The 72,089-nt window shown below is 40.1% G+C and overlaps 1 protein-coding gene across 7 annotated transcripts; it reads right to left on the bottom strand.

Annotated features, from left to right (window-relative positions):
* Positions 1-7,458: 7,458 nt before the first annotated feature.
* LOC143675970 (uncharacterized) lies at positions 7,459-57,437 on the bottom strand. Of its 7 annotated transcripts, none has more exons than XR_013171724.1 (5): positions 57,265-57,437; positions 55,783-55,970; positions 39,096-39,248; positions 8,386-8,505; positions 7,459-8,128 (listed from the first exon to the last, which is right to left on the bottom strand). XR_013171724.1 is itself a non-coding variant. In XM_077151831.1 (5 exons), the coding sequence occupies exons 2-5, from the start codon at positions 40,392-40,394 to the stop codon at positions 8,108-8,110; spliced, it is 327 nt and encodes a 108-aa protein (XP_077007946.1). In that variant the 5' UTR covers positions 40,395-40,493; positions 57,265-57,437; the 3' UTR covers positions 7,459-8,107. The 7 variants fall into 7 exon arrangements, 2 of the variants coding, with proteins under 2 accessions (XP_077007946.1, XP_077007947.1); XM_077151831.1 differs by lacking the exon at positions 55,783-55,970 and adding an exon at positions 40,362-40,493; XM_077151832.1 differs by lacking the exon at positions 55,783-55,970 and adding an exon at positions 40,362-40,493 and having other exon boundaries at positions 7,479-7,554.
* Positions 57,438-72,089: the final 14,652 nt, after the last annotated feature.

The following is a 72,089-nucleotide window of genomic DNA, read 5'->3' on the forward strand; positions in this document are numbered from 1 at the left end:
CCCATTAATTCCTTATCTTGTCATCACAGGCTAAATGAAAGCATCCTCCACTGTACTTCCTCCCTGTGGAACAAAAATCTTTTACCTCTTGCTCACCCCCGCGTAGTTGGCTTCTTTGTATGTTTCCAAGAACTTCTTTTCCAGTTTCCTGTGAAGTACTTTGGTCTAAGGAGCCCCCAGGGAGTCTGGGGTATGGAAAGGCTTAAGAAAATGGAGACTAGAGAGCTCTTTCAAAGATATGTTTAAGGCTCATTGTGTGAACCTCAAACCCCCAAAATAAGTCTCCTGGGTTCACCTGGATGCCTAAGATTTTTCCATGCCTTTCTCAATGTTTGGGACCTGGTAGATTTTTCAACCTTCAGGAGCCCCCTTTTTAAACTGCAAAGAGGTTGTGAGGAGCAACCCGTAAAGTAGGAGGCAGTGGGGGACTATGGAACTGGGACATCTACAGAGACTAGAAGGGAAGCTGCAGTTCTGCTAGGAAGGTTGCTGTGCAGTGATGCCCCAAACCTAGGAGACAAAATAGTCAAGAATGAGCCATCCACTTCTCTTGTCTTCTTCCTTAGAGTGGGAGAATTTCCTGTAATAAAAGGAAAGAGTATTCCTCTTCAGAGCCACATGCAGTTTTTACAGGTGTCATGTCCAAAAACCATGTGAAAGAAGAGCATAACCTCTTCCAACTTTTCCTTTCTAGGCATGAAGGCACATTTTCTCCTAATCCCCTCAGTCAGCATCCCCTTTGGTCTCATTGCCCAAAATTAGGTCACAGGACCCCTAAAACTTCTACTGGCAAGTGAAATTGCTGTGATTGGTTGGAACACACAGGCTCTACTCTGTGGGAGTGGAGGAGGGATGCTTCCACCACAGCTTTTTCCCCTGACCTAGGGATGGTCATTCAGTCTTGCCTTTATCCTCATCACTCCACCAAAACTTCTCTTGCCAAGGTCACCAGTGATATCCACAGCCCTAAGGCCTGATCTTTTTTGACCTGTCAGCCAATTTTGGCACAGATGATCACTCGCTCTGTTTTGAAATCTTCCTTCACTTGGCTTCCAGGACACCACTTTCTCTTGTTCTCTTTCTATCTCGCTGGTCAGTTCATCTGGTTTCTTTGCTGGATCCTCCTCATCTTTCCAACTTCTAAACGACACAAAATCCCAGGGCACAATCCTTAGTTTTCCTTTATCTTCATCCTCTCCTGAGGTGATCTCATCAGGTAACGTGGCTTTAAATACATCTCCTTGCTGTGATCCCCCAATATATGCCTCCAACATGGGCCTTGAGGTTCCTTAATTCCAGATGTATAACTCAAACTGTTTCATCAACATCCTATTTGGATGTCTAAAAGGCACCTCAATTTTAAACGACCAGAACCCAGTTCTACCTCAAAAGATCTCCGGAAGCTGATCACGTCCTACATTTCTACCACTTCCAACTGCAAGCATCTTTCCCCTGACCTACCTCAAAAGCCACATAGCTGTCTCTCCTTTTACTCTTACCACCTATAGCCAATTTTCTCTACTGCAACTAGAGGGAATCTTATTAAATATAAGTCAGATCATGTCACCTTTTTTGCTCAAAATCCTCCAAGCACTTCCCATCTCACTTAGAATAAAAGCCAAAATTGTTAAAACTAGCCTTTCCCTTTTAGGAAAGCCTGAAAGAAGTGAGGCAACATGCCACACAGAGATCTGGGGGAACATTCTGGGCAGAGGGAGCAGCTAGTGCAGAAGCATGGGGTAGGAAATGAGCTGAGCATGCTTCGGGAACAGCTAAGGACCCTGCTTTTCTGGGTGACTTCATCTCCTACAACTCACTCTGTAGAGGATTGAATAATGTACCCAAAATTCATGTTCAGTGGAAACTCAGAATCTGACTTTATTTGGAAATAGGGTCTCGGCAAATGGCAGGAGTTAAAAACAAAACAAAACAAGGTAGGATCATACTGGCTTTGGGTGAGCCCTAACTCCAATGGCTGATATCCTTATAAGAAGAGGAAAGGAGACAGAGAAGAAGGCCACGTGAAGAGAGGCGGAGATCAGAGTTGTGCTGCCATAAACTCAGAAATGCCAGTCCACTAGAAGCTGGAAGGGTAAGGAAGGATCCTTTGTGTTTCTTTAAGCTACTGAGTTTGTGTTAATTTTTTACAGCAGCCCTAGGAAATTAATACACCCTCCGTCCCTCATCTGGCTCCAGCCATATTGGTCTGCTCAAACTACCCACGTGGATATAGATGATGCCAGAAGAATTATATCAAAATGGCAGGAAGACCGAATGAGAGCCTGTATGACTTTGCCCAAGTCTCTTGCTCTCTGTGAACCTCACACATATCCCTTTTGGGTAAAACAAGATGATCTCTACATATCCTCCAGTTCTGGAATTGAGAATTCTCCAAATCAATGACATAGACTCAAATTGGTACGGTTGGCATTAGACAAATTTGGATTTCCCCAGAAGTAGAGGAGCTGCCCCAGATGTGTGCAATGGAAAATTCCCATTCCCATAAGGCACCTGAATGCCACAGGGGAGCTGCTTAGCTGGACCAGTCCTTGGAAAGAAATCTAGTCCACATTTGCTTTAACACAACTACTCTTTACAATCATGTGAATGCTCTCACTACAGTATCAAGAACTACTCCTCATCAACATCTCATAATGGGAACAGGCTGTAATTGTTATGAACTACTTACACATGGAAACAAAATACAGCAAGCAAATCTACTGAAACACAGGCTTGTTATGCAACTGTATTTTCCAAGAACCAAGCCTGCTGACTGGGGACTCAGTTCCGGACGTTCTTTAAATTAATGGGCACCACCCACCCTCAAGACATGCTGCCATGCTTGTCCAATGTATTCCAATAGCTTGTGATGATTTCAGGTGCGGGGGTGGAGGGGGTAATCATAGCATTTTAGAGCTAGAAGAGAGATCCTTAAACCCAACCCTTTCTTTTTATAAGCAAGGGGTCAAGGCTCAGATTGCTGAAATCATTTGCCCAGGTATACTAAAAACGAGACCAGAAAGTGCCCATTTTCCATTCCTGGAAGCATTCCCGTACACTTCATGCCTCAAGTATAAGTTTCTTTCACATTCTGCCTATGCTGAAAAGGGTCTTCTAATCTATGGCTTCCACGATGACGCTCATTCTCCTGCCTCACAAATGGGGAAGCTGCCTGATTTTGCGTGTAGCCACCTTATGCTTTTTAAACCACAGAAGTTACATTTGCAAGATTCTTCTCTCTCTCTCTTTTTTTATGCCTCTTCAAAGACAGAAAACAACAACCATTTCGAATCTGATCCAAGACCACAGGATTGTTTTTAATTCCATTCATCAGTATCTCATTCACCCCAAGAGACTATGGGATGTTTCCCTATTTACATAATGTGCTCATGATTTTAAGCTCTATAGGGCCCTCTCTGACATGGTGGCAATTATGTTTCTCTGCAAGCTTCCAAGTTTACTGTAAAGGCCAACAGGGTCTCAGACACCCAGAAAACATACTTTTTATGTTTTTATAAACTCTATAAAATTGTAATTGGATCAAACTTTGCATTCAAAAGCACATTCTTCAGGAATATTTTATATGCACATAAAACATCGAGAAAATGTTAACATTATGATCTTAACTGTTTGCACATTGGAACCAGCTAAAAGTTAGGAAAATGCGATCCATCTGTTCTCTTCTTTGAAACTAGATTATTCTGAAAGTACAATGCCTCAGGGGAGTTTGACACTGCCCTCTTCTAACTCCTGTTATCAGGTGATGTGGGAGTAGGAGGGGAAATTTGTCCCACTGCTGGCAGCAGGAGGCAGCTGCTTTTCTTAGCCCCTCTCTCTAGCTAAGGTCTGGCCAATCCAGGAGCCTTGGTTGTCAAACACAGGGACGATCCTGTGGTCCCCATCTACCAAACCCAGGCCTCAGGCTCTCGGAGAGCTGCTGAGAGACACTGCACCTGTCCTGGCTTCCAGCACAAGCCTCATTCCCAAGGGGCATAGGGATGGGGAAAACCCAGGTTTTGCCATAGCCCTTAAGGCGTGTTTGTTCAAGACTATCCATTAGGCGTTTATTAGCCTTCATTATGGAGTGCTAGCAGCCTAATTAGTTCAAGCTGAGTGAGGGGTACCAGAAGAAATGAGGGAAGGACGTGAGCAACAGCTGACATTTGCTTTCTCAGGAACCCTGCTGCTCCCCACCCACTCAGCTCCCTTGTTATATCTGTTAGCACAGCAAATAGACCCCTCATTATCACATTTACAAAGTGCTTGGCACACACACGGAAAAACAACCTGGAGAGGGAAAGAGCCAATGCTTTTGGGAAAGAGACTCATTTCCACCAAGGAAGTTCTTTTCCCTAGAAGAGCAAAGTCCACATCCCCACCATACCTAATGGGACCAGGCTAAAGGCAAAGAGACGCACCTCCCAGAAGGGTGGGGTCTCCAGGGGAGTATTACACAGCACTGAAAAAATGTGATCCCATTAACCCTTCCCTGATGGAGAGTCTATAGTCTGAGAAATTCTTAGGATATTTTATTGCACTTCGAGGCAAGCAAAGACGAAGAAGGAATTTCTCCATCATTGATAAAACCTAGAGTCTTGGTTCTCAATTTTCAATACACGTAAGAGTCACTTGTGAAATTTGTTAAGAGCGCAAATTCTTGGGCCCCACCCCAGATCTGGCAAAATCGCAAAGGTGTATTTTATCAAAACCCATAGGTATTTCATGAATAACACACTAAGAAACAGTGCTGTAGAACAAATTGTTTAATAAATAGTTCACTCACCAAATAGTTTCAGCTGAGTTCCTTGTATGCAGAAGGTACAGAACTAGGAGCCATAAGGGATATACAGCTGGAAGTAAGTGACTCAAATAGGACGCAGCACTAGAGAGAGGAGACCAAGGAACTTAGAGACCAATTGGCTGGAGGCTTGTGGAGGGTCAGTCAAGGAAACACATGATTACTAACCCAAGGATCACACCTGGCCCATAAGCCCATCTTAGAGGACATGGAAGGTTTCCCAGAAAACATAACATCTAAACTAGGAACTGAAGAAAGAGAAGTTAGCCAAGCAGAGAGTTCAGAGGAAAGATAACCTAGGCAAAAATATAACTTATCCGTAGCTCCAGAAGTGAAGATAAGCCAGTGAATTTGAGGGCCTGAAAGTGGTTCAGAATCATTGAGCCATAACATGTGAAGGTGAGGGTTATGAGAAATGAGGTTGGAAATGTTTGCAAACAGCTATTCTGGTTTAAATTTCGTCTTGAGTGTAGGTGGAAGTCAATGCGATAAGGAAAGATCATTCTGGCTATGATGGGGAGAATGAATTTGAGAAGAGACAAGACTGGAGACCAAGAGATGATTAGGAGGCTGTCACATTTCTCTCCCCAAATCCCAGTGAAATCTGTGCCCAAAGGTCCTGTCACCTTGGTGGTCTCTATGGCGCTATTTGAGGCTGGTGTTCATGAAGTAATTCCTCAGTGGTTCACTGGGCACATATATCAACCATTGGACCATTTGCCAACTAGCATGAGCTCCCTCTGCTGGTTGGAGCTTCACACACCACACAACTTGCAATAAGTTCTTACCTGATGGAGGCATTCTTGGTGAAGAGTAAGTAAAGGTAACCCATATGCAAACTGAGAATAAATACATCATTTCCCAACTGCCTCTGAGAAATTTCCAGAGATGTCAGATCCACAGAAAGATCCTCAGACCTAGTGCTTGTCTGGGGCAAGCCCCAACCCCACTCCAATCCATGAATGCTCAGACTCGTTTAGTATCATCTCATGGTTGATTTAATGTGCAAAGTTCTCCCTTGGGTCTCTCACTGTAAAGCTATGGACACTACCACCATTATTACATTAAAAAGAACAGACTTTATACCATCTCAAAATTATGTGGAATGTCATAAGACATTAACTCTTTGTAAACCTCAGTTTTCCCATTCAGGAAATGCAGAAATGTACCCATCCAGTCTATTTCACTGGCTTGACAGGTACAAGCAGAAAATGTAGTAGGAGCACACCGTAAGTGTTACATATGTAATTTTTATTAGTCACTCCCAACTCTACATAAAGCAGATTTAAAAAGAACATGTGAGCCTCTAAATTATAGGAGCATTTAATCAAAATAAAATACATTGACAAAGCGTTCTGGCATTAAAATGTTCATCCATATCTCCCCGTTAGTGAGTCACTTTCTAGATCATAACTGAATTTTCTTATACAGCCCATCAATTAAAAGATAACATGATAAGAACCTGGACTTTAAACACACACAGACTTGGATCTAAATTATTGTTCTATTACTTTTTAGATCTGTGACCTTGGGCAGGTTAGTCATTACCTCTATACTGAACTTTATTTTTCTGTAAAATGATTAGAATGATACGTACCTCTCAGGGCTGTAAGCAGAGCTGGGGCTAGGATGAGGCGAGTGAGACACTAGCCTGAAGCACAAAATTTAAGGTTCATCAAAAAGCTCAGTAATAGAGTGCATGGTGCCTTGAAGCGGTTATGTGCCCCTAGAAAAGGCCATGTTCTTTTAATCCATGCCTGTCAGTATAGACCTATTGTGGGTGGGAGGTTTTGATTAGGTTATTTCAATTGAGATGTGACCCACCTCATTCAAGGTAGGTCTTAACCCTCTTACTGGAGTCCTTTTTAAGAGCATAAAAGACAGAAAAAGCCCAGAGGAACTAAGAGAGACAGAAGCTAAGAAAAAGAAACACACAGAAAAACTGAGAAGCTGAAGGCAATAAAAACAGGCGCGAAGGACCAGCAGACACCGCCACGTGCCTGCCCATGTGACAGAGTGTCCCGGATGGCCAGTAGACACTATCATGTGTCTTCCCATGTGACAGAGTATCCCGGATGGCCAGCAGATACCGTCATGTGCCTTCCCACGTGACAGAGGTGTCCAGAGAAGGACCAGCAGCCCCTCTTCAGGGAAAAGGTATCATCCCGTTGATGTCTTGATTTGGACATTTTTATGGCCTAAGAACCGTAAAGTGTAAATTAATAAATCTGCACTGTAAAAAAAACTCATTTCTGGTATATTGCATTCCAGCTGATTTACTGAACCTAAACATCCAGATTGATAATATTTTAGTGCAATATTTTTAAAATTCAAAATTAATGCAAAAAGATTTCTGATGAACAAAACATCAAAATATTAAACAAAGACAGGATCAGTACTATTGACTGTTTTCCTTTTGCCTTAAGTTCCAGTATCAGCCCAGCACTGGATATAGTGAATTAATAATAAATTATAGGAGGTAATACAGGAAAATACCTGGAATAAAATATGACATGTAGTAATGACTTCATGAATTTTTGAGGGATGACCGAATGATCATTTAATCTCTCTGGGCTTCAGAGTTGTTACAAGAAAAAGAGATGAATATAAAGATCATGATACATAAAGGAAGACTAGTAAATTATTTTTTCATTTTATGTAGTGTTTTATTGACAAAACACTTCCACATGCATCCTCTTTCCATTTTGATGAAGAAGTCTCTGGACTGGTAACACTGTTTACATCAGATGAGGAATCTGAGTCAGTCAAGAGGAACATCACCAATAAGCTAGAAGCCAGATCTTCTCACTCCTAATTGCATGCTCTTTCCAACACACCCCACATTGTCCATATATAATCTCAGGCTCCATAAAATTGTGTCTCTGATTGATGAGACTGAGGAATCTGGGCTTGACCTTCATCTCTGCCCTCTTGGTCATCCATCCAGAGTTTGGAAGGATTTGGGAACTGCTTGACAGACCATTCCACAGCAATGTGTGGAGATGGCTGATTCTCATGAAGGAGGGCACTTCTTTCCCTCTGTCCCCACTCGGTTCCCATTAGAACCTGATGACAGGTTTGGAGAACGTGTACTGGGATGGAGTAAAAGTCAACAGTTTTCGGGATTGAATCATTAGTAGTTTTCGGAATTGACATATTCAGTGCTGTGGCTGTGAACCCTTTTGCAAATAGGATCTTTGAATATCTTTTAAGTTAAGGTGAGTCACTCTGAGGATGTGAAGTCAGTTGTATATAGGACCTTTGAAGATGTTAGTATTTAAGGTATGCCCAAACTGAATCAGGTTGGCCTTAATCAACACCACGGGGGTCCTTAAAAGCAGAGAAATCAGACACAGTTAATTAAGAGGAACCAGAGGAAGAGGCAGGAAGAGACATATCGTCTTGTGAAGGAGGCTTGCTGGAAAGCCATCGCCAGAATGCTATGGACTTTGGAGAAAGCATGGCCAAGCAATACCTTGATGTGGGGCATCTAGCCTCCAAAACAACGAGAAACTAAATTCTTGTTGTATTTGTCATAGCAGTCTGAAAAACTAAGAAGTGAACTCCCGGGGAAAGGGGACTGTCACCTTGTGAGAAGATGCTATGACTCCTCGGACTTGGCTGGGGACCTGACACTCTGATGGGGCTGTTGGTAACACTGCCTGGTTCACCGTGGGATTGTAGCACTTGAGGTTACAGTGATTTGCCTAAAACAAAACAGAGTGGAGATTTTCTCATATATAAATATGTACATATAGGTAACATCATAAAACGAGAGATATGCTTACTGTGTCAACTGTAAACAATATCTACGAACTGCCTGATATCAACCATATGGACAAAGAGGCTTTAGCTCATTTAACTTCATCTTCTCCTTGTCACCTCGGCCCATGTTTGATATTTACAATCACATTTTTGTTCTTTACTGGATTCTTTTGTTCCTTTAAGTAACATAAACATTTAATTCTCATTCCATCAACTTTAACCAGTATCTATTTTTTTAAATATTTTTATTGGTTAATCTTCACACACATACATTCCATACTTAATGGACAATCAGTGGCTCACAATCTCATCACATAGTTGTGTATTCATCACCATGATCATTTTTTAGAATATTTACATCACTCCAGAAAAAAAAGAAGAAAAAAGAAAAAACTCATGCATGCTATATACCATATCCCTCCCTCTCATCGACCACTAGTATTTCCATCTACCCAATTTATTTTACCCTCTGTCCCCCTATTATTTCTTTATTCTCCATCCATATTTTTTTACTCATCTGTCCTGGATGAAAGGAGCAATAGACACAAGGTTTTCACAATCACACAGTCACACTGTAAAAGTTATATCTTTATACAATCGTCTTCAAGAATCAAGACTACTGGAACACACCATAAACTAAAAAGGGATAGCTATATAATGCTTAAGAATAACCTCCAGGATAACCTCTCAACTCTGTTTGAACAATTTCAGCCACTGACACTTTATTTTGTCCCATTTTGCTCTTCGCCCTATTCGTCAAGAAGGTTTTCTCAATCCCTTGTTGCTGGGTCCCAGCTCATCCCAGGATTTCTGTCCCACGTTGCCAGGGAGATTCACACCACTGTGAGTCATGTCCCACGTAAAGGGGAGGGCAGTGAGGTCACCTGCCGAGTTGACCTAGAGAGAGAGGCCACATCTGAGCAACAAAAGAGGCTCTCTGGGGGTGACTTATAGGCTTAATTTTAAGTAGGCTTACCCTATCCTTTGCAGGAATAATTTCCATAGGGACAAACCCTAAGATCAAGGGCTCAGCCCACTGATTTGGTTGTCCCCACTGCTTGCAAGAATATAAAAAATTCTCCAAAAGGATCCTCCTTTCTCCCCAGTCCCCCAAAGGGAACCTGCAAATATTTCTTTGTTCACTGCCCAAATTACTCTGAGATGTATTGGGGCATCACATTAACCTGGAAAAACCAACAAAATCTCATTCCTATTTAAAAGTCCATGTACTTAAGGTGTTTGAATAAACTGACCATAGAAGGTAAATTAGATAATGAGCTACCCAAAATATAAATAAATATCTCTTCCTTTGGTCTCACACATAAGTTGAAGTTTTAAAATATGGACCATATCATCTTTTACTCTGTATTTTTATTTACCTTTATTCTATCCAGATCAGCTCCATTCATATCTCCACTCCAAGTCTGATCACTCTTTCAACTTTTTACACAGTTCCTGTATGGGGTACTGCTGATTTCATAACTTCAGGGTACTAACTCTGAGTCTCGGGTGTCACATAAATACCTGAAGTTTCTTAACCAGTATCTCTTAACTTAACACTTTGTAAGATGAGTCTGTTAGCATACTACCACCTCCCTGATCACCCACATCTCATCTTCAGCCAGTTAACTCTGACTTAGCTTTGATAAACTAGGCTGCTTCCTCCTCCCAGTAGCACAATTATATATTCCATGCTTTGATAACTCTAAGATCTGAAAACCAGCAAACAGCACTTACATGAGCATTTTATGAATATTGTTCAATTCTGGGCTGAGTAATATGCTACTTAGGGAGAAATATAAAGATGAGGAAGACAAAGTCCCATTCTCAAGGTGTTGTGGGCAGAGCCTGTCTTCAATGTCATTAGGTCCTTAACTAAAAGAAAAATATACATTGCAATGTCTATTTAAGGCACCTAGGAAGCTGCCTTAATATTTAGCTAAATTTGTCCTTCCCTAGAATACATATCAGAATTGAGAGTCATATTTACTTGGGTAACAAATACTTATTGAGGACCTGTTATGAGCCAGGCACTGTACTAGGTGCTGGGACTGCTACAGAGTCTACAGAAGGAAGAAGAAATGACCTCTGCTCTTATTTAGTATGAGACACTATAAACAAATAATCACACAAAAATATAAATATACAATACATAATATAATTCATATCACATTTTAAATAAAGTTACCAGTTGTGATAAAGGCCATGAAGGAAAAGAATGGGATCATATAATAAGGAAAGGGTTTCTCTATGGGAATTCCGTAAAATGAGTGGAGAAATTTCCTATAATTTTCTATGGTCTAAGGATTACATAGCTTGGGAATTTTCTGTTTCTTTGAAAGTTTGAATGAACTCACCCTTCAGAAGCATTGAACCAATTTCCATCAGCCCCTTTCCTAACACACAACACTGAATTTTATAATTTTTTAAATCATTGCCAAATGGAAAGGCAAAAAATAATGGGGTCACAATTTTATTTTTCATTTTATACAACAATATTCATTCAATTAATACTAAGTGCCAGCACAACATCATACATTGGGGATAATCAAAACCAGCATGGTTCCTGCCATCAGGGACCAGACAGTCAAGTGACTACTGTTTTTAAGAGGTATAATATTTTATTCATAAGTTTACTAGCTATCTGTTGTATTTTGTTTCTCGGGGGAACATTTCCATTTTACACACAACACATTAGATTAACTGAAACTCATGCCTATCAGAATCATATCCTCACTGTGATCTGTTACCATGAAATTGTGCAAAGACTGTCTATAGTTCTCTCATTTTCTCAGACATCTTTCCCTGCCTCCCTCTCTACCTTCTCAGCATCTCAAATCCCATTCCTCACCCCCTAGGCAAGCCAGGTTAATAAATTTGCAGATTTCCTTCCATGTTTTTCTCCATAATCAGATAATTCCATGAGCACACATGAACACACACATATACATGTTTGCATGGGTATGCTCCCAACACATACACACACATACACACACACACACACACACAGGACTTATTTTCTGTTATTGTTTGCTCTTAACACACCTTTCTGCATCTTGCATTTCTCATTTCAAACCTCTCCTCAGGGAAATCCTTTCAAGTTTTCTGGTGTGGCCTTAAATCATTGTTTACAGTTGCACAATATTTCATGGTGTAGATGTATTATAATTTATTCTGTCATTTCCCTATAGATAGGAAAGTCATTTTTCAATTTCTTTACCATTAAAAACAATGTTGCAATAAACATATATACCCCACCCCAAGAAATCAGACTTCTTTTTTCTATGCAGTAAATTCCTGAGAGTAAAATTGCTATTCTCAAAAGAGGTATAAGATATTTTACACTTTAATAGACATTTCCGTTGCTTTCCAAAAAGGATATAATACTTCACATTTCAATAAGCAGTTATTAAAGTGTCTTTCCCTTACTCGCTGCTAAACAATGAGTTTGAGTTATTTTTAATTTTGCTAGTCTAATAAGTGAAAATGGATATTTTATTGTTGCTTTACTTTGCATTCCCATGACTGCTAGTGAATTGATCATCTTAATATGCTCTTTAGTTAGTCATCCCGTAATTTGTCTATTCAAATACACCACTTTTTTGTTGCTCTGTATATCATTTATCAATGTGTTAGAGCTCATTGTAAATTATAGAAATTAACTCTTTGACATCTGCATTACAAATATTTTTTCAGGTCTATTATTTATGTCAGGACTTTGTTTATGGAAATGCTTTCTATACAAATACTTGAAATTTTTATTTAGCTAACTGAAACTTATTTTTCTTTTATTTCTTCTGGGTTTCTAATCTTGGATGGGAGGAACTCCCTAACTCCTGAAGTCTAGATTTCCTTGCACTATTTTTTTTCTTTCACATTTGTCTTTAACTCATCCAGGATTTCTTTCTGCTCTTGAGCCTGAGTCATTTCAATGGTCTTATCTTCTAATTCATTGAGTGTATCTTCTGCCAGCTCCAATCTGCTGTTGAAACCCTTTAGGAAATGTTTCATTTCAGTTATTGTGTTCTCCAACTCCAGCACATCTGTTCTATTGAGAATCTCAAAGTGATTCCCATATTGTTATTCACTGTTTTCTTCATATCCTTTAGTTCTTTCTCCGTGTTATCCTTTCTCACCTTGAGCATTTTGAGGATCATTTTTTAAACTTTTTTATTTATGGTATAACATATATACAAAGCAAAGAAATTAAAAAACAAAAGCAATGGTTTTCAAAACACTCTTCAACAAGCAGTTACAGGACAGATCCCAGAGTTTGTCATGGGCTACCATATGGTCCTTTCAGATTTTCCCTTCTAGATGCTCCAGAATATAGGAGACTAGAGGGCATAAACACATTTTTATCATCACAATCAACTTTTTTCCTTCTTTTTTTTTTGTGAACAATAGCATATATACAAAATAGCTATAAATTTCAAGGCACAGCACCACAATTAGTTGCAAGCATATTTCAGAGTTTGACATGGGTTACAATTTCACAATTTTAGGTTTTTACTTCTAGCTGCTCCAAGATACTGGAGACTAAAAGAGATATCAATTTAATGATTCAGCAGTCATATTCATTTGTTAAATCCTATTTTCTCTGTATAACTCCACCATCACCTTTGATCTTTCCATCCCTCTCTTTGGGGGCGTTTGGGCTATGTCCATTCTAACTTTCTCGTGTTGGAAGGTTCTGTTACTAATATGGGTAGGAAGATGGACCTGTCTGATGTTCTGGAGAGGCTGGGCCCTCTAGGTTTCAGGACTTATCTGGTTCAGGCACCCTTCTGGAGGTTGTAGGTTTCAGGAAAGTTACTCTAGTGCCTGGAACCCTTGTGGAATCTTGTATATTGCCCTACGTGCTCTTTAGGATTGGCTGGATGGTCCTGGCTAGGGTTTGGCAGGTTGTGATAGGTAGCTAGGTCTAACTGAAGCTGGTGTAAGAGCAACCTCCAGAGTAGCTTCTCGACTCTATTTGAACTCTCTCTGCCACTGCTACTTTATTAGTTACACTTCTTTTACCTCTTTTGGTCAGGATGGAATTGTTGATCACATGGTGCTAGGGCCAGATTTAGAGGAACTTTTCTTTTTCAGATGATCATTTTAAAAAATCTTTGTCCAGGATGTCCAAATTCTGATCTTCTTTGTTGATGGTCTCTGTATTTTGTCTTGTTCCTTTTGATGAGCTATCATTTCCTATTTCTGTGTTTGTCTTGTAATCTTTTGTTGCACACTGTACATTTTAGTATTTTAAAGCATTATTTGTGGTATTTAGTCCCTGAGCTGTCTATTCCTTAAGTTTGTATCCAGATAGTGATATAACAATGATTTCCTTGATTGCCAAGAATTTTTTTTTAAAGCACTTTTCACAGTCTTTCTAAATTAGTTCTACTTTAGCTGGTGGTCTCCTTCAGAGCTTAGCCTTCCTGGCAAGAAAATATGCCTACCTGTATGACACCTAAGACTTAGAGTTCCAAAGCTTTGAAAGTCAGCATTACTCCATACAGCAACTGTTAAATAAGATGAAAAGGAGATCAGACTTCAACTAGAGTTATGAATGGAGCTGATCTGGTTGTTACCAAGGTAAACCAGAATACAGGGTAAAGAATGATACTGTCTGTATTTTAAAACTTCAGATTCTGTGTGAGACTGAAGGAAGGGTTATTTATTCTGTCCCTGTTCTAGTTTGCTAGCTACTGGAATGCAATATACCAGAAATGGAACAGCTTTTAACAAGGGGAATTTAATAAGTTGCTAGTTTACAGTTCTAAAGCCGAGAAAATGTCCCAATTAAAACAAGTCTATAGAAATGTCCAATCTAAGGCATCCAGGTAAAGATACCTTGGTTCAAGAAGGCCGATGAAGTTCAGGGTTTCTCCCTCAAGTGAGAAGGCACATGGTCAACATGGTCATGGTTTCTCTCTCGGCTGGAAGGGCACATGGTGAACACGGCGTCATCTGCTAGCTTTCTCTCCTGGCTTCCGGTTTCATGAAGCTCCTTGGGAGGCATTTTTCTTCTTCATCTCCAAAGGTCGCTGGCTCGTGGACTCTCTGCTTCGTGGTGCTGCAGCATTCTCTGCTCTCTCTGAATCTCTCATTCTCCATAATATTTCCTCTTTTATAAGACTCCAATAAACCAATCTAAACCCACCCAAATGGGTGGAGACATGTCGTCCCCTAATCCAGTTTAACAACCATTCTCGACTAAATCACATCATTCAAGCGGATGATCTCATTACAGTTTCAAACATACAGTACTGAATAGAGATTATTCTACCTTTATGAAATGGGATTTATATTAAAACATGGCTTTTCTTAGGGGGCATATATCCTTTCAAACCAGTACAGTCCCAAATTTAAATTTTCTGTAGCACACTATCTAACTTAACCAGTCTGGCAAGTTTATTTAAACAACCTACATATATGAAGCCTAGAACAGAGAATGCAATCTGATGATTCTGTATAGATTAATTTGATACCATAATACAGTCTGGAGTATTTTGGACAGATAATTTAAAAAGTATTTGCAAAGTCCCTTAAGGCACTGGAGAAAAATATGGAACTATTAAACTTCACAAATTCTGCTACTGTGAGCCTGAGATAAGTTTCCTAATTCAATTTTTAAGGCTTCTATCTGAATCTGAATATTTGCACTGACATACAGGCATCCCGGTATGTGCATAGGTTAAATAATAATAAATAAATAATAATAAATTGATACGCATCATAAAACCATAAAGAAGTGTAATATTGTAGTAGAGATAAATAAATAGACAATTTAAGCAGAATAGAGAGCCCATAAATAGAAACATTTACATATGAAAATTTTATATTCACTTAAAATGTCATTACGGAATACTGGGAAAAAGATTAAATATTTAATAAATCACGCTGGGGCCTTGTGTTGGACAACGTTATATGGCCTGGCTTCAAGACTTATTATAAAGTTAGGGTAGTACTAGCATAAGGATTGAAAAAGAAATAAATGGAATAGAAAAATGTCCATGAAATAGAACCATACTTATTCAGTCATTTCATTTTCAACAAAGATGCCAAAGTTATTCAATGAGAAAGGAAAGTCTTTTCAGTAAATTGTCCTGGGATGACTGGATAGCCAAATAGGAAAAAAAAAAAAAATAAGCCTCAGTTCTTCCCTTGTACTATGCATAGAAAGTAATTCAAGATGAGCCAAAAACTTAAATATAAAAGCCAACATCTGCTTAGATGTGGCTTCTCTCTTGAAGCCATCTCAGCAGGTAGATTCACTGCACTCCTGCCTATGTGGGCCATAACTCTCAGGGGTGTAAATCTCCTTGGCAATGTGGGACAGGATTCCCAGGGATGAGTCTGGACCTGGCATCATGGGATTGAGGAAGCCTTCTTGGCTAAAAGGTGGAAGAGAAAAATGAGACAAAATAAAGTTTCAGTGGCAGAGAGATTTCAAATAGAGTTGAGAGGTCATTTTGGAGGTTACGCTTATGCATTATATAGATATCCCTTTTTAGCTTTTAGTGTATTAGAAGAGCTAGAAGGAAGTACTTAAAATTGTTGAACTGTAATTCAATAGCCTTGATTCTTGAAGATAATTGTATAAGTATATAGCTTTTACAGTGTGATCATGTGATCCTGAAAACCTGTAGCTGACACTCACTTTATCCAGTGTATGGACAGATGAGTAAATGAATAATAGGGGAAGATAAGTGGCATGGGATGTTTTGTGTGTATGGGAGTGTGTCATTTTTATTTTTATTCTTACATGTCTTTTTTTGGAGTAACGATAATGTTCAAAAATTGATTGTGATGATGAATGCACTACATGATGGTACTGTGAACCACTAATTGTATGCTTTAGATGATTATATGGTATGTGAATATATAAATTTTTTTAAATTTCATTAAAAAAAAAACACCACCATAAACTTTTAGGGAAGAAAAAAACATAGAATATCTTCACAACTAGGGAAGAGGCAAAGGCTTCTTAGGACACCCAAAAGCAAAACCATAAAAGGCAATATTGGTAAATTGACTTTACCAGAATTTAAAACTTCTACTCATCAAAAAGGACAGTTCAGAAAATAGATAGGCACCACAGACTGGAGAAGATAGTCACGAAACAATTATGTGACACAGAACTGCTATCCCCAAGATATAAAAAGAGCTCCTATAAATCAACAATATACAAACAGATCAACTTAAATAATGGGCAAAAGATTTTAACCGATACTTGTTAAAATAACATACACGAGTGGCTAATAAACATATGAAAAAGTGCGATATCATTAGTCACAGGGAAAAGTAAGTAAAAACCACCATAAGATTCTACTTCATGCTAAAGCTAAACTAGCTAGAATTTAAAAGACTGACAACACCAAATGTTGAAAAGGTTATGAAGCAACTGAAACTCCCACATTGTTAGTGGGACTGTAAAATGGTAAAATCACTTTGAAAACTTTCCTGGAAGTTTCCTATAAAGCTAAACATATACCCAACCACTAACCCAGCAATTAGAAATGATAATATATATTCATGCAAACACTTGTATAAGAATGTCTACAGAGTTTTGTTCTTATTACCCAAACACTAGAAACAGACTACATACTTTCAACAGTAGATCAGATAAACAAATTGTGATTTTTTCATATGATATGAAACTACTGGACATTTAAAAGGAATGAACTACTGATATCTTCAATCTCATGGGTGAATCTCAATACCATTATGCTAACCGAAAGTAACCTTGCACAAAAGAATATATACTGTGTGATTCTATTTATATAAAATTCTAGAATAAGCACATCTAATCTACAAGGGGAAAAAATCAGAATGGTTGCTACTTCTGAGTCAAGGGTTTACTGGGAAGGAACATGAGGGAATTTTCTGAAGTGATGATAATGTTCTATATCTTTATAAGGGGTTGCAGTACACCAGAGTGTGCATTTTTTAAAATGTGTGCTGAAGGTTTTTGCAGTTCATTGCATCTAAATTTTACATTAAAAGTAAAAAACTATAAATAAATAACAAGCTAAACAGTATGTATGCCAAAGAATTTAGGAAGAAATGTATTGATATCTTCATTTTATTTTGAAATGGATGGGAAAAAGAATGGGTAGATGGAAAGATGTATATCAAAGCAAACATAGCAAAATATTTAAGGCAAAATCTTGGCAGTAAGTGTATGAGTTTTCACGTAAAATTTTCTTAACTTTTCTGTATGCTTAAAAATTTTCAGAATAAAATATTGAGGAAAAATACTAAAAGACAAAAACTGGCGGTAGTGGAGATTTTCTTAAGATAAAAATGTACAAAAGATAGATGCATCTTACTACATTAAAATAAAAAATGCTGGTCAACAAAAGACATTGTGAAGGAAGTAAAGAAGGAAAACACATGCAAAAACTGAGGGAAGACACTTGCCCCACATGAAATCAAGAAATGTTTGTCCACAACATACAAGAAACTAGTACAAATCAGTTATTTATAAGGACAGGCATCAATGCATAAATGGGCAAAGACATAAACAGGCATTTCAAATAGGAGGAAATATAACAACCAGTAAATATTAGTAATTAGGAAGATGCAAATTAAAACCAAAATTAGATACAATTCCATACCCACTAGCTTGGCAAAAGTGTATTCCAAATGTTGAGGATTTTGGTAGGCTGATAATGCTCCCCAACCCAAGATGCCCACATCCTCGCTCCCAGACCCTGAGAATATGTTACCTTATAGGGCAGAAGGACTTTGCGGGCGTGATTAAATTAAGGCCCTTGAGATGGAGCGATTATCCTGGACCATCAAGGTGGACGTTCTGATGTAATCACAGGTGTTCTTATAAGAGGGAAGCAAACTGAGATGCTATGGTAGAAGGGAAAATAATGTGATGGTAGAAATAAAGATAGGAGTGATGCAAGGATGGAGAAAGGTGCCACAAGCCAAGGAATGCAGGCAGCTACTGAAAAAACTGAAGGAAATGGATTTTCCTCTGAGAGCCTCCAGAAGGAACCAGCTCTGCCAAAATCTAGCCTAGTGAAATTGATTTTGGAACCCTGACTCCAGGACTGTACAAAAATTAATTTTTGTTGTTTCAAGCCACTAAATTTGTGCCAATTTGTTACAACAGAATTAGGAAACTAATACATGGAGAATGCGGGTTTAAGAGGTTTTATACTGCTGGTAGGAGTATAAATCGGAATAGTCATTTTATAAAACAGTTTGGAATTGTCTAGACAGTTAAAGATATGGATATACCATGACAGCTATTCTATGTTGAGACAAATACCCTAGAGAAATTATTGCACATACACATCAGGAAACATAACAACATTCATACAGCATTATTCATAATAGCAAAAAAACAAGAAACATATATAAATTGTAGTGAAGTAATACAAAGGAATATTTTTCCACAGTGAAAATTCATGAAATACAGCATTAATACTGACTAATCGCAAAAAACATAATTATGAGGGGAAAATGGTTTCCAAATATATGTACATTATTAAGCAATACATATAGTTCAGAAACAGGCAAAATTAAAGTTGCTTTTTACATAATGGGTAGCAAAACTATAGCAAAAGGAGGGCAGGCCATGGTGGCTCAGCAGGCAGAGTGCTCACCTGCCATGCTGGAGACCCAGATTCGATTCCCAGTGCCTGCCCATGTAAAAAATTAATTAAAAATAAAAAACTATAGTAAAAGGAACAATAATTATAAGAGTAAAAGAGTGGTAATCTCTGAGGAGAGAGGGAGAGAAATGTGACAATAATGTTCTATTTTCTACATTAAGGTGTTCTTTTCTCTTTTTATACCTCAACTTGGCAATCTCTTCTAATAATTATAAAGAAGAAGAAGACTTTAAAAGTCTTCCCCATTCTCCCCCCAACTTTTCTTGAGACATTTGGAATGCTTTCTTTTATTCTCTCTCTCCCTGATATCAACCTCTAAGCTATGGTGAGATAATTTAGTGATTTCTTTTTTAGCCTTTCTCTTGTGCTTATATTATGCAATCCCAGACATTTTATCTTTATACATTTACATATCATTTTGTGCTTTTTTCATAACTAAACCTTGTTTTCTCACCTCCTATCTCTAGATTTCCCTTCTGTTTCTTTATTGTTTTATTTGAGTCTTTTCTCGATAACTTTCTCAGATGATACATTTGCTAAAGCTGCCAGAATGCAATATACCAGAAATAGGTTGGCTGTTTTCAATGGGGTTTTATTAGGTAACAAATTTACACTTCTAAGACCATAAAAATGTCCAAATAAACGCACCAAGGGGGTATACCTTTTCTTGGGGAAGGCTGCTGGCATCCGGGTTCCTCTGCCATCTAGGAAGGCACATGGCAATGTCTGCTGGTCCTTCTCTCCAAAATGTCTCTGGACTTCTGTGGGTCCTTGCCTATTTCCCCCAGGGCATTTCTGTCTCTGAGCTCAGTATCCCCTCTCTCCAAAATGACTCTAGGCATTTCTTTTCTCTTTCTAAACTTCCCTGAGCTCTCTCAGCTTTTGCTGTCTTTTTGTCCTCTCACAAAGGACTCCAGTAAAGAGGATTAAAAGGCACCTTGAATTGGGTGGGTCACATCTCCATGGAAACAACCTAACCAAAAGGTCCCACCCATAACAGGTCTGCATCCACGAGAATGGATTAGAGGAACATGGCTTTTCTGGGGTACATGACAGTTTCAAACGAGATACATAGGGAATGTGGGTGATATACTTTATGAATTCTTATCTGTATACGAACATCTTTTTCTCTGCAGCTAGCTTAGTTAAGTATAGGATTCTTTCTTGGAAACCCTTTTTTTCAATGGTCTACGCAAATTCTTCTGCTGTCTTCTTACCAAAATTTACGGAGAAGGTAAGGTTTAACAAATGAGTATGATTGCTGAATCATTATTGATATTTCTTTTAGTCTCCAGTATCTTAGAGCAGTTAGAAATAAAACCTAAAATTGTGGAATTGTAACCCATACCAAACTCTGGAATCTGTTCTAGTTATTTTTCACAGAAAAGAAAAAAAAGGTTGATTGTGATTATAAATGCACAGCTATATGATGATATCATGAAATACATATATTTAATTCCTTTTACCATGTAAATAATAAAATACAAAATACTAAAAAAAAGATTAAAAAAGAAAAAGAAGAATCACAGAATAGTGCAGGCAGTACTATAGCCACAAAAGTAAAAACCTAAAGGAAATCAAAACTCCCAAAATTGATCCAAGAAGTGGCAAAAATTTGAATAAACTAATTTCTTAAAAAGACATTGTGGGAGGGGGGTGGGGGTGTGTGCAAGGGTATCTCAGTGGTGGAATTCTAGCCTCGATTCCCAGCTGTGCACTTTAAAAAGAATAATAAATTAACAAATGATGCTGCAATAATGGGACGGTCAAGTAAAAAGAATGAAATGTGACCCCCACCATATAACTTATATGCTGATATGGCAGATGCTACTGGTACCTGCCCATGCCCTCTTATCACTCACCTCTGTACACCAAAGGTTGCTTGTTATGGATAGTTGTCCCTCTGCTGAGACCTGTTTTAAATTTCTGGCCATGAGAGCATCAGGGCAAAAATAAAGACATTGGGACAGTGTTTAAAGATTTACTATGAAAAAGATATTATAACCTTCAAAAACTAGATAATTCCAAATATTTTACATTATTTACATTAAAAAAAAGGAAAGTTCTCTAATTTTTATGAAGCTAGAATACATTTAATATTAAAACCTGAAAATTTGAGTAAAAAATAAAAAGCTATTACACTAGAGGTCAATGAAAGGGAGGGGTGAGGGGCATGGTATATATGAGTTTTTTCTTTTTTCTTTTTATTTCTTTTTCTGGACTGATGCAAATGTTCTTTAAAAATGATCATGATAACGAATATACAACTATGTGATGATATTGTGAGCCATTGGTTGAACACCATGTATAGAATGTATGTGTGTGAAGATTTCTCAATTAAAAAAATACTATTGAGCAATCTCACCTATGAATATGGATGCAACAAAGAAAATTAAATACAAATACTAGATTTGTAGAAGATTAACAAAAGAAGAGCACATTTTGACCAAATAGAGTTTATTTCAGGAATATATGGAACTTCAATAAGTAACAAAATGTTATGTAAATGATACATTTCAGTAGGATTAGCAATCTTTTTTTTTTTTTACATGGGCAGGCACCGGAAATCGAACCCGGGTCCTCTGTCACGGCAGGTGAGCATTCTTGCCTGCTGAGCCACCGTGGCGCGCCTGGCAATTTTTTTCTTAAGAGGCGAGAGTTAATATTTTAGATTTGGGTCCATTTGTCCTCTGTTACAACTATGCAACTGCTACTGTAATGCAATAGCAGACAGACAACAGTGAATAAAGAGGTCTGGTTCTGTTCCGATAAAACCTTATTCATAAAAACAGGCAGCCAACCCTCAAGCTGCAGTTTGCCAGCCTCCATTACATCAAGAAACGAATGGAGAAAATCACAGGTTTAGATTTCTCCAGAAGCATACGTTGACACAAGGATCCGAATGCAAGTCATTTATTAAGAACGTGATCCAGAAAACAGCAATGGGGAAAAAAAGAAAGTGAGACAGAGAAGAGAAGAAAACCAATAAGGGGGATGAATTATCAAACCACTTACCACTGTGGGCAGCTGGAGGGCAATCTTACTGGGGAACTGAGAGACACTATAGAACACATTTCAAAGTTCTCTCTACAAAGGGACAAAGAAACGGGGATATTAACCACCAGTTCCCCCATCTGTTACTGATTGAGGACTGCTTCGGGGTGTTAATTCTCTGGCACATCAGGCTTGCCCTGATCCTCTCATGGCCAGAAATTTGAAACAGGTCTCAGCAGAGGGACAACTATCCATAACAAGCAACCTTTGGTGTACAGAGGCGAGTGATAAGAGGGCATGGGCAGGTACCAATAGCATCTGTCATATCAGCAGATGCTGGGAAAGCACATGATAAAATTCAGAAGTTAATCTTAATAAAAACTCTTAATCAAATAGAAATAGAAGAAAAATGCTTAAATATAATGAAGAACTTTCCCCCCCAAAAAAGCACCAGCAAATATTATCCTAAATGACAAAACATTAAAGCCAACTAGATAGGAATGCCTGCTATCAACACCATTTTTTTTAATATCTCAGAGGTTCCAAAAATAGATAAGACATATTACAAAATAATTTGTAAAAACATTGGAAAAGAGTTTTTGTTCTTGTTTTTAATTTTTATCTGAAGAAACTCTTGTAAATGTAGAAAATCCAAGGTCTTTAATGAAGAAGAAAACTTTTCAGAAGATTTATGATAATTTGGTAAGGGGAGGGTAGAAAACAAGATAAATATATTCAGATAATTTTTTTCCTAGTCTAAGCATCTAGAAATAAATAGGATAAAAGAGTATTCAAAATTTTAAAAAATCTATAAAGTTATTTCTAAGTAGTCTTGGGAGTAATAAAACAACTTAGGTTTTTTTATATATAATTTTTTTTTTTAGGTGCATGGTCTGGGAATCAAGCCTGAGTCTCCCACCTGGAAGGCGATCATTCTACCACAGAACCACCTGTGCACCCACTCTTAGGGCTATTTTTATCAGAAAAGACACAGGATCTATATTTTAAAACCCATAAATTGTAATGTAGAACCATTAAGAAAATCAAAACTAATAGAGAGGTAAACTGTGTATTTGCATAGGAAGACAATACCATAAAATATCACTTCTCTCAAATTAAAATGGGAATTCAATGCAATTCCCAACAGAATCCAATTTAGGAAGTTAGTGCTGGGCTTTCTTTGTTCATATTTTAGAACCAGATAAACTTATCTCAAAAAATTTTAGAAGAGAAAATACCTACTAGTATTTCAAAAATGGAAAAGAAGGCGGAGCTGGAAAAGGTGAGCCTCAGTGTTAAGGAAATTCTCCTACCAGACGACAGAGCACACATAGAAGCCTCTGTGATTCAATCAGTAAGAGGAAGAGAAATCAATACAGGAAGAGAAAAGTAAATCGATTAAAATGAATAGAGAATCCAGAAATAGATTTCATTTATAAATTTATAAAATGACAAAGGTGGTAGGGTACATTCAGTGAAAAAGTGTAAGTTATTTAATAACTTGTTTAATAACAATTGATTATCCATCTAGAAGAAAACTTGAAATCCTACCTCAAGTCATTCAAAAATTCTAAATGGATTTCATTTTCTAACTTAAAAATAAATTTAAAATATTGCAGATAAGACTAACCTCATGCGGTAGAAGGCAGAAAAGAGGTGACCTTGGGAAAACGTGACTAGGAGGGAACATGAGATGTGCTCTGGGGGTTATTACTTGATCTGAGTGGGTTAAATAGGTGGGTTCACTTGGTGGAAATTAATCCAGGGTACACTTACGTGATTTGCACTTTGTACGTATGTGTGATATGTGCAGTATGTGTGTATATGTTATAGTTCAAAAATAGTTACTTAGAACGAAAAAAGAAAAACTCTTGTGAAACAATCTAGGAGAGTTCAGGAATAGTCGAAGTGAGAGAAGCTGTTCCTAACCCATAATATACAAAAGAAGGGTAAGCTGTATTTTTTTTAATTTTTCATTTTTTTAATTATTTAATTAATTATTTATTTTTTCTTCGGAGTCAAACCCTTTGATATTTTTATTGACAAATCTTCACACACATTTTCACATAGAATTTTAACAAAAAGATAATTACAAAATGTCTTCTTTTACTACCGCCAATTGATTCTAATGTTTTTTTAATTGTGAAATATAGACACAAAAAAGCAATAAATTTCCAAGTGCATTTTCACAAGTAGTTATAGAACAGATTTTAAAGTTTGGTATGGGTTACAGTTTCACGATTTTTCACTTTTTCTTCTAGCTGCTCCAAAACACTGGAGACCAGAAGAAATATCAATATAATGATCCAGTAGTCATACTTATTTGTTAACCCCTGTCTTCTCTGTTATATTCCTCCTTTTCTTTTTCTTTTTTTGTAAAAAATAACATATATACAAAAAAAAACAAATTTCAAAGCACATCTCAACAATTAGTCGTAGAACAGATTTCAGAGTTTGGTATAGGTTACAATTCACACAATTCTAGGTATTTATTTCTAGCTGCTCTAAGATATTGGAGACTTAAAGAAATATCAATATAATGATTCAGCAAGCATACTTATTTGTTTGAGTATACCTTCTCTGTATAACTCTACCATCATCTTTGATCTTTCTCCCACTCTTTAAGGATATTTGGACGATTCACATTCTAATTTTTTCATGTTGAAAGGGGCTGTCGATAATATGGGATAGGGGATGGAACTAATTGATGTTCTGGAGAGGCTGGCCCCTCTGCATTACAGGACTTATCTGTTCCAGGGACTCATCTGGAGGTTGTAGGTTTTTGGAAAGTTACTCTAGTGCATGAAACCTTTGTAGAATCTTTTTTAATGCCCTAGATATTCTTTAGGAATGGCAGGGATGGTTTTGGTTGGGGTTTGGCAAGTTATGATAAGTAGCAATGTCTAACTGAAGCTTGTATAAGAATGACCTCCAGAGTAGGCTCACGACCCTATTTGAACTCTCTCAGCCACTGATACCTTATTTGTTACACTTTCTCCCCCTTTTGGTCAGGATGGCATTATTGACCCCCTGGTTCCGGGTCCAGGCTCATCTCTGGGGGTCATCTCCCATGCCTCCAAGGAGACTTTCACCCTTGGATGTCATGTCCCATATAGGGGGGAGGGCAATGATTTCACTTGCAGAGTTAGACTTAGAGAGAGAGAGGCTACGTCTGAGTAACAAAAGAGGCCCACCGGAGGTGACTCTTAAGCATGCTTTTAGGTAGGCTAAGCTTCACCACTACATACATAAGCTTTGCAAGAGTAAGCCTCAAGATCAGGGGCTTGGCCTATTGATTTGGGTGTCCCTAATGTTTGACAGAATATCCGGGGTTTTCTTGGTGGTAACGTTTAATAGTTTCATACTTTTTTTTTTCCCCATCCCTCAAGGGACTTTACCAACACTTTTTGATTATCTGCTTAATGTACTCTAGGTTGTATCCAGGCATTACATCAAGCTATATAGGATTAGAGGGATAAACCATATTTGACTACATAAAAATTTAAAACATTTGGGGTGGGCCATGGTGGCTCAGCAGGCAGAATTCTCACCTGCCATGCCAGAGACCAGGGTTTGATTCTCGGTGCCTGTCCATGCAAAAAAAAAAACATACACCATATGTGATATATATGGTAGATGATATCACATATAAAGCCAATAGACAAATCATATATCTTTGTAGTACCTGTAACAGAAAAATGTTTAATATTTTTCCTCTATAATGAGCTCTTATAAATTGATATGAAAAGAATAAGACAACTCAGTAAAGAATGGGCAAAGGATACGAATAGGAAATTTTTAGAAAAGCAAGTCCAAATGGCCAATAAACGTATCAAAAGATTTAAAATTCACTGGTAATCAGCATAGTATAAATTAAAATAACACTAATATGTTATATTCATCAAACTACGGAAGAAGGTTAAAGCACTAATGTTCTAGTTTGCTAGCTGCTGGAATGCAACACAAGAGAGATGGATTGGCTTTTAATAAAAGGGGATTTATTTCATTAGTTCTTCAGAGGAAAGGCAGCTAATTTTCAACTGAGGCTCTTTCTTACGTGGGAAAGTTGAGGCCTCTGGGTTCCAACAGCTTTCCCAGGGTGATTCCTTTCTGCACCTCCAAAGGCCTGGGCTGAGCTGCGAGTGCTGAGATGAGGTATGCTGAGCTGCTTGGACTGTGCTACATTGAGCTCTCTCATTTAAGCACCAGCCAATAAAATCAAACCTCATTCATTGCAGCAGGCACGCCTCCTAGCCGACTGCAGATGTAATCAGCAACAGGTGAGCTTCACATGCCATTGGCTCATGTCCACAGCAATAGAACTAGGCACCTTCACCTAGCCAAGTTGACAAATGAATCTAACTACCACAACTAACATACCTATTGCAGGCAGGGACATAAGGCTAAAATACATCCTCTCTCAAGGATGCGCTCATGTACTGCTGGGGAAAGTAGGAAGTGTTACAGCCTCTTTGGAAAGTGACATGACAATTCTAAATTTTTCAATTCTAAAATTCAAAATACCTATCCTTTAAACCCAGCAATCCCTCTCACAGGGATCTATGCCATAGGCATACAACGATCAGTGTGAAGGATGTGTACAAAAATGTTTACTGCAGCATGTTCATTATGGGGGGGGGGCGGAACCCTGGAAACAAAGTGACAACGTTGACTAAGAGGATGGTCCAATATGTAATGGTACATGCCACAGAATGGTATGCAGCCCCTAAAAATAATGTAAAAGGGCCGCATCAGTGCTTCTCGACATTTATTTTTTCACTATCTTCTCCCTCCCCCACCCCCAGGAGCCTTTTTGACATTGTTTTCCTAATTGCTACCCCATAGAATTTTAATACCACAGATATACAATATATCTGTATATATACTGTATGAATATCTGTGCTTGATATATGAAAAAGGTATGAATTTTCATACAACCCTCAAGGAGCCATTTTCACCCCCTGGGGACACTAACGCTCCCATTGAGAACGCCTGGACGACATCCATTGTCCCCACTGACTTGGGGAGATTTCACACGGCATTTTTTTAATGCGTTTTATTGAGATATATCCATACATCATACAATCCATCCAGAGTATACACTCGATGGCTCACAGTGTCACCACACAGTTGTGCACTCATCACCACAATCAATTTCACAAGGCATTTTGAGAAAAGCAAGATGCAGAAAAGAGAAATGCATATACTACGGTGCTGATGGTAAAACAATGATCAAGCAGCCTGTGTATGTGTTTACTCATCTGCATATGTGTGAATATTCTGTGATTAGATGAGAAGGGAGGAAACCATGGAAGGACACACGCTAGTTGTTAAAAAGGATTAGCTTGGAGTCAAGGAGGACAAATGTGAGTGGAGAGGGGAGGAGTGTGGGAAGTAGAAAGATGAGAGTCAAGTGAAAAAAGGAGAGGCAGGGTCTTCACTAAAAATAAAAATATGACATCATATGTCAGAGTGTACATGCATGTTCTAGTTTGCTAGCTGCCGGAATGCAACACACCAGAGATGGATTGGCTTTTAATAAAAGGGGATTTATTTTATTGGTTCTTCAGAGGAAAGGCAGCTAACTTTCCACTGAGGTTCTTTCTTACATGGAAGGCACAGGATGGTCTCTGCTGGTCTTCTCTCCAGGCCCCTGGGTTCCAACAACTTTCCCCGGGGTAATTTCTTTCTCCATCTCCAAGGGCCCGGGCTGAGCTGCAAGTGCTGAGATGAGGAATGCCAAGCTGCTAGACTGTGCTACATTGCGTTCTCTCATTTAAGCACAAGCCAATTAAGTTAAACGTCACTCATTGCAGCAGACACGCCTCCTAGCCAACTGCGGATGTAATTAGCAACAGATGAGATTCACCTACCATTGGCTCATGTCCACAGCAACAGAACTAGGTGCTTTCACCTGGCCAAGTTGACAACTGAATCTAACTACCACAATGCAGAAAGAAGTTCCGTTTTGTTTTGAAGACAGATGTGGCAGGGCCCTAGCATCCTGGGGATGGAAGGAAGACTCAGAAGCCAGGAGCTGAGTCACTGTCTCTATGGCTTAGCAGTAGAATCGAAAATAGTCCCAACCATCAAGCTTTCAATGAGCTGGAGGCAAGAAAATGCTCTTTTGACATTTGTTGCCTCTTCCAGATCTTTCCAATATATCAAATTGAGTGATGGACCTAAAAAGCAATTCTCATCTCAGGAGGGGCTGTCCCTGGCGGGAGGGAAAGATAGGCAGATCATTTTAGCACTTCTTGGACCACACCCAAATGATTTTTGATTGCAGATTGTCCAAACACAATCATCCCCACGCTGTTTAGCCAGAACGGTTCCTCCTCCGTGCTAGCCTCTTTACCAGGGCGGAAGCCTGCCAGACCCTCCTTGGAACCCTCCATTCTTCCTGCCCGTCCCATCACCAGCCTCGAGACTCAGCTCGGGCTGTTTCTCCCTGGTGGCCATCTCTCTGTTGCACCTCTATGGCCGTCTCACTCTGAGGACATTGACATCTTGAGGGGACATCAGTTTAATTTCATAAACATTGTTGCATTCTCAGCACTGTGTAGGGGCCAGTAGAGATAATAAGACAGATAATGTCTGCATAGGAGTGAGAGGTGGGGCTGGAGCCTCGGAGCTCCAGGTGAGAACGGGATGGGTGCGGGGTAGAGATGGGGGAGAGGACGAACCAGAATGGAAGGTCTGACCCTTGTCTCGGTGGGGCCAGGAGGCAGAATCACAAACATCATCAACCCGGGTTAGATGTGGGTCACACTGATACCCAGGCAACAGTCCCAGAGGGGAGGGCAGGGGCAGAAGCAGCCGTGCATCTCAGCATCAGACAAGACGCAGGGAGGGTGTGCAGGCCTGTGGCACCACGGCCGGGCCCTGGCAGGAACAAGTGGTAGGGTGGTAAGCGAGCTCGCCAGGCCCCAGCTCAGGCCAGTCTCCACCCCAGAGGGCTGGAGGGGATGCCCAGAGCTGAGACAGAACCTGGCAGCCAGCCTGGCCACAGTCCCGAAGAGCTGGGGGTTCACGTTGGACCCCCAGGAACCCCAGTGCCCTCAAACTCCAAAGGGACGGCCACAGACCAGGCTTCTCCTTGGATAGGAGGCAGAACGGAGCAGCTCTGCAGAAGGAAAGCCTCAGTGACCAAGCTGAAGCAGGGAGGACCAACACCAGGTTATTTGGGAAGACAAGACATCTAGGCATGAACAACTAGAGAACAGTTTGAAATAGAGTAGAATGAAATGCCTAAATATAGGTGGGGCAGATGACCTCCGTCAGCAGTCAGGTAGGGGAGAGGCCAGCAGTGCCAGAGAGAGGGCGTCTGAGAAGGCTGCAAATCACTCTCTTCAGCTTGAGGTTTCTGTTTTGGGAAGAGAAATGATTATGGAATTTCTAGAGCCACTGATGAATAAAATTCTCAAAACTACATTTCTTGAACTTTTTTTTCTAATTTTTTTTTTTAAGATCCCCGTCTTATTACTGAACTCTCTGCTCCCCTGGTCCATGGATTCTTTTGTACAAGGCCCATGGCTTTCTCCAAGGGAAGCTCCTTCTTTCCTTCCTTGGAAAGCAGCCTTGGTTGGTTTGGCATGGTCGCAGCTGGCTGTCCTGAGCAGAGAAGGATCCCTCGTCCCTAGGCTGTCCCTGGCGGGGCCGCTGTCCGTCCCGGTGTCCCAGGTGGGGCAGGCATCCCACCAACGCCCAAGCACCAGCTCCACCACCGGCTTAGCAGGCCGGAGGCATTTTCTCTCTGCCACGGTGAGGATTAGGAGCCACATTTTAATAGCAACATCTAGAATTTCAATCATCCTTGAAATAGATAACTTTGGGGAGGGAATTCTGCACTCCTCCCCCCTTTAAACACCATCTTCTTTTAAATTATAGCAATTTCATGTATATTTAATATATAATGCATAACAACTTCAATAATCCTCTTTCGCAAGAGGTGGAAAGCATTGATGAATAGAAGGGAAAAGTTTAAGAAATTCAAACAGTAACCCCAAAGTGGGCGAGAAATCCTAGATTTTTAAGTCTAGCTTTATCAGATTAGCACTTTCTGGAATGTTGTTTCTGAATAGAGATGTACAAACAAGCGTGACCATTTTGAAGTCTAAAAAAATATTTTTATACATATGTAATATATATTTATGCACAAATATACAGGTGTGTATATATCAATAGATGGATGGATAAATAGCTAATAGATGATTAATAACATAGATAGATAGATGGATAGATAGATAGATCGAAATTGATAGATAGCAAGATAGACAGACAACAGTAAACATGCTCTCCCCACTCATGGGACCCTTGGCATTTCCTCCCCGTCAGCCTCCACGTGGCCACGGGAGCCCCCCAGCAGGCACCGGGAACTGTCTCCTGCTCCCCAGAGTGCCTGCACACCCCACCTGCCCTCCTGCGGCTGCCCAGACTCCAGCCCTGCTCTGCTGCCCACCTCTCAGCCACTCTCGAAGGCCTGGCGGGAAACTCCCTGCATGCTCACAGTCCTCTCAGCCCTTGGAGCAGTCTGGCCTTTCTCTTTAGGGACCTGAGAAAATCCCCCAGGGGTGGGCCCGGCACCACCCAGCCCACGATGCCGGAGAGTATCCACCATGCCTTAAAGCACTCCCCAAGTCCATATGCTTCCTGACTTCCCAGGACCCTTCTCCTACCTGTCTACTTGCTCCCTCCTGAAGTCCGGGAGCACCACAACCTCCTGTTTGCTTAGAGGTCATAAGCCCCACCCCCAAGGCCAGGCTGCCAGCTCCTGACCGTCGCCCAGGGGCCCACAGGCCCTGCCGAGGAAAACTGAATTCTTCTCCTCCATCACCAACACTAATGCTTTATCCACAATATACACACATTGTCCGTGTGCCTATCTATTCATTTATCGAACATCCCTTAAGGGCTTACCATGCAGTGATGAAATTACAATGTCCACGTACCCATACAGTACAGAGAAAGAGAGAGGACCTAGCTAAGGCACCAGCGAGGAAGCACCCAAGTAAATTCGCCCTCCCAAATCCCCACAAATGTGCCGGCTACTCCAGCTCCAAATTCAGAGAAGCTTGCCTTTAGTGCCTTCCCACCTCCCCCTCCAGCCCTTTCTACTTCCAGCACCTGCCCACAAAGCCTGCCCCCATATCTCCTGCCCCAGGACCCTGCCCATTTAGCTCCCAGACTGTCCAACCCGACGATTTAAGATGTTCTCCTTTCTGGGGTGAGGAGAGTGGTGTGTTAGTTTCATGAGACTCTGGAAGAGCCCAGGAGAACTGACCCCACCACCACCACCCAACTTTCCATGGGAAAGTCTTTCCAGATGCCCCCTTCCTTGTTGTCCCTGGATATGAAACTTTAAGGACTATACGCTCCCTGTTCCTGGGAAACACAAAATAACAAAAGTAACAATGAGGGGTGGAGGACATCCTAAAGTTTCCACACTTCCTGAGCCGGGAGCCCTGACCTTTGCTTTTTGAGCCTTCACAAAGAAAGGATCCAGGGGTCACTCCTGGCCTGTCGATACAATTTGCTTGGTTTTGCTGTACTATGCTCATTTTTTTTTTTTAGTCAGTTAGCGGCATTTAAAAAGTGAGGGATTTCACGTTTACAGATCTGAATCCTGAGCTTCCTTAGAGAACTCAGGCCCATGTCCCCACCCAGCGATGACTGGCAGGAAAGGACCAGCCCCCACCTGGACGAGGCGCGTGGCCCTCAAGCAGGAAGACTGTCTCTGGGCCCGTGTCACTCACCCAGCTTGCGCCAGCCATTTAGGTTTCCTACCAGGCCCCTGAGAGCATCAGAGTTCACAGCTCCTGTCCTGGGATCCCAGACCAGGGTCTCTACTCTTTCCCGGTGAGAAGATGAGTAGAATTGGGCAGAGACCAAGGCATGGAAAGAGGACAGACTTAATATGCTGCCTCGGGAGAAGGTGAGTTCTTTTTTAAGTAAAGATTTCCAGGCTCTGTTAGAATACTGAGTCCCTTCCTACTTTGAAGCGCCTGTGACTTTAAGACAAATGCTCCAGGACATCAGAGGAGAGTCATCACTGAGGGCTGGAGAGCTCAGGGAAGACCTCACAGAGAGGGGAGAATCCCTTCTGGGCCTAAAGTAGCAGATAATTTCTACTTGTTTGCAGGATTGATCAAGAAAGAGCTTGATTTAACTTAATTTTCACAGTTGACATGTTCCCCTAATTCGGTCTGCTGATGCCAAGGCAAACGTGGATAGTGAGACGGCGTCTGCATCCTCTCAGGCCGTGAGGGGAAGCCAGTTCCTCTCCCTACCCCCACGTGGGGTGGCAAACCGAGAGTTAACTCCCTTCTGCCCCTAAAGCGCAGCTCCCCACTGCAAATGGAGAACTGGAGGTGCCCTTTGCAGACAGCAGAATCAAAGTGGAAAAAATTACAAGGCAACTTTTCTGGTTTCAACTTGTCCCCTACAGAAAGGAAATAGATTTTAATATAAGATCTAAAAGGCAACATGTTTAATAAACTGCAAAAAAATAAATGTTCTTTTGGCTGCATGCTAGCCTGATGAGCTCTGGGATAAAAGGAGATTTTTTTTTTCTTAAAAAAAAAATGGAAACTTAGACATGGATCCAAAAAGGGGCTGGAATCTACCCCCCACTGTCCCCCCAAAATGCTCTCTAAGCAGTTGGGAGCAATCACTCTAACCCCATCACAGATACCACAGAAAAGGCAAGATTAAAAGCTTTTCCTGCTCCTTTTTCACCCAAATGGAAAAGTTTATTGCCAAAACTCTTTGTGCAAGCCAAGCAATATATAGTCTCTTTGTGATGGGACATCATTTAGACACTGACAAATCCCATTCCCAAAATTGCGGGGCCCCTAGCTGACTGTGTAGGGAGTCAACCCAGGGGTCAGGAATGGGAATATTTCATTGTGTACACCCCCACCCCCAAGCAAAGAGATATTTCATTCTTTCTCCTAAGCCCAGTTTGAATGTAAAGTCTAGACAGTTTTCAGATAACAACCATCAGAGACTGCAAAGGGGAAGGCTCATGCCTCCCGGAGATAAGCAGATGCTGGGCTTTGCTCATGAGTTTTCCAAAAAGCCCTCAGAAGGCTCCTCTGATGAGCAGCTGAGGGAACAGTGTCTGGCAATCCATTCCCAGCTGCCAGTACACATTTTATTCATCCCTAAAAATTCTCACCCAGTTCTTAGACACAGGGTGGAAAAAGGGCCTCTCTCCAAAACTTATTCAGAAATAAGTGCAAAGGCAGTTGCAGGAAATAGGAGAGTGGGGGCCAGAGCTCACCTCAGTCTTTCATCAGTTCTTTCACTTAGCAGACATTTATTTATCAAGTGTCTGCAATTTGTCAGGTATTTCACTGGACGTAGAAGACACTCTTGTAAACAAGTATGATAAAGACCCCAGTCTTGTGAAATTAAAATTCCTGCCAAAAAGCCTGGCAGAACTTCAGAGCTGTGACAAAGTCTAGTGTACGCTCAACTTAGAATAAAGCATTAAGATGTAGTGAATCTCATTCCACTGCTTGTACTCACAAGCAATCAAATCCCCTGCCCAGTTTCCCATACCTACTGCAGGCTGGAAGTTCACAATAGCTCAGTATATTCATCCCAGATAGCAGACATGTTCCATTCAACTAAATCATTGGACCGTGATGCAGAGAGACCATATTCGCCATCTTTCTTGAAACTTTCTTGATGATGAATATGGTTCTAGGCACAAAGCAGATGTCCGATAAATACTCAGCTACTGGCTGAGCAAAGAAACTTACAAACAATAAGAGGGGTATATTGGTGTGGCAGTCAGATCGAGCACTGTTTTAAATGCCAATTTAACCTTTCTGTGTTTGGGGAGAGAGGCATTTGTGCTAGTCTACCTTCATTTCCTTTAAAACTGGCTAGTTTTAGCTGAAATTCTCACCATCTTTTGTTGGTAACATCAACTCCTGAAAAAGCTATCTGACCGGGTTAGATGAGACTCCGAGGCAGTTTACGGGGTTACATGGCTGTCATTTTTCTCACAAAAGGAGCTGGAAACTCTATCAAGCCTCTGATCTGATACCCGAGCTCAGTTCTAAAAATTCCCTGGGTCAGTGGCAAGGGCATACATAAGCCTTGGGAAAAGGAAAGAATATCTTATTAGTGCTATGCCTTTCTTCTTTAAAGCTGGAAAGAATTATGAGCCTTGATCCCAGAGCTTCTGTGCCTCTGATGAAAAGACTAAACCCGGAATCCCGGAGTGATTGCCTAGAGCAAATGCATGAGTGAAATTTTGCCTGTCTTTGACAAAATTTGGATTTTGGAGCCCGAGCTGCTCATGAAAATATCCACAATGCTCAACCCAAGAGGAAAACGCTGATTTCACTGGAAAAGAGCATAGACCATTCCAATAAATCCAGTGGTGGTCTGATGCCACCTTCACTGGGCACAGGGAGAGAACGTACTTCCCTTCCCAAGACCTGGTGGTCCAGTGTGATTAGTAAATGTGACAGCTCTGAAGACACTGCATGCAGAGCAGAAACTGAGGCAGCTCTGAAGACGCCGAATGCAGAGCAGAAGCTGAGGCAGGTGGTGTCCTCTGTCCCCCACAGAGGTCCTTAGAGGAGCAGCTGGTCTTGGTCCCATATTTTGAATCTCCTTTGCAGTGATGGAAACTTGGGATCCAGGTTTGGAATCAAACCTCCTTCCAAGATCTTACCAAGCACTTGCAAATTAAACTTAGTTTCAAAAAGCAATCGTATGTGTACTTATTCACTGTTGGCAGGGAAGCTGAGAGGTGCAGCCCCTCCGGAGGGAAGCATGGTGGTTCCAAAGGAGGCTAGGGGTGGGGTTGCCATATGAGCTTGCAACCCTATAGCTAGGTATATAAATGAGAGTGGGGACACCATGGACATTTGCACACTGGTGTTTAGGTGGCAGTTCAAGATTTGCAATGGATGGAGGTGGCCTAAGAGTACAACAACTGAGGAATGGAAGGGGGGAACTGTAGTGTTTACATACAAGGGACTACTGAGCAGCTGCAAGAAGGAATGAAGTTGTGAGGCATGCAACTAGGTGGAACAAAACTTAAGGATAGTATGTTGAATAAAATGTCAGAAACAAAAAGACAAATATTATCATGCCTCACTTATATAGATTAACTATGATATACAAACTCAGAAAATTGAAGTTGAGTAGGTTAGCAGGTTGGGTGCTATTGTAAAGGGTCCTAGATTGTAAGCTCTTACAGCAGTCACATATATTTAGGAACTGTAACTGATATTTCTAAATTTTAAGGTACCAAGTTTTTTTAATATAACCTGGTCATTCCCTGAAACTTCGGGTATTTATGTGACACCTGAGACACAGAATTGGAGCACTGAAGATATGAAAATCAGCATTACTCCATTCAGCAACTGCTAACAAAAACTGAAAAAATTATCAGACTTCATCTAGAGATATGAATGAAGCTGATCTGGATAGGACTAAGGTAAATCAGAATAACGGGTAAAGGATGATATGGCCCATATTTCAAACTTCAACCTCTATGTGAGACCAAAGGGAGAGATGTTTACTTGGTGCAAAATTTATAATTTGGGTTGTACACTATCTAATTTAACTTATACAGTTGTTTACTTGAACACCATAATTACATGGAATAAGGCATGAAATTTTGTTAGTTTGTACAGGTTAGCATGATACCCTGATACAACCCAGAGTAATTTGAGCAGAGAGTAAAAACGTATTTGCAGAATGTCCTTGGGGGACTGGGCAGAAAGGAAGAAATATTCAACTTTCCCATCTGGGGAATTCCTGATATTCTTGCAAGCAGTGGAGACACCCAATTCAAAAGCTTGGGCCCTCAATCTTAGGGCTCACCCCTGTGAAGCTTATTCCTGCAAAGGATAAGTTATGCCTACTGATAATTGTGCCTAAGAGTCACCCCCAGAAAAGCTCTTTTGTTGCTCAGATGTGACCTCTCACGCCAAGCCAACTTGTCAAGTGAACTCACTGTCTACCCCACTACGTACAACATGACTCCCAGGGGTGTAAATCTTACTGGCAACGTGGGCCAGGACTCCCAGGGATGAACCAGAACCTGGCATCATGGGAATGAGAAAGTCTTCTTGACCAAAAGGGGGAAAAGAGAAGTCTCTCACAACCTGAGAGATTTCAAACAGAGTTAAGAGATAATCCTAGAGGTTATTCTTGTGCATTATACAAATATCCCTTCTTAGTTTACAGTGTATTGGAGTGGCTAGAGGGAAGTACCTGAAACTGTTGAACCCTGTTCCAATAGCCTTAATTCTTGAAGAAGGCTGTATAACTATATAGCTTTTACAATGTGACCATGCGATTGTGAAAACCTTCTGTCTGATGCTCCTTTTATCCAGGAATGGACAGATGAGTAAAAAAAAAAAAAAAAAAAAATAGGGATAAAAAAATAATAGATAAGATAAAGGATCAATATTAGGTAGATTGAAATAGTGGTGGTCAGTGAGAGGGAGGGGCAAGGGATAGAGAATGTATCTTTTTAATTCTTTTTTTGAAGTGATACAAATGTCCCAAATGGTGAAGAATACAGAACAATGAGATGATATTCTGAGCCACTGATTGTATAGTATGGTTGGACTATATGTGTGTGAATATTTCTCAATAAAATACTTTTTTAAAAAAGGAAACAAAAAGACATAAAAGGAAAAAAAAATAAGAGAGATCCTCACTTTCATTAGCTATATATATATAGCTAATATATAATATATATAGCTAATATATAATATATATATATTATATATATATAAAAGCAACCAAATGAATAAGCCCCAAATGCCAAAGATCTAAATGATGACAAAATTCACTAGAAAGGGACTAATATCCCTATAGGGCAGGCTAATCTTAATCCTAAGAGTCACAAGTTAAATTATAAATGACTAGTGCATTTCCTAATATAACTTATGTAGATAGTTTGATTGAACGCCATAAGTACTTGGAATCTCAGGTAGGACATGAGGTTTTGGTGGTTTGTCCAGAGTGATGCCCTGATGAATCCCAGAGTGATTTGATCAGTGAATGGAAAAGTATCTGCAAAGCCCCCTTCGGGGAGTGGTGAGAACGGGGAGAAATTCAACTTCCCCAAGTTGAATTCTTGATGTTCTCACAAGCAGTGTAGACAACCAAAGCTATAGGCAGAGCCCCAAGTCTTGGGGGTTGTTCATATGAAACTTAACCCTGCAAAGGATAGGTCAAGTCTACTTAAAATTTAGGCCTAAAAGTCACCCCCAAGAGAGCCTCTTTTGTTGCTCAGATGTGGCCTCTCTCTCCAGCCAACACAACGAACAGTCTCACCACCCTCCCCCTGTCTACGTGGGACATGACTCCCAGAGGTATGGACCTTCCTGGCAACGTGGGACAGAGATCTTGGAATGAACAGAGACTTAGCATCAAGGGATTGAGAAAAACCCTAGAATGAGCTGAGACTTAGCATCAAGGGATTGAGAAAACCTTCTCGACCAAAAGGGGGGAAGAGGGAAATGAGACAAAGTGACAATGGCTGAGAGATTCCAAACACAGTCGAGAGGTTATCCTGGAGGTTATTCTTATGCATCAAGTAGGTATCATCTTGTTATTCAAGATATAATGGAGAGGCTGGAGGGAACTGCCTGAAAATGTAGAGCTATATTCCAGTAACCATGTTTCTTGATGATGATTGAATAATGATACAGCTGTCACAATGTGACTGTGTGATTGTGAAAACCTTGTGTCTGATGCTCCTTTTATCTACCTTGTCAATGAAGGAATAGAACATATGGAATAAAAATAAATAATAGGGGGAAAAATGCTAAAATAAATTTAGTTTGAAATGCTAGTGATCAATGAAAGCAAGGGGTAAGGGGTATGGTAGGTATAATCTTTTTTTTTTCTTTCCTGTGTTCATTTTATTTCTTTTTCTGTTGTCTTTTCATTCCTTTTTCTGAATTAATGCAAATGTTCTAAGAAATGATGAATATGCAACTAATGTGATGATATTGTGAATTACTGATTATGTATGCTGTTTTATTTTGTTTCTTTATTTTTTAAATTAATAAATAAATTTTTTAAAAATTATAAATGAACTGTTTAGGGCGAAAGGGCCTGAATGCTAAATCTTTAGTAAGGACAAGTATACAAAGCTAGGATACTGAATGTCCTGGATGAGCTGAGGGAGAACTGGGCTTATTTACTTCAATTAAGGTGTCCATTTAGCTACTAAACTCACTAACAAAAGAAAACGATGCTTAAAAAGTAGCAGTGAGCTGAAGGGAGGGGGATGCGGAGTTGTTACTTAATGGAGACAGAGTTTCCATTTGGGTTGTCTAAAAAGTTCTGGAACTAAAGAATGGTGATGGTTGCACAACACTGTGAATGTACTTAATCACACTGAATTGTACACTTTAAAATGGTGAAAATGGTAAATTTTATGCTACATGTATTTTACCAAACACCCCCTTCCCAAACGTAGCAGTGATACAATAACTGACTTTGCACTGTTCTAGAAAAGGAGCTGGCATTTGTTATAAAAATGAGCACTCAGAATTAGCTGAGCTCTTCCATACAAGCATAGAATCATAATTGAATGGTTTCCAAACTGTGTTGCAAGGAGAACAAAGGATTCCTGAGACATGTTGGACTCGATCCCCTCATCCCTTCTTTAACCAAAGGGGCTCAGCTTGGATTTGTTGAATATGTATTGATGTTCTACATAGGGTTTTGTTTGAAGAGGTTGTTTTGCTGCTTGTACCAGACAGGACTGTTTCAGTTGCAAAAGTGAAGACGCTGATTTATACAAACATTGATTTAGGAAAAAACAGTGATACACAGAAAAGTTAAAGACCTTCAAGTACATCTGGATACAGGGACTTTAGTGATGTCACAGGACTAGAGCACTCTTTGTTTCTTACTCTGCTTCCTTCTGTGTTGGCATCATTCAGACAACCCTTCCCATGCAGTGGCAAAATGACCACACCAGCAGGTGCAGGCTTCCATCCTATCATCTTGGCAAGCCCAGTGGTTGTCTTCCCCAATAGTTTCCTATCAGTTAGAATTAGGTTAGGCTGTCAAGTAAAAGAAAACACAAAATGACAATTGTTTAAATAAGTTAGAAGCTCATTCACTCTTATATAAACAAAGTCCAGGGGTACGCATTCCAGGACTACCTAGTAGTTCTACAATCTTAAGCTTTCCAGGTTCCTACTTTTCTGATGCTTTGCTAGCTGACACATGCGGCTTCCCATTCTTGGTCCAGAATGGCTGCTTAAATTCCAGCCATCATGTCTGAATTCCAGCAGTGTGAAGAAAGAAGAGAAGACAAAGACTCTGCCCCCTTCTTTAGGGGGCACTTTTAGGATGCAATGCATTATACTTTCCCTTACATTTCTTTGGCCAAATCTAATCATCTACCCACCTAGCTGTGAAAGCCTGGGAATATAAGCTTTATTTTTGGCACCTATGAACCCAGCTAAAAATGGCAGTTCTACAGCAAAGGAAGACGGAGAAAACGGATAGTGGAGGAAAACCCTAATAACACAATCTAAACTAAACTGCATAGTTGAGACTAACAGTACTAACAAAAGCGTCAGAATTTGAGTTTTACAGGTGGAATTTTGGTCATGTGCCCCTCTTTGAACAAATCCCTCTGGTCCAATGGATAGAATACTCTGACTTGCTGTCCCAATTCTCGTGGCCATGCCTGGTCCGAGGGAGAAAGGGGGCAGGGAAGGATGCTTGGCAGATGGAAACAACAGAGTCCATCATAGTGAGAAGAGTGTTGACCACAGAAGAACTCTAGCACTCTAGTTAAATCTCTTCATCTCTTCACCTTTTCAGGTGCTGAGGCCTTGAGAGGTGAAATGATTTGCAACGGGTACAAAGATGTTACTGTTCAGTCACAATTAAGACTCTCTGGCAAGTGTTCTTCCTACTTCCATTTTTATGGGTCTCCGCTATCAGTCAGGTATAATCACAGAAACATGAAATTTGAAAGGAGAGGTGTATACTTTGCATCATATTTGTCTGGACACAATAAGTTCTAATAAATTACTCCTTAATTTTTTAAACTTCATCACCGAGAACAGAGAAATACTAGCCTCATGGACACAGTTAAATAAATAGAGAAGAAAATAAGCTTCCTTGCTTCCTGTCTCTGATACTGTCTAATCAGTTTGTACCTGCATTTTCAACCACCAAGAGCAATCCGTCATCTCCACGTGTCAGAATCCTCTCATCCCTCCATGTTTTCATGAAGCTGCTGATGAAGCAATGAAGAGCAAAGAGAAAGGGTCCTGTCCCTCAAAGGGCTTCTATTCATAAGGGAAAAACAAGCAACTAAACAAATGATTAGACAAAGTGGAATAATTAGGTCTGTATGCTTAGGGTGTCACGGAGAACAGTGGGAAGCCTTACCATCTAAGCTTCACAGGAGGTAATTCTTGAGAAGCTAAGGCAGGAAAGGCATGTTGGCCATAGAGGCCAGAATATGCAAACACACATATGCATAAAAGAGAATTATATGGCGCTCAGTCTAGCAGGAGTTAGATTGTGAAGGGAGGGGAAGAAGATGAAGCTAGAAAGATAACAAAGTGCTGGGTCCTGAAGGCTCTTGTATGCTTTCTAAGGAGTTGGCTGGACAGCCCCATGGCTTACCTGGATCTGAGGACAGAGAATGGCTTAGATTATTTAACAATTTGAAGCCTCAATTAAAGTATGACAAATAAATGCTAAGTTACCAGTCAAGTTCCAAAGCAAAAGCATCTAGTCTATTCTGTGATTGTTTTCCTTAAAACTCTCTGCTTTTCAAAAAGCAGTTAAAGGTATAGGAAAGAGGCAAGGTAGAAGGAGAAAAAACACATAAAAATGAACAAACCCAAATAGCACTTTCATTTATCATTTTGGTGTCTTCAGTGTATCTGACTTTGGAAGAAAAGTTGTTCAATGAAACAAGTGTAAAGAAAGATTGCAGAAGTTTTCAAAGTTGCCTTTAAAAGGGTAGCCTGCATCTGAGCTTTGCACCTCTCTAATATGTCCCTCAGTTCCTACCCCACCTATCCCAACTTTCTTCTCTACACCCTGAGGAAGAGAAGAGAAGTCCACAGACATGTCAGCCAACTTCTAAATAAATATAGCTGACTTCTATCAGGAAGCCTGATAGGCTCAGTGACCATGCTCCTGGCTTCACGTATTCTGTGCCATTTCCACCAAGTAGATTTGCATCCGACCGTGTGTCCTGATTTAAAATCTAGAAAAATATGGCGCTGTCTTTAACCACGTCCGTGCACAACAGTCTCAGGGTCTCTGGGATGTCATGGTGTCTGCCCCTCCATTGCCACCTTCCCATCCAAATCCAGTCCCAAACCAACAAAGATGTAGGCCCCAGTCACAAAGAGACCTTCTGAGTGACAGACACCTCCTTGTTCAAAGCTCATCTCTATATCCCACCCTGTCTCCCTAAGATGGTTAATGCTTCATTGCGCCACCAGAGGAGCTCAGAGCTGCAGAGACTAGCACTACCGCCTGCGCTCACCTGGGGCCCCCACCACAGCCTTGCCCAGCATCCCGCCTCCAGCCTTTGTAGACAAGGGGAGGAGCAGAAACTGTCCTGGTGGCCTTGCTGATGGGCCAGGTCTGTTTCTGCCAGAGCTGCCAGGAGGTAGAGAAAAGAAAGAGCAGATGGCACGAACAAAGTAGGCAGAGACCAAAAGAAGAGCGTCTTTGCATTGTGCCTGTCACTGTGTGGGCACTTGGTGTATCAGATGTCATTGAATCTCTGCCCGGAAATAGCCCTTGTTTTACCTAGAGGGAAGCTGAGACTTAGAAGAGTTGACAACCTACCCAGGGCCACAGCTATTCAATCTAGAAGGAAGGGTCAAACCCATGTCCACTTGACACCAAGGACCGGGCTGCTGCTTCCTCCCCCCGTGGCCTCGGCAACGTTCCTACAGAAAAGTCAGGGCCGACAACCTTGTGAGGCCTGCTGGCGCTGGCTGTGAATGTGCTTTATGAAGTATTAGGTTCTGCACAAACATGGGAGGTTATTACTATGGGAAACCCCACAGGATTGTCCACATTTTCTGTGTCCTGGAATCTGCTTGTACTAAATGCCACCTCACAGTGAGGTGTTTTATTACACAGAAGGTTTTCTCTGTGGAGGGACTTGACTTTGCTCTAGGTGCCCAAAGAGGGCAGCTCCCGGGTGAACTTGCTTAAAGGAAGAATAACAGGAAGCGCAGCATATCAGCTCCTTCCCTCGCCATCCCTGCTTAGTGCAGCTTTGAGGGACTTCACACTGGAGGCTCAGCCATATCCGATCACCAGTTATATTATGCCTAAGACCTCACCGGGTGGCAGACCAGGCCAGGCTGGTGTGTCTGTGCCCTGGGTACCTGTCCTCCTCGGGAATAGATGCCTTTTCCTAAGCTCCATGGTTTATAACAAAGGGCTGGTTTCGATTTCCTGCCTTGTGCGCCATTTCCCCTCACTCGTCCCAAAGCGGTGCCTTGAATCCCATCCATAAAGGAGCTTAGAATTCAGCCAGGTCAACAAAGATTTGGGGCTGTACGGATCAAGAAAAAAACTGCCTCCTTGTGGCATTTACCAAAGATAAATGGAGGGGTCTTGTTTGGAACAAAGGTTAACCCTGAACGTGAGCATCATGACCCCCCCAAATGTCAAGGTCACTCTCTTCAAACTTTAGAACACCTTAATCTGGGTTATAATTCCCAGATACACTATGTACTAGCCATGTGATCTCAGGCAACCTGTTTAACCACGCTGGATGCCATTCTTCTCATCTGCAAAACGGGGATAATAATCTCTGCCTGACAACACTTGAATGGATTGAGTGAAAGAGCGAGCGTGAAACATCTGGTTCAATGCATGTAGTAAGCACTCGGTCAAGAACAGACACTCACTTCAACAGCTGAAAGATGTAGTGGAACTCTGCTCTCATGATCACTGATGACGGTGCTGGAAAAAAAACAACTGCTGTTTTTAAACTCCAGTAGCCTTGATCAGTGCCTCCTTTATAGCATTTATTGGGTTCAGTTGTCTACATAATTACATAATAATAAAACCATCACTTGTTGAACTCTTATGGTATAAGTACATACATTACCTCTCATTCTCTAGTAAGTTGAGAAAACAGATCAGAGAAGTTAAGTGTCAGGTGGCTTTCCCCAAGACACAAAGCCCCCAAGTGGTAGAGATTGATTTAGCACTCAAGTATTGGGGCTCCCAAGTCACAGCTTTCCCATTGACTGTCCGGAGTCTTCTCTTCTTTCAGAATGTGAGTTCCTCACTGGCAGGGCGTGTGCTCTTTGTTTTTGCATCCCCAAGCCAGTGTAAGCTTTTGAAGAGGAAAGGAAGGAAGCCCAGCACAAAGGTGGGCAAACCCTGTGGCTCTATTTGGCCCCCCTTGCTCAGGGCTCCCAAGCAGAATTCATGCCCAGCCAGTAACTCACAGTTGAGACACATGGGGAAGGAAGCACAAGAGAATTCTGACCTTCCCCTCCTTCCACCAAGTTTCTCCTACTCTTCCTCCCAACATCCTCCCTCCACCCTTAAAAATACATTGTCTCTATTTATACTTTTAAGGGGCTTGACACAAACCTTGGACTTTAGAGTTAGGGGAATAACTCTGAGTCCTAAAGCACAATTTCAGTAAGTATTTCAACTGACTTGTTCAGATGTCTTGGGCAGCCCACAGTAGGTTTCAATTAACAATAGACCCCTTCACTCGCTTTCTGCTCCGGCCTCTCCGCCCAGATCTTCCCTGAGTACGAGCTCCCAGCTGGCTCTTACCAAGCGGCACTGTGGAAATAATGCTCAGTCTAGTCTGTGTCTCTGGGCACTAAGGTAAGATGAATCTCCTTGCTCAGATGTTTGGGTTAGCAAAGGCACCCTGAAGGAGATGGATGACCCACTGTGGAATGTATTCAGAGCCCTGGATGCTGTCCAGGTGCTTGGGGAGCTAAGCCATTAGTCCCACTGTCTGATTTTAGTCTCTCTGCCTGGCGCTAGGGTTGGGAGAGATTGATTAAGCCCATGCCCTCAAGATGGGGGCAGTGCAGTGAGAGGAGGAAGAGAAGGATGAGCTGCAGGAAGTCAGACAGATGGGAAATAATGAGATTGCCCAACTTGCCTTTACTAAGAGGAAATTTGATGGGGGAGGGAGCCCAAGGAGAATGAAGCGTGTGCCCTGCTGACCACTTCCAGTGCAATTACGGGGTTTGGGGGTGGGGCTTGTTATCTCTACAATCCCTAAGCAATTAAACAGATGAAGCTGTAGCCAGCACACTAGATAAGTTTCTTCTGCCAGTGCACTACTGGGCCCTAAGGGGGTCCCAGATTCTCCGCTGCCATAGGGAAGTATCTGCCAGCATCTCAAGCTGTCTCAAGGCAGAGAAAGGAGAATGGGGATGGGGTTATTTTGGTGGAAAGGGATAAACCTATTTTTCTAATACAAACTAGAAAGGAGAATCTCACAACCAAAGAGTTATCAAAGAATGTTTTGGGTACACACAGCAGTACAAAATAATATGAGTACCTGGGGTCAAAATACTGGCCATCAAGTATCCAGTGGCTACTTTTTTGATCACTTCCAGTGGATGAGCAAAGAGCTAGATTAGTCGTTCTCAACCAGAGGGAATGTTTTTTAAAAAAAGTTTTGGGAAAGTAGGAAGAAACTTGAAAGCACTCTCATCCTTCCTCCCATATCCAACTGCAGGTTATATATATAAAACAGCCTCTTAAAAACCAGAAATAATAATCACCGCTCCAGACTTAATGTGTCTGCTCTAAAAGCTTACATTCTAGGCCCCTGTTTTCTTATAAGAATTTTCCAAAGGTGACCACACCATTCTTGTTCTTTTGTTTCTGGCCTATTTTGTCTCACCAGATGTCCCACATGTTCATTCACATTGTTGCATGCCTCAAGACTTAACTTTCTTTCATAAGTATACACCATCGTTCGCCAATCCATTTCTCTGTCAGTGCATCCTTCAGCCCCCTGCATTCGTCAAGCATCATGTAGAGGGCCCAAAGTCCACAGTCCATCAACATTCTCAATTTTAGATAATTTCAAGGTTCCCAAAAGAAAGAAAACCAACAAACACACCCGCACCAAACAGGAAATCTAAACCTCCTCTTAACTCTTGTCCCTCCTCCCATTATTTACCTCTGCTATTGCTGTGGTAGTGCTGATGGTTTCCTTTTGAACATAGCTCATAGCATGCAATAGCAGTTTTCCCCCTGTACCCTGGACTTAAACACTCTTTGTACAAGAATCGTATCTTTGAAGTAATTCTTGTGAGAACGAATTCGTATCTCTAATGTTAATCAGTGGGACACGTAGGTCTATACAACCCCTTTCAATCTTCTTTATCTTCAATATGGTAATATTACTTAGACCCACTAGAGAACCACCTTCACTCCTACCTATTCTCTTACATTGGAGCTCAACCTCATTAGCTAATGGTTCACCCATCTCTAGCTTCTGCGTAACTCTAAGTCCCCTATATTCTTATAAGCCTCTGATTATACCTTTATGCTGATCATAAAAATGGAATCATACTAGTATCTATCCTTTTGTGTCTGCTAATTACACTCAGCACTATGCCCTCAAGGTTCATCCATCTTGTCATGTACTTCAGGACATCATGTTGTCTTATTGCTGCATAATAGTCCATTGTATGTATATACAATATTTTGTTGATCCACTCATCTGTTGGCGGGCATTTTGTTTATTTCTATCTTTTGGTGATTGTGAATAATGCTGCTATGAACATCAGTGTGCAAGTGTCTGTGTCATTGCTTTCAGTTCTTCTGGGTATATACCAAGTAGAGCTATTGCTGGGTCATAGGGCAACTCGATATTTAGTTTCCTAAGGAACCGCCCAACAATCTTCCGTGGAGGCTGCACCACTATACATTCCCACTAGCAGTGCATAAGTGTCCCAGTTTCTCCACATCCTCTCCAACATTCATAATTTCCTGTTTGTTTAATAGCAGCCATTCTTATAGGTTTGAGATGGTGTCTCATTGTAGTCTTGATCTGCATTTCCCTTATAGCCAATGAAAATGAGTATCTCTTCACGTGTTTTTGAACCATCTCTACTTGCTCTTCAGAAAAGTGCCTATCAATATCTTTAGCCTATATTTTAATTAGGTTGTTTGTTCTTTTGTTGTTGAGTTGTATGATTTCTTTATATGCAGGAAATTAAACCTTTGTCCAACATGTGATTTCCAAATATTTTCTCCCATTGATTTGGCTGCCTCTTCAACTTTTTGACAAAGTCTTTTGAAGTGCAGAAGCATTTGATTTTGAGGAGTTCCCATTTATATATTTTTTCTTTTGTTGTTTCTTCTTTGGGTGTAAAGTTTAGGAAGCTACCTCCAATTACTAGGTCTTGAAGATGTTTCCCTACATTTTCTTCTAGGAAATTTATGGTGCTAGTTCTTATATTTAGGTGTTTGATCCACTTCCAGTTAATTTTTGTGTAGGGTTTAAGATAGGGGTCCTCTTTCATTCTCTTGGCTATTGATATCCAGTTCTTCCATGCCCAATTATCGAAAAGACTATTTTGTCCGAGTTCAGAGGATTTGGGGGCCTTGTCAAAAATCAGTTGACCATAGATTTGGTGGGCTATTTCTGCACTCTCAATCTGATCCCATTGGTCAATGCTTCTATCTTTGTGCCAGCACTGTGCTGTTTTGACCACTGTGGCTTTATAATGGGTTTTTAAGTCAGGGAGTGTTAATCCTCCCACTCTGTTCTTCATTTTTAGAATGCTTTTAGCTATTTGGGGTCTCTTTCCCTTCCAGACGAATTTGGTAGTTAGCTTTTCCAAATCTTCAAAGTAGGTTTTTGGAATTTTGATTGATACTGTGTTGAATCTGTAGATCAATTTAGGGAGAACTGGCATCTTAGCTATATTTAGGCTTCCTATCCATGAACAGAGAATGTCTTTCCACCTATTTAACTCCTTTGATTTCTTTTAGCAATGTTATGTAGTTTTCTGTGTACAAGTCCTTTACGTTCCTAGTTAAGTTCATTCCTAAGTATTTGATTCTTTTATTTGCTATGAGTGGAATTTTTTCCTTAACTGATTCCTCAGGTAGCTCATTGTTTATGTATAGAAATGTTACTGTTTTTTGCACATTAATTTTATATCCCACCACCTTGCTGAATTTGTTTATTATTTCAAGTAACTTTGCTGTAGATTTCTCAGGATCTTCCAACTATAGTGTCATATCATCTGCAAATAATGAGTTTTACATCTTCTTTCCAGTTTGGATGCATTTTATTTCTTTGTCCTGCCTGATTACTCTAGCAGAACTTCTAGCACAATGTTGAATAATAGTGGTGACAGAGGGCATCCTTGTCTTGTTCCTGATCATAGGGGGAAGGCTTTCAGTCTCTCTCCATTGAGTATGATGCTGGCTATCGGTTTGTTTTATATTCCCTTTTTCATATTGAGATAGTCACCTTTGATTCCCATCTTTTGGAGTGTTTTTATCAGAAAAGGATGCTAAATTTTGTCAAATGTTTTTTCAGCATCAATCGAGATGATCATGTGATTTTTCCCTTTCAATTTGTTAATGTACTGTATTACATTAATTAATTTTCTTGTGTTGAACCATCCTTTTGGTCATGGTGTATAATTCTTCTAACCCCATTGGTCATGGTGTATAATTCTTTTAACATATTGGATTCGATTTGCTAATATTTTATTGAGAATTTTTGCATCTATTTTCATTAGGGAGATTGGCCTGTGGTTTTCCTTTCTTATAGCCTCTTCACCCAGTTTCTGTATTAAAATGATACTAGCTTCATAAAATGAATTAGGTAGAGTTCCTTTTTCCTCAGTTTTTTGGAAAAGTTTGAGTAGGATTGGCGTTCTTTTTGTGATGTTTGATAAAATTCCCCTGTGAAGCCTTGGGCATTTCTTTGTAGGAAGATTTTTGTTGACTGATCGAATCTCTTGTGATTGGTTTGTTGAGATCTTCTATTTCTTCCTGAGTCAGTGTAGCTTGTTTGCATGTCTCCAGGAATTTGTGCATTTCATCTAAGTTGTCTAGTTTGTTGGCATATAGTTGTTCATAGTATCCTCTTACGATTTCTTTTATTTCTTCGGGGTCTGTGGTAATGCACCCCTTCTCATTTCTGATTTTGTTTATTTGCATCCTCTCTCCTTTTTTCTTTCTAAGTCTTGCTAGTGGCCCATCAATGTTATTGATTTTCTCAAAGAACCAACTTTTGGTTTTATTGATTCTTTCTATTGTTCTTTTGTTCTCCCTTTCATCTCTGCTTTAGTCTTTGTTATTTCTCTTCTTCTATTTGCTTTGGGGTTAGTTTGCTGTTCTTCTCAATTCCTCCAAGTGTGCTGCTAAGTTCTCGATTTTTGTTCTTTCTTGTTTTTTAATATAGGCATTTAGGGCAATAAATTTCCCTCTCAGCACAGTCTTTGCCACATCCCATAAGTTCTGATAAGTTGTATTCTCATTTTCATTCATCTTCAGATAGCTACTGATATCTCTAGCAATTTCTTCTTTGACCCACTTGTTGTTTAAGAGTGTGTTATTTAATCTCCATATATTTTTTATTGTTCTCCTTCTTTGGTGGTTATCGAGATCCAGCTTCATCCCATTGTGATCAGAGAAAGTGCTCTGAATAGTTTCAGTGTTTTTAAATTTATAAAGACCTGTGTTTGTGCCCCAGCATATGATCTATCCTGGAGAATATTCCATGGGCACTAGAGAAGAATGCATATCCTTGGGCTTTGGGGTACAATGACCTATATATGTCTGTTAGGTCTAATTCGTTTACCAAGTTATTTAACTTCTCTATTTCCTTGTTGATCTTCTGTCTGATTGTTCTATCTATAGAGGAGAGTGGTGTACTGAAGCCTACTACTGTTATTGTTGAAGCATCTATCACTCCTTTCAGTTTTGCCAATGTCTGTCTCATGTACTTTGGAGCCCTTTGATTGGGAGCATAAACATTTATGATTGTTATATCTTCATGGCGAATTGGCCCTTTAATTAGTATATAGTGTCCTTCTTTGTCTCTTATGGTGTCTTCACATTTAAAGTCTATTTTGTCAGATGTTAGTATCACTACTCCTGCCTGTTTCCATGCAAGTTGTTTTACAACTTGCATGGAAAATATTTTTGCATCCTTTCAGTTTCAATCTATTTGTATCCTTTTGTCTAAAATGAGTCTCTTGTAAGCAGCATATAGCTGGATTATGTTTCTTAATCCATTCTGCCAATTGTATCTTTTAATTGGTAAATTTAGTCCGTTAACATTCTAAATTATTACTGAAAAGGCATTTCTTGAATCCACTATCTTATCTTTTTTATTTTATGTGTCAGATCTATATATTCTTTTCTCCCTTTCTCTCTGTATTCTTTATATTACCCTTAGTGGTACTCTTTAATTCTGTGCCCTCCTCCAGACCTCCCTCTCCCATCTTTTTTTTTTTTTTTTTTTTCAGCTGGCAGAACTGTTTTTGGTATGTCTTGTAGGGCTTGTCTCTTGTTGACAAATTCTTTCAGGACTTCTTGTCTGTGAAAACTTTAATCTCTCCCTCAATTTTGAAGGACAATTTGGCTGGGTACAGAATTCTTGGCTGGAAGTCCTTCTCTTTCAGGATCTTGAATATATCAGACCACTGTCTTCTTGCCTCCAGGGTGGGTAGTCTGAACTCAGTGTTATTTTGTTTCCCTTGTATGTTGTAGCTTGTTTTTCTCTTGCTGCTTTCAGGATTTTCTGCTTCTCTTCAACATTTGACAGACTGATTAGTATGTGCCTTAGGGCAGACCTATTTGGATTTATTATTTATTAGAGTTTGTTGGGCTTCTTTGACTTGTGTATTTATGTCCTTTATGAGGGTTGGGAAGTTTTCCACCATTATATCCTCAACTACTCTTCCTAGCCCTTTACTCCTCTCTTTTCCTTCTGGGACACCAATGATTCTTACATTTGTGTGCTTTGTTTTGTCTATCATTTCCCTGAGATCCAATTCAAGTTTTTCCATCTTTTTTGCCATTTGCTGTTTTGAGTCTTTGAAATCAATTATCCTGTCCTCTATATCATTTACTCTTTTTTCTATCTCTTCAGATCTGGTGTTATGTGCCTCTAGAGTGTTTTTTATTTGGTCTACAGAGCCTTTAACTTCTGTGATATCAGCTATTTTTCTATTTATTCTTTCAAATTCCTCTTTATGGCCTTCTGCTTCTTCTTGATCTCCTTTATGTCACTTGCTATCCCACTTATTTTATCAAGTAGAGTTGTAAGAGCATCTTTGATTAGTTGTTCAAATGTCTATGTCTCCTCTGGTGTTTTAATTTGGTCATTAGGCAGGGGTATATTTGTCTGCATTATGATATGGTAGTAATTTTCTGCTGTATTTGTGGCATGTAAATATCTTGACTGATTTACTTTGGGAGTTGTTTTCTTTCAGTAGTCTAAGGCCTTGCAGGATGGTATACAGTAGAGAGCAGGGGATGGGTTGGGGTACTCAGTGCAGTGATTTGTTTCAGGGCAGGTATAGGTGCAGGCTGGGGATGTCATGCTGATGCTTGTGAACATGGGCGCCCAGTGTCCAGGGAAGACGTAGCTGTGTGGGTGCACTGGTCTGGGGGCATTACCCTGGTGTGCGCTGGTCTAAGGCATCGGGCCTTTTGTGCAAATGCATAGAGCTGTGGCAGCAGGTCCGCATTATGCCATCATGGATTGGGGGTGGATGTGACCCAGGTGCACAGGTCAGCACTTTCTTAGAGCTGGGAAGTGTGGCTGAGGGCTGTTCGCATTCGTGGCTCTAAGACTGCTGTATGATGTGATTGGGGGCCTGTACACATGTATAGGCCTAGGAATGCCATAACCTGATACACAGAGCTCTGTGGGGGAGGGGAGGCTGTGCAACACTATGGGCAGGGGGGCGGGGCTAGCCTAGGTATGGAGATTAGCGCCTGTCATTTTTATGCACCAGCAACAGCCTGCAGGGAACAGGGAGGGGGAGGTAGTGTTCAGGAGGGGTGCAGGAGAGGTGGGCTGGGCTGCACTTGGGGTGGGGGTGGGGGGCATGTGTGTGCACTGGGGGCTGGTGGGGTGGGGGTGCCTGGAGTGCGGGGAATGGGAGCAGGCAACAGGTTTGAGGTACATAGAGTATGGGGTGAGTCGCTGGTCATGGGGCTATGCTGGTGAGGGTAGCGCATCCAAGGAACATGGCCTGGCTTACTTCTTAGTCCCCAGCTCCTGTCCATGCACTCCCACAGGCTCTGTACCTCCATGCCAGGCTCCAGCTTTCTGCTTCTCAGTTCCTCGGCCTCTGCCACCAGGGCTGCCCCATGTGGTGCAGAAGGCTCCCCCAGGTCGACCGCACTTTCAAATTGCTGCCTCAGTCACCCTCCTGTCCCTTCTCTAACTTAGCAGAGCTAAACTTGAACTACTCTATTTGGGCATCTTCCCAGAAGTCCATGTGTCTTTTTTATCCTAGTCATTGCATTAGGTGTAAAGTGGTATATCATTGTGGATTTGAATTACATTTCCCTAAAGGCTAATGATGTTGAGCATATATCATCTGTTTATTGGCTATTGATAAATCTTCTCTGGAAAAATATCTATTCAAATTCTTTGGGTCTGACTTATTTTTGCATAAGATTTAGAAGAAGTAGGAAACATGTTTTAGCCTTGAATACAATTTAAATGGCTTGAAAATCAAGAGACTACTTTGGAAATGGGTAATAAGCTTACTAGTTTATTCAATTCCATTTCACAAACCCTATTGAACTTCCGTTATATAGGAATATACAATGTAGAGATAAAGTAGGAATAAATAAGTCATAGATTTTGCACTGAAGAAGCTTAGACTTTTATAAGACAATAATTTATTTTGTTTCAATTCATGTTTACTTTCAGTATCTATATATCAGAGTTTTCACTAATTTAGATGAGACTTTTATGAATTAATTCAAGTACTGAGGTTTCTTTCTTCTAATAATTGTATTTCTTAATTCTTTTATTAGGAAAGTAAATTTATAGAAAAACCATGTAGAAAATCAGAGTTTTCATATACCCCACTTAAAGCACGCAGGTATCCCTTTGTTAATAATTTGCATTAGTGTGATATCTTTGTTACAATTGATGAAACAATATTATTGTAATTATGCCATTAACTGTGGTTCATTGTTTACATTAGGGTTCACTGTTTGTGTTATACAGTCCTATATTTTGTTATTTTTTAAATTTTTATTCTAGTAACATATATATACAACCTTAAATTTCATCTTTTAATCACATTCTAATATATAACTCAGTGGGGTTAATTACATTCACAAGGTTGTGCTACCATCACCACTATCCATTACCAAACTTTTCCATCACCCTAAACAGAAACTCTGAACAAATAAAGCATTAATTCCCCACTACCTACCCCTACCCCAGCTTCTGGTAACTTGTATTCTGGATTCTGGCTCTCTGGAGTGGGGATGCCTGGAGTGCAGGAAACAGGAGTGGGTAGCAGGGTTTGGGTTATAATATTCTAATTATTTCATATAAGTGAGATAATGCAATATTTGTCCCTTTGTGTCTGACTTATTTCACTCCACATGATATCGTCAATGTTAATCCATATTGTTGCATGCATCCTAATTTCACTGCTTTTTACAGTTGAATAATATCCTATTTTATGTGTATACCACATTTTGTTTATCCATTCATTCGTTGATGGATACGTGGGTTGCTTCCATCCTTTGGCAGCTGGGAATAATGCCACTATGACCACTGATGAGCAAGTATCTGCTCAAATCCCTGCTTTCAATTCATCTGGAACTCTGCCTAGACATGAGCTTTTTTTAGTCATATGGTAATTTCATACTTAACTTTCTGAGGAAACCCTTATCGGATATGTGGTTTTCAAATATTTCTTCCATTATGGGACTGCATCAAAATTAAAAACTTTAGTGCATCAAAGGACTTTATCATAAAAATAAAAGAACAATCTACACAATGGGAGCAAATATTTGGAAACCACATATCTAACAAGGGTTTAATATCCAGAATACATAAATAAATATGTGAATCAATCTTACAGCTCAACTAAAAAAGACAAACAACCCAATTAAAAATAAGCAAAGACACAAACAGACATTTCTCCAAAGAAGATATGCACATGGCTAAAAAGGACATGAGAAGATGCTCAACATCATTAGCCCTTAGGGGAATGCAAACCAAAACCACAATGAAATACTATTTCACACCCACTAGAGTGACTATTATTAAGTAAACAGAAAGTTACAAGTGTTGGGGAGGATGTGAAGAAATAGAAACACTCATTCATTTTTAGTAGGAATGCAAAATGGTTCAGCCGCTTTGGTAGACAGTTTGGCAGTTACTCCAAAAGTTAAATAAAGAATTACCATATGACTTGGTAATCACACTTCTACATATATACCCACAAGTACTGAAAGCAGGATCTCAAACAGATATTCACAAACCAGTGTTCATAGCGATATTATTCACAATTGCCAAAAGATGGCAGCAACCCAGTGTCCATCAACTGATGATAAATAAACAAAATGTGCTATATACATACAATGGAATATTATTCAGACCTAAAAAGTATGAAGTTTTTATACAAGTCAAAACGTGGACAAACCTTGAAGACATCATGTTGAGTGAAAGAAGTCAGCCATAAACGGCAAACACTGGATAATCTCACTGATTTGAAGTAATTAGTATAAGGAAATTCAGAGAATCAGAAACTAGAATATAGGTTACCAGGGGCTGGGGTGAGGGTAGAGAAGGGGGAGCACTTTAGTTTTCTGGGCTGTTCAAACAAATATCATGCAATGGATTGGCTTAAACAATGAGAATTTATCAGCCAATGGTTTTGAAGCTGGAAAAGTCCAAATCAAGGCATCATCAAGGTGATGCCTTCTTCCTGAAGACTGGTGTTCTGGGGCTGGCTTCCCGTGACCCATGGTCCTGGCTAACCTTCACAAGGTAAGGCACATGGAGGCCTCTGTTGGTCTCTCTATCTCTCTCTCTCTCTCTCGTCATTGTATTTTTAAAGGTCTCTAGTAATAGGATTAACACCCATGCTGATTGAGTTGAGCTACATATTAAGGGAAGCAACCTCATGAAAAGATCCTATTTACAATAGATTCCCACCCTCAGGAATAGATTAAGTTTAAGAACATGTTTTTCTGGGGTCCATAGCTCCAAACCACCAAAGGGAGTTAATGCTTAAATTGTATAGAGTTCCTATTTGGGATGATTGAAAAGTTTTGATACTGCATAGTGGTAATGATAGTACAAAATTGTGGATATAATTAACAGCATTGAATTACACACTTGAATATGGTTATAAGGGGAAATTTTAGATAGTATATTTGTCATTAGAATAAAAAAATTTAAGAAAAATCCATAGGACTGTACAGCACAGTGAACTTTAAAGTAAACCATGAACTATAGTCAATAGTACAATTATAAAAATATTCTTCCATCAATTGTAACAAATGCACCACACTAATGCAAGGTATTAATGAAAGGGTGGTGTATAGGAACCCGGTATTTTATGCATGATTTTTCCCTAAACATACAACTTCTCTAACAACAACAACAAAAAAGTAAAGCAAATGGCAGAATACAAAGCATATATAATAAGGCCTCATTTGTAGAAAAAAATATATATCCACACATTATTTTTATGTAGAAAAAGAACCTGGAAGGTTGTTTTCCAAAATGCAAACAGTGACTGTGTGGGGAGTGGATTTCTGGGTGGGAAATTGTCAATTTCTGCTTTATTTACATCTATGGGGTTTGTGTGCTTTCTCAGTAAGCATGTATTAAATAATCACAAATGACAAACATGCCACAAATATAATCCTGCTTTGAAGAAAAAAATTTTTTAATATGCAAGAAAATTAAATCATGAAAAAATAGACCTAGTATTGACAAGGGTGTAAGGAAAGGGTGCTGCCAGGCACTTCAAGTGGGGATGTCTACATTGGTGCAACTCTTTTGGAGGGCAGGTTGGCAATTTGTACGACAAAGCCCTTAAAGGTACAGTCATTGATTCAATAAATCCAACTCCTAGAAATTTATACTAAGAAAGAAATTTATAATATACCTAAATATTTAGATACAATATACTTATATAGTGTTATTCCTAATAGTAAAATATTAAGGAAAATATCCAAACTATTCCATTACTTCATCTATTGTTGGAGAAGCCATAAAATAGCGCTATTGTTAGAGAAGTCATAAAATATTGCTAACATGGCTACCATGGCTGATGCAAGGCAACACAAAATGGCTGACCCGAAATCTACCCTCTGCCTTAGCAACAACGGTGATCAATCCCAGAAATCTGCCCTCTGCCCTAGCAACAACGGTAACCAATCCCAGTAATCTGCCCTCCAGCCTAGCAACAACGACCACCAATCCCAGCCTGGCACATGTCCCTGCATGCTTCCCAGCCTATATAAGCCTGTGCACTTCCTGAATAAAGCAGATGCCTTCCATCGTGTGTTGCGTGTCTGTGTCTGTGTCTGTGTCTGTGTATGTGACTCAGTACGGCCGCTTACCTCCAGCCATCAGCTAACCAGCTACCAGTGAGACAACAATCTATGACATGGACAATGTAGTAATGCATTGGGGAAAGGGTGGTTTTCTCCACCACACAGCCATAGGTCAATTGGATATGTAGCGAAGGAGGTATTTTGACCCTTTCCTCACACCATACAGAAAAATCAACTCCAGCAGGATTTTAGATCTAAATGAAAAGGCAAATAACAATAATGGTATTAATCATCATCATAATAAAACTTTTAGAAGAAAATATCTTTATGAACCTAAGGTATGCAGACATCTCTTAAATAGACAAAGCACTAGCCATAGAGAAAATAAATTGGATAAGTTGGACATTAAAATAAAGAACATTTTTCCACAAGAGATACTCTTAAGGGAATGAAAAAGCAAGCCATACATAATAAAAAATTTCAATTTTAGGTCTAATAAAGACCTAGTATCCAAAATAAATAAAGAACTCTTAATAAACCACTAAAAAAAAAAGACGTTCTAATTTTAAAATAGGAAATTTAAACAGGTATGTCCAATGATTAACAAACATGTAAAGACGCTTAACTTTATTAGTTATCAGGAATATGTACACTAAACCCTAATGGGGCCTACCTGAATGATTAAACACTCACTCGAAAGGCTAAAATGAAAGACAATATTAAATGACAGCATGAATTGTGGTCAGAACTATACACTGCTGGTGGAAATGTAAATCGGGACAATTGCTTTAAAAACTGATTAGCAATGCCTTCCAAGGTTTGAGTTTTAAGCCTACCCTGTGATCAAGTAATTCAACTCCTAGATATACACATATGTATAAACATAAATAGATGTATACTCCTTAGTATACACATACTTACATAATAGGAACATATGTGTAGCAACAGAAATGCACACGTGTTCACCAAAAATGTGTACAAGAATGTTGATAGCAGCATTATTCATAATAACCAAAAACTGAAAGTAGCAGCCCAAATGTCTATCAACAGTTGACCGTATGGATAAATTGTGGTATATTTACATAATAGAATGCTGTCCAGTTCTGAGTTTGATCCAGCTATTGCAGATAAACACAACATTCAACAGTGCTGGCGAATGCCCAAAACATAACACTAAGCGAAAGAAGCCACATGCAAAAAGCCCATGCTATAAAGTACGTACTTAATGATTCTACTTATATAAAATGTAAAAACAGGCAAAACTAATCTACACTGTTCGATGTCAAAAGAATGGTTGCCCTTGCAGGGGGACGTAGTGGCTGGCAGGGAACATGAGGATGGCTTATGGGGTAGAGATAACATCCCCATATCAACAGATAGCTCTTGATCTGAGTGTTAGTTATATTGATGTACTCCCTTTGTGAGCATTCACCAAGTTATACAGTTACAGTATGGGCATTTTTCAGTAATGTTGTACATCAGCAAAATGTTTTAAAAGAATGAATACAAAATAAAGAAATTTCCAGACAAGAAACAAATCCCAAGTACCTCGATACCCTTGCCTGAGGGCCACCCCCAGGAAACCTGTTTGGTTCAGCCTCGGTACCATTTGAGATTCCTCCAGCTGATTCTAATATGCAGCCATAGCTGAGAGTCCCTGCTGAAAATCCAGGACCAGGCTCAGAGCAGGTAAGGGTCTCCCAAGTCTGACCAAGCATATTCAGGGCAGAGCAAAAAGCCTTGGACCTTGGAAAACCTCTCCTTCCTCCCCACCCCCCTGTGTGACATATGAAAATGCTCAGTGATGAATTTGACACAGCCCAGGCCCCAAGGCCGGACTGAAGAGAGGTTTGTTTTTACAGTACACCACTTGACAGATTAAAATCTGAAGCTGGAGACTGTTTACATCCTTCCCGCTGTTTTTCTGGCATTTTGGATGGCTGGAAGGGCGCTGTCCTTTGCAGAGGTCTTAAGGAGGCCGTATTAACACTTGTTATACTAAACAGAAGCATTCCAGGACTCAAGGAGGAGCACACACAAGGCTGGCTGCTCACTTTCATTTAGTTTAACTGTTTCCAAATAATGTCATTAGATTCAGAACCCATTTATCCGTAGCATATGGATTTTCCCAATATATAAACCATCTCCAAACTGAACTATCTCTCAGCAAAAGCTAGTTCCTGCTACAGATGTTGCTTCTACCTCACTCCATCCCAGACTGAAAAACTGAACCCCAGAATGAGAGCAAAGAGTAGAATGTAAAATCTTGAAAGGGTGTCATGAGGTCACCTCTGTCCTGAACACTCAGTGGGGTCCTTGGACCAGACACAGCAGCACACCTCAGAGCCTGTTAGCTAGGCAGACTCTCCAGGTCTACCCCTAATCGCCCCCACCCAAGACCTACTGAATCTCTGTATTGTAGCAAGTTTCCCAGGTGTGATTTACATGCGCCTCTCAGGTTGAGAAGCACTGCTCTCAAATTCAACTGCGCATCCCAATCACCCAAAGAGTTGTTGTTGTTGTTTTAATACTAATACCTAAGTCCCACCCTGGGAGAGCTGGTTTAATTGTTATGATTTTAAAATTCCAATGGGAAGTAAAACTTGGGAACCACGGACCTAAACCAATCACCTCTTCCTGCTGAACAAACTAAGGCCGAGGGGGTTAAATGACTTGTCCAAGGTTTCATGGTTAGTCAATGGCAGAGTCAAGACTCTAATTGGGTATACATGACTGACAGAAAGAGATCTTAGGTTCATGATAAGAGACAAGTGCTAAATTGTGCAATTTTTTTTTAAGTCGCTGTAGTGGTTTGTCCAATTCCTAACCCCCAGGACCTGTGAAAGTGACCTTGTTTGTAAATAAAGTCTTTGTAGATGTAATAATTTAAGGATCTCTAGATTTGATTATCCTGATTTTATGGTGGGCTCTAAATCCAATGATTCATGTTCTCATAAGAAAAGTAGAGCACTCAAAGAAGAAAGCAATGTGAAGATGGAGGCACAGATTGCAGTGATGTGTCTACAAGCCAAGGAATGCCAGAGCCATCAGCTAGGAGAAAGGCATGGAACACTTCTCCCTCAGAGCCTTTAGAATCCACCAACCCTTCCAACACCTTGGTTTCAAACTTCTGGCCTTGTGAACTGGGAGAGAATAAATTGCTTTAATTCAATTTTAAGAAGTGTGTGGTCTTTTGTTATGGCAGCCCTGAAAACTAATACAGGTCCCATTAAGAGTGTCAAGTCATCTGTTACCATCCTGGGCACTCCAAAAAATTACCCTCGCATCCAACCTGAACCAAATCGTTCTTGCCAAGAATTGCAGACAAGAGAATACCCACTGCTCAAAAACATTCAAGGGTTCTCCATTTACAGTGACACTAGTCACCACCCAGCTCTTCCATAGGCCCTTGGGAGAAATCGTAGCAACTTTGTTTCCGTAATTATGATTTCATTTTCTTAGAGTAAATCCCCTCCCTCCCAAATTTTATTAGCTTCAAAACCTGCATCTCTGCTGTGAATGGATTATGGAAACTGCCTCTGGGTAATGAGGTTCCTCTTGGTAGACTTGGGGGGGGGGATGCAAATTCTCACACACAGTTTTCCTAACCTATCTGCGGGAACTTTCAAGAGGCATTTGGTTAAACCTCTTGGCAGTACAGTATTCTTGTATTTGTTAATGTCTGTGCTTAAAAATGCTCTAAGTGTTGGCTTTAAAGTGAATTTATCTTTAGTATGATAGTTATGAAAATGATAGGATTTGTGTGCAGAGAATTTTTTTATAAAGTGCTTTGTAAAAAAATGCATTCTAGCTTTTGTGAAACATGTTTGATAAGTTTAATATGCATGACAGTTAAGTGCCATTATTTCATCACTCTAAAAATGTTATTTTTGTGTCAGTCCCTACAGGTATTTTGATGTCTTTGCATAGTGACACATTTTGATGCCTTCTTGATAAAGTGGTAGACATTTTGTAGCTTTCTAGAAACTTTGTATTCATATAGTATCAATGAAACATAAAGAAAAAGAGTGTGGGGGCGGGAAAAACCTCAATCTATGCGTTTTTAGGGTAAAATGTAAAATTCTTAGCTGGACAACCAAAGCCTTCTCCCCACTAGCCTCATCTTAACTTTCCAAACTCATCTCCCCTGTGTCCCCTACACAGACCCTCTCCTCTGTTCAAACTGACCTTAATGTACGTGGAACATTCTGGATGCCTTCCCACTCCCAAACTGCAGCCCAGGCCAGTCCTCTGCTTCTCTGCTTATATAAGTTTTGTACTTCCCAGTGGAAACCAGCTTTCTCCTGCAGGACTCTCTACTGTGTATTGCTATTACTTTTAATATATTTTTCTCCTCTACAATTGGCCATTTGTTTCTCTGAATCTTCTATGATTTGGGAAAAGACAGGGAACAAAGAAACAGATTCCCTAATTATACCCCAATCCGCACCTCCCTCCCCTTCTCTTTTCTGCCTCTACAAGATCTATCTGACTCCAATGTCTCATTTCAAATGACAGTCCTAAGCTCCAACATAAGATAGATCAGTCACTTTCTTCTTCTCCCCACTCTTGTTCTCTTAGTGAAGCTTTACCTCCTGGACTGCAGAGAAATTTCAGTGTCTACATGCATGTCTCAGGGCTATCGGGAACCCCTCCAAAAGGTGGGACCTGGGCATGTAACATGGGAGCTTACACAGAGACTAAATCTGTCCTGCATAGAGCACTGTGTCTCTAGACCAGACAGAGGACATTGGGGTCACTATAATGGGCTCACCATCTCTGAATAACTTCAAAAGGAATGATGGCCTAGACAAGCTCCCAAAAGACTTTTGTTAATTAGCACCTGGTTCTTGTAGGAGCCCAAGAATTTCTTGTTGACCCCACTTACTTATTTAACATGTATATATAAGACTCATTATATGCAAGGCACTATGAGGATTAGGGATTTTCATGTGACCAAAGGTCTGCCTGTTTTAATTTCCTAGGGGTGCCACAACAAAGTACCATAAGCTGGACGGCTTAAAACAACATAAATTTATTGACTCACTGTTTTGGAAGCCAGAAGTCCAAAATAGAGGTTCCAGCATGGTCTGCTCCATATGAGGCCTGAAAGGAGGATCCTTCCTCCCCTGTCTCTTGTAGCTGCTGGTGTTTGCTGGAACTCCTTGATGTTCTGGTGTTTGCTGGAACTCCTTGATGCTCTGGTGTTTGCTGGAACTCCTTGATGCTCTGGTGTTTGCTGGAAATCCTTGATGCTCTGGTGTTTGCTGGAACTCCTTGATGTTCTGGTGTTTGCTGGAACTCCTTGATGTTCTGGTGTTTGCTGGAACTCCTTGATGTTCTGGTGTTTGCTGGAACTCCTTGATGATCTGGTGTTTGCTGGAACTCCTTGATGTTCTGGTGTTTGCTGGAACTCCTTGATGATCTGGTGTTTGCTGGAACTCCTTGATGTTCTGGTGTTTGCTGGAATTACTTGACATTCCTTGGCTTATAGGTGGCTTCACTCCAATCTCCGCCTTCTCCCACTTCACATGACCTTCTCCTCAATGTCCGTCCCTGTGTCCAAATTTCCTTTTCTTATAAAGACACCAGCCCTATTGAATCAGGGCCCAACCTAATCTAGTGTGACCTCATCTTAACTAACCTCGTCTTCAAAGACCCTATTTCCAAATAAGGTCAGATTCACAGGACCAGGGGTTAGGACTTGAGCATATCTTTTGGGGGACATCATTCAACCCTTAACACTGCCTTCTAGAGATAACTAGCAGGCAGAAAAGAAAAACCCAAAAGAGACACAAGCGAAGGCAGAAAATGAACATAATACTTCTTAAGAGAGGTACAAATAAAGAGCTTTGAAATTTGAGCCTGGAGGGAGGATTTCTTTACTTTCTGTTCCCTGACTTAACTTTCTACACCTTGGAAATGACAGGAACGACATGGCAGCATTTGTGGCCTTGCCCATAATTAAGGCTCATAGCCAGTCTCATCACACAAAGAAAGGGTGACACCTGCATGGTTTGGTTTCAGAGGCCTCGAGCAAAAACTCTCTTTTCCCAATGCCTGTCATTCCAACATTATACCTTTCTTCACTGGTTCTCAAAGGGTTTTTATAGGTTTTTCCCCCCGTTTTTAAGAGCTCCCTTCTAACATGTAAACAGAATCATGAATAGAAGGCAAAGGGTTGAATCAGATGCCAAGCTTAAAATCCTTTTGAGTGAATGATTTAATTACCCATTAATATCTTTGGAGATGAAAAACGTTAATTGATATTAAAGAAAATAAAAACTCACCAACTACTTCCGCATTCTAGAGGAAGGTGGAGAATTGATCTCAGGAGGACCTCTCTGACTTCATCCCCAGGTCCAACGTGTACCTTTGCTGACTCGCCCTCATCCATCTGATATCTAAATGTTAGTGTGCCCCTAGGTCTCACTTCCTGACTCTTGCTCTCTTCTTTATTCCCACAGTCTACCCAGGGCCCATGGCTTTAAATGTTGTCTGTCCACTGAGGAGTCTATATCTCTAGTCCCAGCCACTCTGCCGTTCTCCAGATGTGGATATACAACTCCATCTGACCTCTCTACGTGGAGTCCACTATCTTATTAAATTGTTATTTGAGATTTTTTAAAAAATCTTTTTCCTCCAATAGATTGTAAGCTCTAGGATAGTAGGAATAATACCCCAAGTACCTACAGTAACTATAACATTAACCAGCTTCTAGTAGTTGCCTGGCTAATGTGTTTTTTAATACGTGGATGGCTCTTTCATGTAAGGAATCTCATTTGGTTGCCTCTGGGCAACAAGAATTTTCAGGGTGACATCATGCATCCCACCTGAAGATGACAGCAGGGATTTGCACTTGGGAAGGTTAAGAAAGAGAATTCAGGAAAAAGGGGAAGGAATACAACAAGGAGCAACAGGCCAGAACTTGAATAAGCATTCACTTTCTTACTCTATAATATATTTGCCTTCTGTTATCCTCAGGCCTTCAATTAAACTTCAAGCACCAGCCTTGTCATTGAGGAGATGAAGCAATACAAGCTGTGTCTATACTGGGTGGGGTGGGAGGGTGGGAGAATGAATTGGAAATCAGACTGCAGCTAAGAAGTGAAATGGCTAGCAGGGATTAAAAACTCAGAAGGGAGGAGATGTTTAGGGCTAAGAGGTGACCAGAAAATATAAGTCCTCCTTTTCTGTCTCACCCCAGGCATTCTTGGAGTATTGGGGAGAATATTGAACACAATGTGGCATGTAAAATACAGGCCTCCGTCACTTTATTTGGATAGTAAAGGAAAAAATGTCCCAGAAAGTTAGAATACTCAAGGGTGTTTGAGATAAGCCATCCTGGGATTAGTTTGTGGTCATCTCTAACCATGAAGATTTAGAAAATACAATGGAATTAGCTAGTTTAAGTTTTGCATTTCCTGAATTATTTGACTTTTATAGTGAATTAAAATAATATAGGGGATTTTTCACAAGTTCATGAGCCTCAGCATTTCTCAGGTTAGTAGTAACATAAGGGGCTTTGCATTGTCACGAGGTCTCAGCATCTTAGACTTGATCATTAGGTCCCTGGGTGACCACACCTGACACCTCCTTCTCGCTCTCCAACCTGGAACCTACCTCTGCAAAAGTCGAATACAAAATCCCCAATCCCCAACTTGTTTGACATTAATTGATAACTGCTACAGCACCTTCCTCTAATACTATAAAGGCAGAACCCCTAATGTTCCTCTTGCTCCCTGCCAACTTGGTTAAACCTACAATGTTTTCCCATGCGACCCTGTAAAGTGTGACTCTCCTCTCTGTTTTGGGACTGTAGGTACTAATAAACTTTTCTTTCATACATCTCTGGTGCATTCATCCTTGCTGCATCTGACTATCTCTATACAAAAACGTAGAATAACCTCTTTAGACTATATTTATCAAGATGATAGTTTGCTTTATTTCTCCCATGTCAAGCTGCTCACTGATTTCCATATATCTCTAAACTCCACATTGAATTCTTCTTGAATGTCCCCTTCTCTGTTTGGAGTGATTCTGAAATGTCACAATTCACCTCAATGAACCAAGCATAAATGTCCCAAGAGGAATAAGTTTAAGACACTGTCATTCATTCACTTGTGCCCCAATATTGTGCTACCCCAAGGACACAGACTTCACTCTCAAAGTACCCTTGAAGAGCCCACACTCTTACACTCTACTGCCATTATTTTAAGTCTATGTCGAAGAACTCTAAAAGCAGTAAATATAAGCACAAAACACTATGGAAGTACATGAGAGGCAGCAACTAATTTGTGCCCCTTGGATCAAACCATCACATTCTTCCCTAAACCAAATGTTCATAAAGGGAAGGAAAGTGACAGATATAAGGAAGTTATAGAAGAATGATGTGATTTTGACATGGAGTCAGAAATGTGGTATGGAGTAAAAATTTCTTTCAGAATACAAGAGTTGAGTGATAGGAATTCAATGGGTTCTAACTTTGCTCTAGATTAAGATGATGACCATTCTTGATATAAGTAAAGAGATTTTAGATCTCAATGCACCTCTAAGCAAAAGGATTTTAATTACCAAGAGATCAAGAAGTTAGCCTGAGTACATGGTTGAATACTGAGCAGTGACCCTGCAAAATAAGGGAGCTCCCCAAGTTCGACAAAATTCATGCTCCATTCAACAGTATTGTGTTTGTAAGAAATATAACCACCATGAGTTAAAAAATAGAAACAAACCCCAGTGTCTAAGATAGGGTGGAAATCTAGTAATACAAGGCAACAAAGCCAAGGATTAGGAGAGAACACAAGTCAAAGAAGAGAATGTGAAATAACAGCCAAGAAAAAGGAGTTTAAGAAAAGCTACTTTTCTTAAAGCTACTCAAATTGAGACAGCACTGGACTGTAATTCTTATCCTTAAATCCAACCCTGTGCAGTAATTCTAAGTATAAACTATGAGATCTACAAATTATTACACTGCATAATGTGAATTTTTATGCAGAGTTTAACATTAAAAATTCTTTAGTCCTGTTACCATATTCACTGACAATTGTCCAGAACTCTCTTCCTTATAGACCACATTACCCTTGGCTTTGACTTTGACACAGTAGGCACTTGAAGGAGGAACCAATAGATGTTAGCAAGACCGTGGCCAAAGTCTTGAAGGAGGGCAGCTGAGGCTTCTAGGAATCGACCCTGAAGTAACAGCTCCACAAACACATATACCACATACACAAATTTATTAATTACAAAATTATCTATAATAGCAAAAGATTGGAAACAACCCAAATGTCCCTCAAAAGGAGCCTGGTTAAATAAGCTTTAGAACCACCACACAATGTAGATTTATTCAGTCTTAAAGAAATGAAGATCTCCATGGACTGATACGATTCTCAAGATCATTGTTAAAGAAAAGATCAAGACTTGTGCAGCGGCATGCTTAGTATATAAAGTACACTCCCTTTTGTGAAAGAAAGAAGGAAAAAAATACGCACATTTTTGTTTTTGTGTTTTTATGTTTTCAAAAGGAAACACAGGAAGTATATATCAAGGAAAAAAATGAAAATGGTTGCTCCAGGGTGACTGTGGGAGTGGGGAGATAGAGATGGGACCAAGAATTTTCCAAGTATATCTTTTATATTATTTTGATCTTTGAACTTTATAAATATTTTACACTTTCAAAAACTAAAATTACAATATGCTGCGAGTCTGTGAAACCTTGTATGTGATGTTTCTCTTATCCAGGATATGGAAGATGAGTTTAAAAATACAAATAAAAAGTAAATAAATAATAGGGGGAAAGGATGTAATAAATAGGGTAGAGGGAAATAGTAGTGGTCAATGAGAGGGAGGGGTATGGTATGTATGAATTTTTCCTTTTTATGCCTTTTTCTGGAGTGACTCAAATGTTCTAAAAAATGATGTCTTGGAAAATTCTGGGCTTCCAGGAAAGGAGAGCCCAGAGAATTGTGCCCCACGTGAGGAGTTGACCAGATGTGGAACCAGTCAGCCATCTCAGAGAAAGCCAGGATCGGACATGGAGTTATCCAGGAAGGATCTGTGGAAACTCCTTATGTCTGATGGGCACGACCCAAGGCTACTGCATAGAAAGCCAATGAGAGTGCTATGGGACTTGTATAAACAGAGCCGCTGCCAGTCTGGACCGGGAGGTTCAGAGAAGGGACACATTGGAGGAAAAATAACTTCAGAGGCAAAACCATGGAGACTGAGGTCTGAAGTCAAGAAGCCTCGGACCAGGAGAGCAGACCCACCCAAGCCAGTGGAGAGGGTGAGTTTGCCCCAAAGGCAGAGGATGGGCCTTCCACCTTGTTGCAGTGGAAGAGTCATGCCACCTCAGGCCTTGGAGTGGGTGAGCACATTCCTTGGGGTTTGGGGAGAGCCTGGCTGCCACCACATGAAGGGGTTGAGTGTGTGCCCCAAAGATGGCAGAGAGCCCAGTTGCAGCCCCAATGCTTGGAGAGGGTGGAGCCAAGAAAAAGGTGGTTTCCCGAATGTCCCCCAAGGTTGCGTTTGGAGAGAGGCAGACCTCTGCATAGGCCTTTGGAAAGGGTGGGACTGTAGCTTTCTAAATCCCCTAAAATAAATGATTCTCAGACTTTGAAATCTAATGGACTTTGCCCTGTGGGTTTTTGAAACTGTATGGATCCAGTGACCCCTGTGTTCCTTCCTCCCTATGGAATGTGTACATGTATCCTATGACTGTTCCTCCTTTATGTTGGCAGCAAATAACTTGTTGTGAGTTTTCAAAGGTCCAAATCCAGAGGATAATTTTGCCTTAGAACAGACCATTCCTGTAACTAACTTTGATAGGAGTTTGTACGTTTCTAACTTTGTAATTCATATATATTGCTACTGAAATGGTTTAAGTTTCTCTGATATTGTTATGGAATGAATGTATTTTGTATATGGGGAAAACATGTCTTTTTTAGGGTCCAGAGGGTGGAACATGCTGGCTTGAAAAGATGGATGTCCCCTACAAAAGTCATGTTTTAATCTAAATCCCATTTCATAAAGGCAGAATAATCCCTATTCAATACTGTATGTTTGAAACTGTAATCAGATTATTTCCCTGGAGGTGTGATTTAATCAAGAGCAGTTGTTAAGCTGGATTAGGTGAAGACATGTCTCCATCCATTGGGGTGGGTCTTGATAAATTTCTGGAGTTCTGTAAAAGAGGAAACATTTTGGAGAATGAAGGAGATTCAGAGAAAGCAGAGAATGCTGCAACACCATGAAGCAGAGAGTCCATCAGCCAGCGCTTTGGAGATGAAGAAGGAAGACGCCTCCCGGGGAGCTTCATGAAACAGGAAGCCAGAAGAGAAAGCTAGCAAATGACGCCAAGCTCGCCATTTGCCCTTCCAGCTGAGAGACAAACCCTGAACTTCATCAGTTTTCTTAAACCAAGATATCTTTCCCTGGCTGCCTTTGATTGGACATTTTTATGGACATGTTTTAATTGGGACATTTTCTCAGCCTTAGAACTGTAAACTAGTAACTCATTAAATTCCCCTTTTTAAAAGCCATTCCATTTCTGGTATATTGCATTCTGGCAGCTACAAACTAGAACAGTGATGAATACACATTTATGTGATGATATTGTGAACCACTGATTGTACACCATGTATGGAATGTATATGTGTGAACATTTATCATTACAAATTTTTTTAAAACCCAACTAAAATTACTTCAAAAAGGAAAAATCTAAACCCTAAAACTGAACACAAACAGAAATAAATTAGCCTATCTGGTTATCAAATTAATAACATAGTGTATTATGAGAATGATATTAATTTAACTAATCTTTAAACACAATACCTCCTCAGTGGACTATAGCCTAAAGGCAAAATATATTATCAGGAAATGTTACACTTCATTTAGTAAATGTGTTGTTAATAGCAACATTGTCATTATAATCATGAAACTATTTTGTGTGTATTGCAAATAAGTTTAAATATCTTATTCTGTAAATGAGATGTTCAAAATAAGAAAGCAGAGATTACACAAAATAAAAGAAATGAAGAAAAAGCTACACTGTTAGTTTTGATGTGGAAATATTAATATGAATTCATTTTTAAAAATAGTATTTTCTGGGCGGTGTAACGTGGCTCAGCAGGCAGAGTTCTCACCTGCCGTGCCAGAGACCTGGGTTCTATTCCCAGTGCCTGCCCAAGCAAAAAAAAAAAAAAAAGTATTTCCTAGCTCTGTCCACTGAAAAGACCTAGAAATCATGACACCCCACTGAAAAGACCTAGAAACCATGACACCCCAGCCATAGTGAAAATGACTAGCACACCAGTGTTGGTTTTTAATACCATTCCCCATTTCAAAAAAATCAGGACTCGCTGAGAAATGGCTGATTTGGGGTCAAGGGCAAGGAAAGAATAAGAGAGATTAGACACCACACTATGCCAAAAAGCAAGGAAGCACTCAAAGACCAACGAGGCTATATTGAAACTACACACATGCTAACTTGAAAGCACTTTCACTGTCTAAATTTGGGGTATGTTAAGCATCAAAAAGTGACTCTAATTTATTGTAACACATTAGATAAATGAAATCCATGAGTTCACGTGATACTCAAAGAAAGAGAGACAAGTTCAGGCAGAGGGCCTCAGAGGAAAGCTTATCTCTGCAGAAGACAGATAATAAATACTGACGAAATGATATAGTTAGAAAAACAACACTTTGCAACCTCCAAAGTATTCAGTAAGTCGCGTAACAATCATCAACAGGTACTAAGGTTATTCGGCAAAATGTCGAGGGGAGCAGGATATTCACATGAGGCCAATGTATCACCCCATAGAGACTGCAAGTGTGAAAATGTTCCTTACATTTATGAGATCCATCAGTCACCACTTTTAACCTAGTGATCAAAAGCAACCTACTATCTAGTGCATTCTGACGTGGTGCAATATGAAGCACATGGCATCATCTATGATTTATTCTTGCAAAAATGGCCAACCTAGATCTAATCAATTGGTCTTAGACCCAATCTATTTCACAGGAAATGCAGAGAACAGAAAAACAGGTTTAAAACACCATGTCAATGGGTCCCAGGGATGAGCCTGGCTCAAGCATTGCAAGATTTTTTCTTGTTTCCCTGTTGACCAAAAGAGGGAAGAGAAATTAAACAAAATAAAGTTTCAATGGCTAAGAGATTTCAAATAGAGCTGAGAGGTCATTCTGGAGGTTACTCTTATGCAATCTTCAGCCAGATATTGCAAATTGCCACAGTATGTAAAGCCCCACCAGCAGTATTTCTGAAAACACTAAAGAATACCCTGTGCTCTATCTAAGAGTCTACAAAAGTTTTTCTTAGTAAGTTTATGTTTTCCGAAACCTAAGGCCTCCATATTGTTCCTATGCCAAATAAGCCCTGAAACCCAGAGGTACCAGTCTCTCCAAGAACATCAGCCAGTTTCCTTCCTCTACCCCATAAAGTCACTACCCCTTTCCAGCATGAAGAAGTTAAAATGGTCATTGCCCAGATATCTCTGAAGATTGAAAGAATGATCAAATGAGAGGGAAGCGGTATAACTGAGAAATTAGGATTTAACAAATGATTATGACTACTGTCTCATTAAACAGATACTACTTTTTAGCTTCTAGTATATTAGAATAGCTAGAAGAAAATATCTGAAACTGTTTAACCATAATCCGGTAGCCTTGATCTTTGATAATTACTGTAGAAGTATATACCTTTTATCATGTGACCATATGATTATAAAAACCTTGTGACTGGCACTCCCTTTATCCAGTGTATGGGTAGATGAGTAATGAAGACAAAATAAAAATAATAATAGGGGTGATAAGGGGTATGGGATGTTTTGGGTTTTCATCTTTATTTTTTTCTCTTTCTTTTTTGGAGTTATGAAAATGCTCTAGATTAATTGTAGTGATGAATGCACAACTATATGATGAAACTGTGAGCCACTGATTGTGTACTTTGGATGGATTATATGGGGTATGAATATATCTCAATAAAACTGCATTTTTAAAAAACACCATGTAGAAACAGACAAATCGAGAATGTGGGGTAGTCTATAAAAACACCTGGGCTAAACTCTTTAAAAACTCAAGGACAAGTTGCTTAAAATATCCTAAAAAATGGCATTTTTTCTTCTATTAGGTAGAGGGAAAATATTGCTTTATTATGATCTCACATAATCTTTATAATATTCAGAACAACAAGAAAAAAAGTCAGTGACATGAAAATAAATAAGTAAAAAGTTGTGGGACTGTTCTAGATTATCCAGAATTAAAGAGATTCAAAAATCAAATGCAGTGTGAATCTTGATTGAATCCTGATTAAAATAAAGAAAACTTCAGAAGACGTTGTTGGGACAAATGAGGAAGTTCGAATATTGATTGGATCTATATGATACAAGGGAATTGTCCGTTTTCTTAGGAATAAACGTGCCATTGTGGCTATGAGGAGAATGCCCTTACTCTTAGCAGATGCATGCTGAAGTATTTAAAGCGTTATGATGTCTATAACTTTCACAAGGTTCAGGAAAAAATTATATATACACATTTTAAAATACATACATATATACATACGAACACACATGCATATATATACATATATGTATAAAATTTATGATAGTATGTACATTTAGAGAGAGGAATTAAAATAAAATAGATAAGCCGACTGTATCACTCCCTCGTTCTGTCTGATCCAAAACTGAGAGGCAAGAGGGGGACTAGACACTATACCAGAGAGTGATGAGTTTGTGTAGTCTGAGCTAAAAGAAGCAGCGTTTTAGAATCTGGCTTCCCTCTCCCTAATGATAGGAGCTTGAAGGGAAATCCCGTCACTTCTCGATGTCTTAATTTCCTTTTTCACAAAATTGAAATTTTAATTGCCATTCACAGAGGGTCTCTCTGAGGATTCGCTAGTTAACATCTGTAAATATTTTGAGGCTGAAAACCATTATTAAAATCAGATGTGCAAATATCAACATGGGCCTGGGGTAGGGAGAGAAACCAGGGTGGGTGGGGCTTTGACAAATCAGAAATTTAGTAAAATCTGCCTCAGTGGCTCTCTGAAGGTCTTGCGCCGGTCTCTCTGGAACTTGCCCTCACAGGAGTGCAAACCGGAAGTGCGGCCCCAGCCAGTGGCACAAAGTGCGCACGCGGAAAGCGGGGCTGTGACGTAAAAAAAGAGCGCTGAAGTCGGGCCCAGAAGACCCGGATGTGCGTTTGACAGCGGCCATGTTTTTGGCCTGGAGCCTTTGAACAAATAACTGGTATGGAAACCCAGTTTACCTTTGCTGATTCAGTGACAGTCATTTTATCATAAATCTTGGCTAGGCGTTAACCAAAACTGCATAGTTTTATTAAATGTATGTCACAAAATGTGGTTAAAGCTGACCAGGTCATGTGTCTAGCTGTCCGAAGACCTGCCCCATATTCAGCCACACTCCTGTCTTCAGTCCCATCCTAGATCCCAGCTCGTTGCTATTGTTATATTCTATCAAGAGAACAATACATTAGTGAAAGGGTTTAGATTTTTCATGACACTGATAGCCACTATCTCAGTTGATCCTCCCATGAAATAGAGCAGAAAAAAATGACTTTCACAAGAGAGTAAACAGAGGCTCAGAATATCCTGGCTAAGGCCACTCAACTACATCACGGGCCTGGGAACCGAATACCATCCATCCATCTATGTTCCACCAAGACCCTGGACTCCCACAGTGCCTTCCTTGTAATATCTAGTCTATCAGGCCCAACTCAGTCCTGCCTGCCATCAATGGCTTTATCTCTGTCAGCCAAGGTGGCCCAAGCTCCTCTCCCAACAAGCTCCTCTCAGGACCTAGGCTATCCAGCGAAGTTTCAAGACTTCTGGGAAGTGGTAGGAAAATTCACAAGCGATGATTAGTGTGTGATGAAGATAAAGTTCCATTGTTCATTTTCTACTAGGTTCTGGCCTCTTTGTTGGTACTTGGGAGTCTGAACTTTTGGTCTAGAAACACAATTTTACAACAAGCAGGAATTATAGAGGTGATCTAATCCAGTGCTTCCAAAAGCTGACTTCTCATGGGATCTCCAGGAGAGTTTGTTAAAAATAAAGATTTCTGGATGCCAAATTGATTCAGTAGATCTGGGGGTGGGCCTGGGAAACTGCCACGGCCAAGCTCCCTAGTGGCCCCTCTGGGAGCCACTGGCTTATGGAGGGACTCTCACCAACAGGAAACTGGTTAACAGAGATGAAAGACCTCCCCAAAGTCACTTAGCCATAGTCATTTACGATTTACTAATCAAGTTCACAAACATTAGTCCACTGGGGCCTAGTACCAGCCCTATACAGTAGTGAGAAGCCACATCTCCCAGGCATTACCAGGGAGAAAGGAGGT

Source organism: Tamandua tetradactyla, chromosome 3 (genome assembly GCF_023851605.1).
Source record: "Tamandua tetradactyla isolate mTamTet1 chromosome 3, mTamTet1.pri, whole genome shotgun sequence".
In the NCBI taxonomy this organism is placed as follows: domain Eukaryota; kingdom Metazoa; phylum Chordata; class Mammalia; order Pilosa; family Myrmecophagidae; genus Tamandua; species Tamandua tetradactyla.

Bases quoted from the DNA above. Each gene is read 5' to 3' on its own strand.
- LOC143675970 (XM_077151831.1), bottom strand. From the start codon at position 40,394: ATGACGGATTGCTCTTGGTGGTTGAAAATGCAG. The intron at 8,506-39,095 runs GTAAGAAACAAA...GTTTTGTTTTAG, and splicing joins CCAACACAGAAGGAAGCAGA to GCAAATCACTGTAACCTCAA. The intron at 8,129-8,385 runs GTGACAGTCCCC...TCTGCTTTTAAG, and splicing joins TCATAGCATCTTCTCACAAG to GACCCCCGTGGTGTTGATTA.